Below are 72,089 nucleotides of genomic sequence, written 5' to 3'. Positions count from 1 at the left end.
ATGTCTGGAACATTCAGCTCCTTAGCAATACGTAAGCTCATACCCAGGTGCCGGGAGGTGGGCATGACTTTTGCTTCCCGCCCATTTAGCCCCTCATCTCTCATCACCCATGCCTTCTTTGAACTTTGCCTGGCAGGAGATTCTCTTCTCTTAGGAATAAAAGGGAGTACAGGCAAACGCTTATCACAGTTCTGGTCTGCATGTCCAAATCCTATTTCCATCCTTGGCTCACCTGACAGGAGACCATATTTCAGCCTGTTTCGCAGCATTTAATTGTTTTTAAAGCTCTTGATCCTTCTTTCTCCGTGCATTTGAACTTACTAAAATGATGGCACCGATGTCCAGACACTATATAATGGCGGCTTCACCTGCACTCTATTCGCTACATATAGCTAGCTTCTAAGATTGCTTGATCTACTTGCATTGCTGCATATGTGCAGTTATTAAATGGCTTGCATTTTCAGCAGTGCTCATTACACGTGTAGTCTTCATTTCTGCATAAGGATGCTCACTCAATTCCTTATTTCATCATCAGTTTCTGTAAGGTCCATAAATCCTTTTCTTCATCCACTCGTCACGCTCACTTCTTGTAATGTCACCAGCTTCTCTTTCTTTCATCTTCAACCTGGGGGTCCTGATGGACAACAATCTCACTCTAGAGCCACAAGTAAACACTCTACTCAAGAAATGCTTCTTACTTCTGCGAGCAGCAAAAAGGATCCTACTGTTCCTGTCATTCACCAATAAAACACTTATCATCATCGCTCTGGTCATGTTCAGAGTAGATTATGCCAATAGCCTATACCTCGGTATGCCTGAAAGACTTCTAAAAAAACTACAACGCATACAAAATGCAGCAGCCATACTCCTTATCAAACTACCCCAAATAGAACACAGCACACCCGTGCTAAAAATACTTCATTGGCCACCAATAAAACAATGAATAAAATTCAAATCAATGTGCATCACGCACAGAGTAATACACAACCAAGGCACAGAATTCCTGAGAGATAAATAATGCCTACACCAGCTGACAAGAACACTCAGATCAAGCAACGACATCCACCTGGAACCGAAACCCTACAACAGAAGAAAACTCAGAGGATCCTCTTTCTCTCACCAGGCACCGAAAACTTGGAATGACCTACCAAAGAATAAACGGAACACGAGAAACCACCTCGTATTCAGGAAACTGCTAAAATCCTGGCTCTTCACTGCGTAACTAGAAGACCGTCCACAAGAACACCCACACCGCTAAAACAACGATGAATAAAGATACCGACCCCGGCTCCCATCAAACAACTGATCATGAACAGGATCCAAGGAACGCACTCCATGACATAACATAAGACATAATGAGAGATAGCCACAAGAGGAGGACACTAAAGACTTAACACATAGACAGACTAAGACGGACAGAGGAGGACACTAAAGACTGAACACATAGACAGACTAAGATGGAAGCACTTAGACATAGCATCCCGGCCTATACCACACCCGAAGTTCCAGCAGACAAATTCACATAGTTAATAGGGAAAGAGAACACCACAACTCCTGCTCCAATGCCCAAGGAGGAGAATAGACACTCCAATCTCACCATACACAGTTCATTAAAATACAACACTATACATAGACAGAGTTTTTACTATTGTATACATATACTATACATATACTGGTGCATACTTTTGGACAGAGTTGTGAACATTGGCTGGCACCACGTCTGGATGGGACTGTGGAGGTCGGCGGGTGCCCCACTTATATGGTATTGTAATATGTTGGATTGTGGGAGTGGGCTAGGGCCACACTTGGTCGGAGTTGTGAAGGCTGTCAAGTGACACACTTGGAACTGTGGATATTGGCATGTGCCGCATTTGGATGGGGTTGTGAGTGTTGGCCTGTGTCGCACCTCGATTGGATGGTGAGTGTTGGCAAAGTGCTGCAATTGGTTGGATTTGTGAAGGTTGGCAGGCAACACACTTGGAGTAGTGAATGTTGACATGTACAACATTGGATAGAGTTGTGAATGTTGTCAGGTGCCACACTGGAATACAGTTGTGGATGCTGGCCTGCGTCGCATTTGAACGGACTTGTGAATATTAGCAAGTGCATTAAATTCATTGTCATGCATGGCCCTCTCTCTGACTCGGCAGGACTCTCCTGTTTGGATGTAACCTCTGTTTCTGCCTGTTTGTGCTGGGGCCCGCCTACTGTGGAGCCCGGACCCCTATCCCACTGTGCAGGACTCTCGTAGCTGGGAGTTGCCTCTGTCTTTGTATGGTGAGACATGGTTTATTGTGAGGCTCAGACCTCTTCCCGACTTTGCGGGGCACTCAGACTTAGGTGTGGCATATGCATCTGTCTGCTATATGCTGAAGATGGGCTTACTGTGGGACCAGAGCCACTCCCCACCATGCAGGACTCCCAAAACTAGACATTCAACCATACTGTGAAGATTAGCTGCAAACATATAACCCACTAACCAAAAAGCTCAAACTTTCTGCATACTTAACTCACTCAAAATAACTCACACAACCACCTCTCGTACCGTAAACCGCACACACTTCACCACACCGCAACAACACATAAGCCGCACCCACAGCACATGAGGACTGACATTGCTCCGATACTCGCACCAAAGCTGAGCTCATGGTGTGTTCCGAGATGAAGCTGCCAACAAAACAACACTACTCTTACTATCCTTCTCCCTCTTCACCCTACCAACCCATTCCGCCTTCTCGTTTGCAGATCCGCCACAACGCTTGGGGACCAACTCCGTTGGTGACGGTGCACGGTACAAATACCTTTGACATTAACCATTCATATTCCTTCAGGAGTCTCCTCCAAGAGATTGTCATCTCTACGGGGATACATCAGGTATGGCTTTATTAATGGGTATCTTTTCTCGAACACTCCCTGCAGTATGGTCATAACTGCTGGTGTCAAACATGGTGCTGTTTCAGCCTTCCAACATACAGGTAGTAAGGGGGTGGGACTTCCTGCAGAGGCATTCAGCTGCTCCTCTACACTCCCCCCTCTGGTTGATTCATCGACCACACCTTCATCAGTCTCCATATCTTGGGACCGTTTCTTTAAAAAGTGCTTCTTCAGAGTCCAAATCTTCATCACTCCTTTCAGGGATCCTGCTGATTTGATATGATCATCTACACTCCAGGTCATATGACTATATTGTCAGTGCTTTAAGTGGGCTACGTCTCCAAAAAGTGAGGCTGAGCCGGGGCCCTGCCAGGGCCCCCCGGTCCCACCATGGCGTTGGCGGGACACATTATCCCACTGCAGCTGCAACAGGAGATGCGCACGCATTAAGTCAGGAAAGCTGACAGAAGTGCCAGCCAGCCACAGTGACGCTGTTACTGGCTGGAACTTCTGTCAGTCACTGTAACTTCCACTGGTGAACCCTCACGTGAGCGGTCACCAGAGGAAGTTACTGCGCCTTTGTTTCCCCAGGTCGCCAAGGGGTCTTTAACCTGGGGATTCCACAACATATTTAGAGGTTTATAAAAGATGGCTTGAAAAATACACATTTCAAGCCATCTTTTATAAAGCTTTGCCGACGGACAAAGAAAAGCTTTATAAAAAATGGATTGAATTGTGTACTTTTCAAGCCATCATTTTTAAACATAAACATAGAAATGTTTAAAAAAGATGGCCTGAAAATGTTTAAAAAAGATGGCCTGAAAAGTACGCAAACGATAAGGTTTGCACACAAATATATAAATGTTATATATTTGTGTGCCCACCTTACTATGGTTTGTGTACTTTTCAAGCCATCTTTTATAAACAGACATATGTTACATATTTCTATGTTTATAAAATATGTCTTGCATAGTACACACACCATAGTAAGGAACGTATACAAATATATAAATGCTTACAGGCATTTATATATTTGTTTGTTGTACCTTACTACAGTTTGTGTACTTATTTAGGCCACGCCCACCTCATAAGCCAAGGGCCCCCCCTCGATTTCCTACCGCACTTTTAGCCCTGTACATTGTCCATTTGGACTACAATAGACCCATTGTCCCACGTACATATTGTGGTTCTTTGGATATAGGAACTTTGTTCCCTCAGGTGTTAAGATACTGGTCTTTATGTATTCTCTGATTTCTTCATCAGTCAATTCCTTGGGTCCAAATCCTGACTCAACATCAATCATGATTCTCATTCCCACTGTTTTGTTCGCTGTCTTCTTGCACTGTGCACCATCCATTGTGGAACCCATAAGAAGATAGATGTCAAACCAACTGTCGCCTTCAACCTCCTCTGTCTCGCATTCCATCTTATTATGCAGGCTCGTCAACAACGTTATGGGGTCTGTCAAGATCCCATTTTCGTCATTGTGAGAAGGTATGAACATGCAACACGATGTCCCAATTTTGGTGCAAATTCATCCTTCCATCGCAGTAATCATGACAAGGACATATCTGTTCTGGAGGGGCCTTAGTCATATGGCCCTCAACTGTTCCTTTATAGCATTGAATCCCTTTATATTAGTGTTGATCGTCTGCAGGAGCTCCCAGCAAGAGATTTGCAATCACCTCACATTGGCCATCGTTTGAATTCCAGGCATAAAGATAGTTGTGAAGATTGCAGAAGTCTGGCTGAACAATCTTTGCTCATAGGGAATAGCATCAAAAGCTTCTATTGATTTTGCATCGAAATAGCTTTCTCTCTATGTTCAATTGAAAAATTTGAGTGATCTTCTCCTTCTCAAATGGCCATATGCTTTTGGAAATTCACCAATGTTCAGGTCACTCTGAGGAATCACTAACGCTGGAACATGGACAAGCACACGTTCCTTCCCAATCCTTGGGCAGCTTTATGTAGGCTCTGATCCCGCAAACCAAATAATGATTCATTAAGACGGCTGTCCCTTCCTTCATTCCTGGTACATCAAAAATTCAGCCACACTGGCGATTCTCTTCATCCTTCTTCGTACCATTATTTCTGAAACATGAGGATGCATCCTTTAGGGGTAGTATCTGCAATGGTCCTCCTTGATCATCAACTCATGTCAACAATTTTGTAATCTTCGGCCATTGATCTTTGCATTCCTTTTCTGCATTTAACACAACGTTTTCCCAACGTCCAGTTAATGCTACTGCCCTGCACACAACCAGTCCATCAACCCATCCGTCATGAGTGAGCACTTTTCCTTAAATATGTAGATGTCCTCTTTCCCAACATATCTGTATCTTTTCTTCATTCTTGCCGTGGCAATTTAGGATCTTGTTGTTATGAACCATTAATGGCACTGGTCTCTGTGGCAGCGGGGCAGATCTTGCTATGCTGTTTTATCTACCTATCCTAAAATGGCCGCTGAGGAAGCCTGTTCTAGTGTTATTGCACTGTCTAGCTTTGCCAGCTCTGTGCGTCTGCGTACAGACGATCACGTGACAGTATTTAGAAGCCAGACCCGAGAATCACATCACAGCGCTACTCCTCTAAGAGACACTGTGTAAGTTTGCTCCTAGGCTCTGACTTTCCATGCTTTTGTGTTTATTCTAAGCAACGTACTTTTTGTTATCTTCCAGGTCTGTCTCTCCCGCTCTACCTTCCGAGCGGCTCTCTCTGGATCGGAGTGTGTGCAGTACTGTTAGACTCTGCCCCCGAGTTTCTGCGAAACACTTGAACCGAGTCTTTAGTTCGATTCCCATTTCCTACACTGTTCTCGGAATCTTTCACCGAGAGAGTTTGATTTCCGATCCCTCCAGTAATTGCAGGTAGAGAATTACAATCACAGACGCTACTTACCGCTTTCTCTTTCTATCGATCGGATCAGGAAGTTTTTTCTCTTACTATTCCTTTCAGATCTCCATTGCCTGGCCCCAGTACGCCATTTCTGACTGTTCGGGAACTCCACAATACGCCCACACGTAGGTGTTAGATTCATTAGTGCCCTCCTTTCTTTCTCTATTGCCTCACGTGCAGTTCTTACTATACTCTTCTTTCGTTATAGAGCATATCAAGACTCCCCAGCATCCACACCTGAATCAGTGGTTCTTCCCGCATTAAGTGAGATTAATGTTTAGCAGACAGGAAATATCTATCGCTTCTCAAGAAAAGCTTCTTGATCTCAGACAAAGCATGCAAGACCTTATGTCCTATATCACACAATTTAAACAATTCTCTGCAGAAACCACTTGGCCTGATGATGCATTACTGACATTGTTTAGACGGGGACTGACCGAAGAATTGAAAGACGAGGTATCTAGAGTCCCTCGACCTGCTAATTTGGCAGATATGATTACACTTACAATGCAGATGGAATGCCGGCTGCAAGAGCGTCTTTTGGAACGCAAGAAGGGACGAGCTAACTGACCCAAAACTGAAGGACATTATCCTCCTCCTTGTCCCATACAAACTGAAGAACCAATGTAACTGGGAACTGCAAGAGGTCCTTTGTCTGGAGAAGAGAGAGACCGTCGACGTACACAAGGCTTGTGTATGTATTGCGGGTTTTCCAGTCATCTACTCCGTGACTGTCCCTTAGCTCCACCAAGATGCTCAGAACCCAGAAAGTCGGGAAACACCAAGACCCAGCCGTAAGGGGAACCGCTGCTAGGGTGTGTCAAAATGGTTCCCCCAAGATTCCAGACAAACTACAGATTGCTAATCTCCAGGAAAATCCTCAATGTGCCTGCATTAGTAGATTATGGGGCAGCCAGAATTTTTATTGATGATCAATGGGCAACTAAAAAAGTAATCCAACGCATTCCGAAGGCAGTCATCACTCCTATGCAAGAAGTGGATGGTAGCCCCTTAAGCTCCGGACCCATCCGTGAACAAACCTCTCCAAGTACCTGTCGCATTTCCACTCATGAAGAGAAGATTAGTTTTGACCTTATAAAGGCTGCCCATTTCCCTGTTATTATGGGCCTTCCTTGGCTGCGTCTCCACAATCCCTTTATAAATTTTGACAGCGGGTACACTATTTCCTGGATCCGAACATTGTGTATCTCATTGTCACTCTCATCATTCCATTGGTATTCATGTCTCTCCATCGAACCCACTTACTAAAATCACCTCCTTTTTCAATCATGTGGGCAGTCTCCCGGAATGCTACTTCTGTTTTTCTTCTGTTTTCACAGCCCCCCAATTTGCCACTCTCTCTCCTCATCGGTGGGATGATTGTCACATTGAACTCATTCCCGACCAGCCAATTCCCTTCGGTCGAATGTATATGTAATCAGAAAGAGAAAAGTTGGTGTTGAAAGAATATCTGCCAACCAATTTACGAAAAGGACTTATCGCAGAATCAAACTCCCCGGCTGAGGCTTCCTTGTTTTTCATCCCAAAGAAAGATACCGATGAGTTACGCCCGTGCATTGATCAATGAGGTCTCAATAAGATCACGGTAGTAGACAAGTATCCGATGCCTTTAATTCCAGACATCCTCGAGGCGGTTCGAGGAGCAAACATCTACTCCAAGCTTGACCTTAAGCGGGCCTACCACCTCATCCGAATCGCTAAGTGAGATGAATGGAAGACAGCATTTTGAACTCCCTTCGGGCACTATGAATACCATGTGATGCCCTTTGGACTTGCCAATGCGCCCGCTGTTTTTCAGCCATTCATGGATCATATATTCGCAGATGTATTGCTACACTTTGTGGTAATTTATCTAGACGACATCCTAGTCTTCTCTTCCAATGAGGCCGATCACATCCGTCATGTCTCTCTGGTCCTGAATCGTCTACAAGCAAACTAATTATATTGCAAAGCTGAGAAGTGTGAGTTTCATCAGACTCGCATCACCTACTTAGGATTTGTTCTGTCCGCTCAAGGAGTATCCAAGGACCCCCAGAAAATAGCTGCAGTTTTAGAATGGCCACCTCCCTTCAACGTAAAAGAGATTCAATGATTTGTGGGATTTGCACATTTTTATCGGAAATGTATCCCTTGCTTTTCCGAGATTATTCTTCCCTTGACTCCACTACTTAAGAAGGGTATACGGTTCATGTGGAATTCTAAGGCCCAATCCTCCTTTGAAAGATTGAAAGAGCTATTCACTTCAGCCCCTATACTAGTCACTCGGGACCAAAGAAAACGATTCATTGTTGAAACCGATGCCTCCCACTATGCTCTCGGAGCAGTCTTACTCCAGGAGAACTCTGATGGTATTAAGTCACCAGTAGCTTATCTCTTCAAGACTTTTAGTCCATCGGAGGTGAATTACTCTGTCTTAGAAAAGGAACTTATTGCAATCAAAAGAAGTTTTGGAGAATGGAGACACCTGTTTTTAGGATCCTCACACCTCATCGAGGTCAGAACCGATCACCAGAATCTGAAGGTTCTCCAATATGCACAAACCACCAATAGTCGACAAGCCAGATGGGCCCACTTCTTTTCCCCATACAAGATCATGTTCACCTTTCTACCAGGATGACAGAATCTTAGGGCAGATGCACTGTCTCGCAAAGATCACCTTACGGCCCATTTTAGAAAGGAAAAGATCTTTCCCAACGCCACCTTTATTTCTGTCATCACCGATTTCGTGCAACATAATAGACAGTCTACAAAGGACAGCCTGGATGATTGTTTACGATTAGCCCAAACATATAATCTTCTCAAGGAGAAGGAACTATTCTTCCACGGTCAACAAGTCTTTGTTCCCACTGAGAGGTTACAGAAGGAAGTTCTCCAAATGTGTCATGATTCTCGTGCTGCAGGACATCGGGGGATATCTACCACCCTTGAGCTAGTCAAGAGACATTTTTGGTGGCCTTATTTACAAACGGATGTTTGGGATTACGTCCAGGCCTGCTCCAAATGCTTACAATCTAAAACCCCTCGACAATTACCTATGGGGTTGTTGAATTGGATGCCTATTCCTGACAAGCCGTGGCAGGTTATATCCATGGATTTTATAGTCGATCTCCCTATTTCTGCACATCAGTCCACAATCATGGTCACTATTGATTATTTCTCCAAAATGGTGCATTTTACCCCATTGCCTAGAATCCCTACAGCTGAATGGATGTCCCGCATTTTCATTTCCGAGATTTTTTCCCGTCATGGTCTACCGGATCTCATAGTATCCGACAGGGGCTCTCAGTACGCCTCTAACTTCTGGAAGACTCTGTGCTCCCTCCTGAAAGTCCGGTGAGAATTAAGCTCAGGGTTTCACCCCCAAACCAATGGCCAGACAGAGCGTCTAAAACAGACTTTAGAGGGATACATATGGTGTTTCGTGTCTGCCACCCAGGATGACTGGGTGGAACTGTTGCCTCTCTCTGAATTTGCCTATAATAATGCACCTCATTCTGCTCTAAGGTCCAGCCCTTTTTTTTGTACTTACGGATTCCATCCCTCCTTTCTGCCTTCTGTTGTTTCCTCCTGCACAAGGTTTCCTGGAGTAGACAGTTTGGTTTCAGGAATTCACCAGGGTCATCAGTTGGCTCGTTTGGCCTTACAGGAAGCAAAAGACCACGCCAAACTTTATGCAGATCGTCAGCGGAGGCCTGTGCCGGCAATTGCTGTTGGAGATATGGTGTGGTTGGCTTCACGCTTTCTTCCTTGCCACCTCGTACCCTCCAAGTTATCTCCTCATTTGTACAGACCCTTTCCGGTTGTTCAATTGGTTGGGAAAGCAGCTGTTCGCCTTCAGCTCCCTCTTTCATGGTCTAGAAGTCATCCTGTGTTCCACTTCTCGCAAATCAAGTTGCATGTTCCCGATCGTTTCCAGCGTGCCCCTTCTATTCCTCCTCCTGTCATTACCCCTCAGGGACCTGAATACTAGGTGGCCGGTATTTGTGACTCCCGATATTGTAGGGGTCGGTTACAGTTTCTGATTGACTAGAAGGGTTATACTCTGGTGGACAGGTCCTAGGAGCCGGCTTCAGGGGTTCATGCACCCGGTTTGATTTGTCGCTTTTATCGTCTGCATCCCGGTAAGCCTGGGTGACCGCCTCTGAGGGAGGGCATACTGTTATGAACCATTACCGACGCTGGTCTCTGTGGCACCAGGGCACATCTTGCTATGCTGTTTTGTCTACCTATCCTAAAATGGCCGCTGAGGAAGCCTGTTCTAGTGTTACTGCACTGTCTAGCTTTGCCGGCTCTGTGCGTCCGTGTACAGATGATCACGTGACAGTATTTAGAAGCCAGACCCGAGAATCACATCACGTTGCTACTCCGCTAAGAGACGCTACGTAAATTTGCTCCTAGGCTCTGACTTTCCATGCTTTTGTGTTTATTCTAAGCAACTTACTTTTTGTGTTCTTCCAGGTCTGTCTCTCCCGCTATACCTTCCGAGCGGCTCTCTCCAGATCGGAATCTGCGCAGTACTGTTAGACTCTGCCCCCAGGGTTTCTGCAAAACACTTGAACCAAGTTTTTAGTTCGATTCCCATTTCCTACACTGCTCTCGGAACCTTTCACTGCGAGAGTTTGATTTCCGATCCCTCCAGGAATTACAGGTAGAGAATTACAATCACAAACGCTACTTACCACTTTCTCTTTCTATCGATTGGATCCAGGAAGTTATTTCTCTTACTATTCCTTTCAGATCTCCATTGCCTGACCCCAGTACGCCATTTATGACTGTTCAGGAACTCCACACTACACCCACACGTAGGTGTTACATTCATTAGTGGCCCCCTTTCCTTCTCTATTGCCTCACTTGCAGTTCTTACTATACTCTTCTTTCATTATAGAGCATATCAAGACTCCCCAGCATCCACACCTGAATCCATGGTTTTTCCCGCATTAAGTGAGAGATTTTACTTGTTCCGGAATACATTTCTGATTTCTGTGCACTGTCCACTTAGCTCTCTGTCTGTTTCTCTCAGTTAATTTCTAAGGACTCTTCGCAATCCATGATGCCGCAAAAAGACCCACACCACAGGATTTAGAAGGATCGGAGTCTCTGAGAATCATCTCTCCCCATTCCTACTTCAGGGCTTTCTTCCCCACAGGGGTTACCCTGGGGTTGTGCTTTCCTCCGTTCTGTTATTAGTTAGACGGTGGTTTGTAGGACCTTCAGGGGAATCTCTTACTGCCTCTAAGCTCTTGTCATCTGCTCAGGTCAGTGGTTTGCTGTCTCATTTTTTCCCGTGGCTTAATACATAAGACTTGTTTTCTTCAACCCTGATCCCTGCTCCACTCATTCGGGGCAGTTCATATTTTATTATTTGATGCCTAGTTTCTGGCTTATCTCTTGTCTTTAAATCTTGTACATAATTGTCTTCTCTTTGAGATAATGCCTTGTTTATCCACACTATGTATGCTGTCCTGCCTTGGAACTGTACTCTTGTCATGCAAAGTGCAAGGTGCATCAGGCAATGAGCTTTTTTCACTGGTACTTCGGCGGCTATGAATATTCTGAGGTCTCTAAAGCATAAGGTATGAGAAAACAAATTTAGCAACCCTCCTTAAATGCACTCTCTCCCACCTTTTTCATATGCTGGTACCATGTCATTACCCAAGCGTGCTGTACTACCTATATATGTGTTTATCCCATCATTATCTTCTTCTGTGCTTCTGTTGTGTCTCCCTAACAGAATGGTTGCAGCCGATGGAAAAAACTCTAAAGCAGCTTTATTACGGGAAGAAAACACAAGGGGTTTTGGCTCATCTGTAATGGGCAAATCAACAGAAGTTCCTGGAGTGGGGAGTATTAAAGGGCCATCAGGTTTGCTTGCATCAATGAAATCAAAAGAAAAGGTGAATCAAAAGAAACAGAAAGACACAAAGCATAATTGTGCATATGTATATCACAAGCCAACATATTAATCACCACCACTTGTGCCATTCTGGAATTTCTTGGGCTTACCCATTCTCTGAAATCATACCAATTTCATCCTTCCTCATTTTTACTTCAATTATTAAGGAAAAACACTTTACTCCGGCAACTGCAATACATCTGGTAACTGCAATATTTCTTCTGTTTGGCGAAAATGGATTGTGGTGCAATATGCACTTTTTTAAGATCATCGTGTTACATGAAACTTGGTTGGTTGAGAATGTATTATTAGGTGGTAGGGTTATGATACAAAAAACTTCTTTCGAAGGGCCGTCTTGGTAGACCTAAGGGTGGTCTAATGATCTCAGTATGCCCTCCGTGGTCTGTAGTAGAGTTTCCTTGTGATTCAGCATATGTGCTGACAGGAAAATTATCGATACCTGGTATTGATATTGTTATTATTGATGTTTATGATCCGCCATCCAGAGTAATGACTAAAGCTATCTTGGAAGTGGTCAAAATTAATTTGCTGAAATATGTACATACATTTCCCCTATACTTGTTGGGAGATTTGAATGCAAATATCTTTCTACTGGATGCAGACACAGAAGTAATGGCAAAATCTAATCCTTGTGGCTCGAATAAACAAAAATACCTGTATAGTCCCTGGGTTAAGGCACTCACTGAACACCACTTGATAAGCTTAAATGGGTTGTGTCCCAGTGACAAGCAACGTGGGTTTATCCAAGATGGTGGAAAGAGTGCATCAACCCTGGATTATGTGTTTACCAATTACAGTGGTTTGGACAGGGTGCTTGATATGGGGATTGCGTCAAGGGATGAGAGTGATCATCTACCATAATGTGTAGTCTTTAAAAAGGATGACAGAATCCCTTGTGTGATGAATTATGACAAATGTGGCAGTATCTTTGTTAACAATTGAGGCAACCGTATTCAGTGGCACCCATCTGATCTGGCCGTGGGCAAAATTGTTTGTGAGCAACTTTTGCCCACCTTTAGTGTGGCTTGTCAACAAAATAATGTGAGTGGTACAAATCTAAGTGACCTTCTTATCCATACTATCACACAAATCAAGGATCGGGTGGCAGCTACCCGAGAGTATATCTCGGTTCAAGAACGAACCAATAGGGTTATGACGAAAAGGCGAAATAATTTTGATCCTAGAATTAATATGGAAAAAAAAAGATTGTACGTCCTTATCCCTACTCTACTTTTGACAATATGCAATTGCCATCAATATTAAAATGAAACAAGCCAAATTGGATTATTGAAGATGGTTGAAATCATATAAACGCCTGTGTGAAAACGAACAATGGCTTAATATCGTCCTTATGGCGACTACTGGTGATACAGTTGCAATATGGAGGGATTTTAGGGGGAAGAAGAAATCTCAACTTCCAATTAATAGTATACCTGAAGAGATCTGGGCTGCTCACATAACAAAAACTTTGGGCATAGTTGATGGGAACAATACGAACATCTTGATCCCTGATGTAACGTGGGTATGTCAAGCGACCTGTTCTGACATCCAGGATATAATTGAACATCTAAATACTTCGAGGGCTTTTGGCCCTGATGGTATTACGAATGGGCTGATGAAAATGAGCCCATCTGTATGGGCGGAAGCACTATGGTATTTATTTACTGATATAGGAAAATCGGATATCCTGCCTTTATCATGGAGAGAGAGCCATATCCCCCCAATCTACAAAAAAGGACAACATTGTGCCCCCTAATTTATAGACTCTTAGCAATGCTGGATATTCCAGCAAAGGTATTTGCTAAGATTCTGTTGGCTGAGTTCAATGTATGGATAACAAGTCATGACATATTGAGCAAATATCAGATGGGCTTTCGTACTAAATCACGTACCAGCTACAACATTTTGACTCTAGTGTTGTCTGTTGAATACTCTTGGGTTTGTCGAAAATCTAAGGTTTATGCCGCCTATATAGACTTCAGTGCCGCATTTGACACTGTAGTCAGGAACATTCTGTGGCGTAAATTAAAAGATTGGAACATTCCTAGCGGTCTTTTAAAGATGTTGACTCTTATTCACTCTGACACAAGTGTAAAGTTCTGTTTAAATGGTAAAGGAATACTCTTGGTGTCTATGCCTACTGGAACTGGTGTAAAACAAGGCTGCTTAGTAGCAGCTACTTTATTTAACCTTTACTTGGCCGATTTAGCCTTGTCCTTTAATCAACGGTCATTACATCCAATAAAGGTGGGTACACAGCGTATTAGCTGGCTTGGCTACACAGATGACCTTTTAGTATTAAATTATACACCTAAGGGACTCCAATGTTTATTAGATGGCTTAGGTATAGGTAGTTTCGACAAAGAGAATTGTCTGCGGATAAATACAGAAAAAAGTAAAATAATGATATTTGCTGGACATTCAAAACCTAAGATATCATTTAGCTGGTTTTTAGATTTAAAGAAATTGGAGTGTGTTAATAGTTACATCTGCTTGGGACTACTTATTGACAAGAATTTAAATTGGAAGGCCCACTGGGAAAGAACCAAGAATAAATGGTGGAAACTAGTTGGCCTAATAAGTACCTTTATTGGAATAAATGGGGGTTTATCGGTAAAAACTGTCCTGTTGCTATATAGTATGAAAGTTGTACCCGTGTTGACATATTGATATTGATATTGATATTTTATTGATATCACGCTCGTACACAAGTGGCATAGAGATTTGGGGACATGGCTTTACTAAGGAGTTAAGAATATTTGAGGCAAAAATGCTTAGGAAATTGTTTCGCATGCCGCAAGCAGTCTCAGTGGAATATTTCAATCTTGAGTTTGATTTTATATGCATCCAGTCTATTGTAGTCAATAGATCATTTATGTGTTCTGTGGATTTGATGACTGTAAATATTAATACCATTACTGGTGATTATGCAAAAGCTTTTCTAAGCCTAGATAATTTTATTCAGTACGGAATATGGGGGAAAATATTTAACATTTTCAATAAATGGAAACGTAGATGTGAAATCAACCTACTTATTAATAATAAAAAAGATGAAACCATATGATTTTTAAAATAATGTAGTGCATCTTAGCACAAATTCACATAGCGGTCCCTTTATTGAATATATAATGGAACGATCCTGCACACCAAAATACATTGTGGCATTTCCTGAGGCATGGTTGGTCAGAGAATATTTCATAATGAAATTTAACAAAAGTGAAGTGTCAAATGGGCTTGGAATCATGTGTCACCTTCCAATCAATATGCAAAATTGTAGGTTATGTGGAGAGGATACGTGGGAATCTCTTGAGCACATCATGACAGAATGTAGAAGCTTATACCGAATCATATCTCAATGCATGACATCGTATTGCAATAGTTTTAACTTTGATGACCCAAAATTGCTGTGGAATATGTTTATGGGCAGAGATGATGTGAACTTTGTTTTTTACATGATCAAATTTTATAGGAAATGTATTGACATCTTTGAAATATATGAATCATGAAGAATATGTCTTTTGACCTGCCTGGTTTAGTACCTAGACATAACTTCTTTTTTAGAAAATCTTATGTGCCTTTCTACATGTATGGATTTTATCTTTTATAATGTGTTTTTACTAGCGCAAACAGATGAATTGTGTTTTATGTATCATGTTATTGTTTTATTTTGTCTTTTTGTTGCATATACAAAGCTATTCTGCTGTATGTATATTAATAAATTGAATTGAATTGAATATTTCTTCTACTATTGCTACAAGCAGTCTTCTGATTACAGGGCAAGTTTTAGGATCCTGTAAAAAAGTGCGAACATCGACGTCTCTTCTGACAAGAGCAGGATAAGCTTGAAGTATAAACACAAAAACAGCAAGCATAAGACAATGCAAATCACTGTCTGAGAGGACCATAAGGCTAGCTAAATAAATGCTCAGTGAGAAACGAATCAGGGTATTGCTCTCATCTCCAATTCTTTATCAAGTGTTGTCGTTTAGGCATAATCGTGATACGTCTCAGGAGGATAGCTCAGGAGTGTCGTGCTCGTCTTGGAAACAAGACGACACAGAGCAACACAGGTTTGATCCCCGGCTCCGTGCTTAGAAACCTCTGGGTATTAAGCTCGTAATAAATAACCTATCATATCATATCATATCAGACATCAGTATTTCTCAAAAATTCATTTTCAAAGATTCCTGTGACTCAAGCAAAGAATTGAAAGTCTGCTATAATATCTATAAAGGGTGTCCAAGGGGAGTCACAGTCCAAATGCAAATCTGCATTTATCAATTTGTAGCTTTATCATCCTTCTTCCTTGTCATCAATCGAATCTGCACACGCTGAAGTTCTTTTTCTTGTCTTGTTTCTGGATCGACAACAGTGGGAGGTACGTCTCACCTCTGTATGGTTTAGTGTCATTTAAAGGGAGCCACGCTTGCCTGCTTTGAACCTTTACTGCTGATGGGGTTATGTTTTCACTGATAAAGCGGCCATGGAATTGTGGCTCATGCCACTTGCGGGTACATTTCTAATTAATACATCATCTCCAATAAACAGTTTTGGTCCCGAAAGTAATTCATTGGTATCTGTTCATTGCATCGACCGCCAAACGGTCGAATGCCATACCATTGAAAAAAATGCATCGAAAAAAAGCTTTGAATGTATTTTTTTAGATGGTAAAGGGGTTAGTTTAATTATAATGGGTTTTAAAGGTTAATAAAAGGGGGGTTGGGAGGGAAACCCCTGATAAAAATAAAAATAAAAAATGCATTCAATGCTTTTTTCGATGCATTTCTTTCAATGGTATGGCATTCAAGGTTTGGCAGTCGATGCAATGACTAGGAACCAATTCATCTGGTCCAGTTGCTGAATGGTTTTCATCTGTGTTCTGAGACTGTCCCACTTGGCACTTGAGTTGATCTGAAATGAGAGAGATGCTAGACGTCATACATGTGAAATATTCATTCAATTAATTTCCTAATTTTTTTTGCTGTACTCTGGGCATCACTTCTACTCCTCAATGGAAGGGTAAGAGGCGTTCTCATTCGTCTCCCTGTTACTAGCTCGTGGGGGTGAGGTGATGGTCCGAACGAGGCTGATTCCTTAGGGCATATAGAGCTATGGGCAGGTAATATAATCATCCCTTTTTCAAAGTTAGCTTGATCTTGGCAATCCTTTCTTTAAGGAGGCCGTTGAGTCTCACACATATTCCGTTTACTTGCAGGTGATAAGCAGAAGAAAACGTTTACTTAATGTTCAATAAAGCCATATCTGTTCAAATACTTCATTGACAAAATGTAGCCCATTATCGGATCTCAGCACTTCATACACACCCCTTCTCGGAAAGACTTCATGTACTAAAAACTTCACTGCACAAGTGGCATCAGGGTGTGTAAACAGACTTGCTTCGATCCACCTTGAGAAGTGACACACCACCACTATCAAATACCTGTATCCACTGCGCACCTGCAGCATATCAACATAGTCAATATGTAAATGCTGAAAAGGACCATTCGTTCAAGGAATTATTTCTCCTATTGTTCTCAATGTTTGCCAGGCAGTAATATTTTGAAATACAATGAAGTTTACTACATAACATGCAAGGTGTTCTAACTAATTTGGAATAAACCAGCCTTCCACAATCGTTGCAGCAAGACTTTCCCTAGTTACATGCGCAGGGTACTGTAGCTGTTCAAGCGCAATCTTCAATAATGCTATTGGCATCACCGGCTTTCCAGTGCTGTCCTGTTGCCACAATGCTTCTGTGGGGGGATAAAGAGCACCCCCTTCATTTCCATAATTTCTACTCTTCCTGTGGTGCACTTCCTTGGATCTCCATTAATTGGGTCATTGGTAATCTATTAAACCCGTCTTGCAACACCATAACTGTGACTACCTTCTCTTTGACATTCAGTGTATCAAAACTTGAAATATCTGGAGAATGTGCAACCCTCTTGGCTTTGGCATCTGCGGCTTCGTTCCCGCAAGAAATAAAGTCTGTTTGTTTAGTATGAGTGTTGCATTTAACGACCGCTATGGCTACTAGGAGTTGTAGTGTACAAGAGAGGGAGTGACCCCTGACCGGCCGATAGAGTCAGAGCTCGCCCTCGAGTACTTTAAGACAAGATAGCTGCACCTTGAGGTGGAAGGGGTGCCTTACTCCAACACCAATCAATAAGGACAACTCAATGGTTTGGCAAAGGTAACTTAAGTATAGGTGCTATATCTGCATATGTTAACAGAGTGTGAGGATTGGTTAACCCTTATCAGGAGGGAGTCTGCGCCCTTCCCTCTAACATTACACATGCAGACATCACTAAAAGTACGACGTCTCATTGATTCTACTAGCTATAGGACCCTAGATTATTTGGTCCATTTTGATTGGGTTGGCTATAACCCCAAGCATAAATCTCCACTTTAATTAGCAGCATGCAGAATGGTCAACCAGGTGTAGGATGCCCCAAGATTCACCCAGCCTCCCTTCCATCAATCAGTACTCAAATAGCTATGTGTCAATTAGTTGGCTGTGGTCGGCCTCGAAACTGTAGCTTCTTGTCAGGAAAAGCTATAGTATCTCCTGTTTTGGGTGACATCAGACGTTGGTGCTTCTTCACGCTTGGCTGGTCACGTGTTAGTACACTGTGGATCGGCTTCATTTTCCTTCTATTTGTGCATTTAATTCTCATTTCAGCCTGCCACCTGCCTGGGCCTCATTATCTCGAACTTCACAGGGCAGGCTGCTCTGCTCTTAACTTTCGATTCTCCGAAGTTACTGTCTGTCTCCCTCTCTTGATTTGACCTTGATTTCCCAGGCACGGACTGCTCCTTGCTGAGTTTCGATTCAGCTGTCTTCCTCTTGTATTAGCTGGAATATGAGTTCTGTCCTGTTTGACCCTTAGTAACCTGGGTTAATTCTGCTTTTGTATAAAGGGCACTCGCACTTATATAGTGTGGTTCATTGAGGTAGATATGTTGTTGGTGTTTGCCACTCTATTCTTCTACTAAGCATAGCAAGTCTCACTGTTTTCTTAGCTTTGTGCGTTACAAGCATATGTACAGGCGTTAGCTGGTTGAATATTTTCATCCTGTTTGACAGTTTAATTTTCTATATGTTTCAACATTGTGCTTCCTTCTAAGTTTATGATATCCTTATTCATGATATTTCATCTTTGTGTGTCATCTTTTGGTTGTCATTCGTTCATCTGTGAGTCTGTCCGGGCCCTTGTGTCTTCACCATTCGTCTTCAATTAATGCCTTTTGAGTTTCTTCTGGGACAGTGTTTAAGCAATCTTTATTTCGTGTAATTTGCTTGTAGGGTTGTCTCAATGGATACCTTACTGTCCATGGTTGTCTGGTTATTGGCACTTCAGTAGGTGTTGCTCTTCTGATGGGCACTGGGCAGAGTCCTAACGCGGCTCTCTGCTGGTTTATTTGTTCATCATACGTTTCATATCTCGGTGTGAACGTTCCTGGTACTTCAAAATGGTTGGCTGAAGTGCAGGCCATATCTGGGCCCTCCTCTACACTCCCCCCTCTGGTCGGTTTATCGACCACTTTTGCTTCCTTCTTTGGATTTGTCTAACTTGGTTCTTCTGTATCCATTTCTTCTTCGTCTTCTGGGTTTGTACATAATGGTGTGAAGGAGTGTTTCTTTGGAGTCCATATTTTTATCACTCCTTTCAGGCTTCCTGCTGTATTTACATGTTCATCCTTGTTCCATGTCGTTAGCTGGCATTATCCATTTGGGCTGCAATAGATTCATTTTCCTTCATAATTTCTGCGATTCCTGGGATACAGGAACTTCGTACCTTCTGGTGCATGTTCGCTGGCCTTCACAAAGTCTCTTATTTCATCATCATTTAAATCTCTGGGCTTCCATCCTGGTTTGACATCAATCATGATCTTCATCCCTATGACTTTCCTTGCAGTTTTCTGGCATTGTGAAATTATTATCTTGATGACATAAAATCCAAGTTATATCATTACTAGCAGGGCTCCTAGGAACTTGAATGCGTCTGCAATCCATTGTGCAACCCATGAAAACAGTGATCCAAACCAGCTGTCATCATAAACTTTGCCAGTTTCATTGATCATCTGGTTTTGTAGGTTTTCCAGCATACCTATGGCTTCTGTTAAAGTTCTATTTTCTTCATCGTGAGAAGGTATAAATGTGCAACATGATTCTCCGATTTTTGCACAAACACCTCCATCCATAGCTGTGATCATGTCAAGTACATATCTGTTCTGGAGAGTCATCAGTCGGATTGCTCTTAACTCTCCCTTGATTGCGTTGAATCCATTTATTGTCGAGTTGATGGTTTGCAGTAATTCCCATCTGGTTATCTGCAACCATTTGGTATTTGCTCCAACTTGGAATCTTGGCATGAGGATTGTCGCGAAAACACTGATGAGGTGAGTCTGAATAGCCTGTGCTCCTATGGAATTGCATGAAATGCCTCTTCTGATTTGGCAGAGAAATTATTTTCTCTCTTCACTCTAGTTGTCAGTTCCACAGATCTCCTCTTCCTCAGGTGAGCATCTGCTTTTGGGAAACTGTCAATACTCAGGTCACCTCTCGGGATCACTAGTGCTGGAACATGGACATTCACTATCGTGCATATGCCTCCCCAGTTTTTCGGCAGTCTGATGTATGCCTTGGATCCACACGCCCAATAATGATCCATAATTACTGCAGTTCCATGAGTCATTCCTGGAGCTTCAAAAATGTGTCCACAGTTCTGATTCTCTCCCATCTTCCTTGTGCCATTGTTCCTGAAGCACAATTTCGGGCTTTCCAGTGACCCATGTCAGTAATCTTGTGAGTTTCATCCATAAAGGTTTGTACAACCTCTGTGAGTTCTCTATTGCTTCCTTGCAGGCTCCAAGGACCATCCATGCTCAGCAGATCACCACTCCTTCTTCCTATCCGTTTGGTAAAAGCACTGTTCCCCAAATCTGCATTTGGCCTCTGTTTTTCCAAATTTGGCTATGAGGCATCCCTTCCCATGAACTGGCCTCTGGTGTTGCACATTGCTATATGTGACAGACAATGTGCTGTCGGGACATCAATTTCTACAGCCACGAAGATCTTGGATTTCCCCATGCTGTACGGTAGCAGTGCACAAATGAAGCATTTTCATTCTGAAGGTCACCTTCCAACTTCTTTCATGTGTTGGTACCAAATGTTGTTCCCTAGATGTGCTGTGCTGTGCTGTCCAGGTAACCGTTGAGTTCATTATTATTTTCATGCATGCTTCTCTTGATTCTTAAGGTTTTCCTGTAGTTTGCTATAACTACATCCCTAAATGCATCTGTATGGCTTTTCTTTGCGGGAAGGTTCTCAGGTATTCTGGTGCATGGTGCCCGCTTCTTCATCTACGCCCTTCGAGTGGACAAGAGTCTGCCAGCTCTTCCTGGTCCTCATGCATTTTTTCCCTGCTGCGTGCAAGTGCCCATGTCAACCAGCCTAGCACTGGTCCGGTATATGGTTGTATTGTAGGCCTGGTACTTGTCCTTTGTGTTGGAATATGCGTGCTGGGTAATACAGTTTCTGTTGTTCTGTTCTTCAGTTCGTTTTGTCATTTTCTTGCTCTGCTCAGGTGTGGAAATAGAAGGTCTACTAACATTTTTGCCCTTGCAGAGAGTCTTTCTGCGGCCGCTTCTGTTTCCTTTAGAGCTTCTGACAGGACTGCTTCTGTTGGCTCTAGTCTTAATTCTTCTCGTTTTTCCTCACTATCTCCTGTGAACGTTGTTTTGGTAGGCAGTCTCGTCTTTTCTGCTGCTTTCGTTTGAGGTTCTGTGGTTCTTGCCATCTGGCCTGGTTCATGTGCATTCAGTGTGTGTGTGCATGTAGTTGTTAGTGCTCTGTTTTCATTCATCTCGTGCTGACCCTGTCTCCAGCTTTTCTCTTCATTCATTACCTCAAGTGTGTGTGTATCACTGCTAATTACATTCATTTCCAGTTCATTTACTTTACCATTAGATTTTCTCGGGACTGGAATGACTATATAAGGTCTGGGTGTTTTTGTGGGTTTCATGCGTACACCATTAGATGGGTGCAATGAAAATGGAACGCTTTGTGCACCAATAAAAAATGCAGGTCTGATCATCAATGACAATAAAATAATGATAAATAAAATGCATAAGTACATTATAGTTCGATATGTGAGGCGTCAGCATTTTCTTCCAGAGAAGCGAGGGTGCCCCTGTACTTGCGGGAGGACCAGGTTACTGCTCTGGGCCCCCATCTCGATCATTCACCAAATGTCAATGTTATTGTTCCCCCACTCACTATTGTTCTCCGAGTTTTGTGTCAAAGGTATCAAGTGCTTCACAAGTGTCCCCCCCTCTTGTGGGAGGTAATTGTCTCTTGATACAGGATACAGTTCCTTTGCTAAACTATGGAAAAAATAGATTAGAATAACACTTCAATGAGACACCTTCACTGTGCATGTTCAAAGCATGCGGGTTCCCAGTCCACTCCTTTAATCTGCTTCAGTCCTGAGGACATATTGGACATTGGTCAGAATGAAGAAATATGGGAAAATGACAACAAATATAACAAATAAGGTTCTTGACTGCTCCCTCGATCTGTCCCTCAGCGGAAGGTTTCTTCAGGATCTCCTCAGATAGTCTCTCTGATGATTTGAGAATTCCACTTGGAGGCTTATCCCATGCAAGAGCATTCCCAATTGTGTGATATTAGCTGGATCTCGGATGGATGTGAGGACGTCAACTTCGATAGGTCTCTCCACTAATTTCGGAAAGTCAGCAACTATGCGAAAAAAGACACTGTGCACTTATCTGTTGTCTTCTGGTGATAGGGACATTCGTCCAGTCTTTTTTGAGATTCTGGATTATGTGTTCTTTCCTTGATGTGAACAATGTTTGCACTGTCCGGTCGCGTGGAGTGCAACCAAAATGCTAATTTTATTTAACAGATAACTCAAATGTTCAGTGTTTGCTGGATCTCAAAGAAAGGTCAATGGGTCCGTTGTTCTTCCGACAATAGATGAGCACTCTTCGATTATGTGAAAGAAAAGTGTATTGATGAGTTCATCTAGTATCGCCTGTGGTGGAAGCATTTGTGTCCTTCTCACTGTAATCCGGGAGTACGATGAATGCTTCCGCTATGACAGTAAGCAGGTGTCTGATTATTTTTTCATTGTCAGGATCTTGAAGAAAGTCTTTGACACTGGAGAGCCTCCTACCAAATGGTAGGAGCCGGTCAAGTGGCACAGCGAGTAGAGCGCTCGCTTTGACATCAGTGCAGAGTCTGCTAACGCAGGTTCGAATCCCGGCGGGGCCAAACTCAGCCTTTCATCCTTCCGAGGTCGATAAATGAGCACCACACACTGTGGGTAATAATAAGCAGCGCTCAGATACCTGTGGGTTCGTAGCGCTATATAAGTGCCAAATTATTATTATTATTATTATTATTATTTTTATTATTATTATTATTATTATTATTATTATTATTATTATTATTATTATTATTATTATTACCAGTGATGGGTAGGATCTTAACACTAAGTGGAAGTATGTGACCACGTCCTCTGTGATATTTCTACTGTGGGACACCATAAGTGCTGTCAATCAACATCTCGGTTCTGGGTGAATCAGGATGCTGTATCTGTTTACAATATAACTATCTTTGATCAAAAGTTTGTTATAGTCCTTTCCTCATCAAGGCTTAAGTGTGACTTGGTTCAAAAGTTTGCGCCACCAAAACGTGTTGTGGCTTATGTGCGCAATTTTCTTCTTCACCCTGCAACTAGGATGCACAGAGTGTCGTTTTTATGTCCTTATCCCCTTTTCTGCTTAGAGGCAGTGTCCAAGTTAAGCCACAACTTGCAAAAGGGTTCTTTGTCTTTACTTTGCAGGTCATGCGTCCTTCTTTCTCATCATGGATCTCGTCTGTACGTGCTGTGGTTCTTCCCCGTTGTCTGTCGTTTCTTCGTGGTGGGTTGCAGGCAGCGGGTGTTCCTCCGATTTATGGCTTGACATCACCCAGGAAAATCCATGCTCTTCTCCCTTGTAACTTGACTGCGGATGGAGTAAAGTCTTCAACTGTGAATGGTCCGTTGAATCTTGGCTCATCCCACTTTTTCCTTGTGAAATTTCTCACCAAAACAGTATCTCCAGTGAAGACGAGTGGAGTACGTAGACCCTGAGCTGTGACTGATGTATTGTCCTTTTCTGTGTCCTGCGCTGCCTTGCACCCTGTTCGTCGTCGCTGCAGCTGGTCTGAAATTACAGTAAGGCAAGATGTCATGCAGTTCAGATAGTTTTGCATTTCAGTTCCCAGAATCTCCCTGGTCGACTGGGCATCACATCTAGCTCTATCTCGGAGTGTCGGGGAGTGCGCATTTGTCTTCCTGTGGATATCTCGTGTGCTGTAAGATGATAGTCGGAGCCAGGTTGGTTCCAAAGAGCATACAGTGCCAGTGGAAGGCAGTGCAACCATCCCCTCTTTAGAGTGAGCTTCAACTTGGCTATCCTTTCCTTTAACAAGCCATTGAGCCACTCACAGATCCCATTACCTTCTGGATGATACTCCGACGAGAACTTTTGCCTTATACCAAGCAGCAAGCTAATCTGCTCAAAGACTGCATTTACAAAATAAGCCCCATTATCTGATCTCATTACTTCACACACCCCCCACCTAGGGAACACTTCCCTCACAAGGAATTTGGCCGCACAGGTAGAGTTTGGGTGTGTACATGGACCTACTTCTATCCATCTAGAGAATGGACACACCACGACAATTAAGTACCTGTACCCGTTGCATACTTGAATCATGTCGACGTAATCGACATGCAAGTGCTGAAAAGGCCCATTTGGCCTGGGGATGACTCCTCTCATAACTTTTAATGTGTTCCCAGCGGTGAATTGCTGGCAGATTATTCAGCTCACCATAAAGAATGCAACATGCTCAGCTAAATTCGGTATAAACCAGTCTTCTGCGAGCGTTGCTGCTAGAATCTCCTTTTTCATATGTGTCGGGTAATACAACTGTTCCAACGCCATTTTTAGTAGGGCTACAGGCATTACTGGTTTACCAGTGCTGTCTTGTCATCACAAGCTGTCAGAGAGGTTTAAAGAACACCCTCGACGTTTCCACAGATTTTACTCTTCCTGTGGTGCCTCCCCTTGGAGCTCCATTAGTTGCGTTTGCCCAAGATTGCTATAGGCTTATGGTGTGGTTTGTGCTACCATCATCCTTTCATGGGTGCACGCCACTTCTACTTCCATAACCATCTCACTTTTGGATGCCATACGCTTGGCTTCCGTGTCTGCTGTGCGGTTTTCGCGTGACACAAAATCTGTCCCCTTGGTGTGGGCAGCGCATTTCACGACCGCTATGCCCACTGGGAGCTATAGTGCTTTTATCAGCCTGTCCAATAAGGCTGCGTGCTGCACTGGCGTGCCGTCAGCTCGGAGGTAGCCCCTCCTTTTCCAGCATGCTAATCATGTGTGCACTGTTGACGTCACATAGGCGGAGTCACTGTAGACTGTTACTTCCTGGTCTGCGTGATTCTCAATGGCGAGTATCAACGCCAATAATTCTGCAGCCTGTGCTGAGTAGTGAGATGGTGTTTGCGCACTAGCAAGTACTCGAAATTCTCCATTCGCTGTGTGTTTCATCACAGCGACGCCTGTGTATCTTTGTCCATCACTTTGGTCGATTCTCGAAGAACCGTCAATAAAGACGATCTCTGCTCTTGCCAAGGCATTTTCTTTTACCCTGGGGATTTCATCATAGAATTCTCCATAATTCGTGTAGTCATGCATCGGCTCTCCTTCAGTGACCGGTTCTGCTATAAACATAGCTTGGTTCACTGTCTTACATCGGACTATTTCAATTGATGAATTTGATATGATAACTTCATAGGCAGAAGCTCTCTTCGATGTTAATTTGCCCTTTGGTTTCTCTAAGATGGTAAATAATGAGTGCTCGACGTATAACGTCATGGAAGATCCCATTACAATGGTTGTCGCTTTCTGTAAGGCGAACGCTGCGGCAGCTAAACTTTGTTTGCATGGGAAGTGACCCTTCATAACTGGTTCCAGGTTCCCACTGTAATATGCTAAGGGCTTGTACCCCAGCGAGGTTCTTTGAGCGAGCACTGCCGTCATAACATTACCATCTGTGTGCGAAAAAAGGTAGAATTCCTCTGCATAATTAGGAATTCTGAGAACTGGAGTTGTATAAATCACTTTCTTCAGTTCACTAAACCCTTTCTCCATCGCCTCAGACCATTCAATTTTTTCCTTTGTCACGTGGGCCTTCTTTAGGGCCTGAAGTAAAGGCTTAGTATAAGAGCTTTAATCGAAAACCCATGCCTTAACATAGTTACACAGGCCTAGAAAGCTCATCATTTGCTTTATCGTGTGTGGCTTAGCCGTGTTCAATATTGCTTCAGCCCTTTCTGGGGTCACCTTCTTTCCTTTATGAGAGATTAGCTGGCCTATGTACAGCACTTCCTGTTGACAATATTGTAACTTTTCCTTGTCAACCATATAACCTTTCTCAGCCAGTATAGTCAGTAGTTGAACAGAATTGTGCCTGCATTGCTCTTCTGTGGTACTGCAGATTAGGATGTCATCCACATACTGCAAGATGACACTTTCTAATGCAATATTGCTTAGGTCCATCTGCAGGACTCTGTTGAAAATGGATGGGGACTCACAGTACCCATGTGGCAGTCTCATGCTTTTCAGATGCATTTGTCTGAACGTGAATGACATCAGATCTTGTGAGTCACGGTGCAACAGGATTGCGAAAAAAGCATTCTTAAAGTCAATCACCATGAAATATTTTGCCTCGACGGGTATATTACATAGAATTGTAGATGGATTAGGGACTAAAGGGAACTCGGCTTCAACAATGTTGTTTAATGCTCGTAAATTCTGGATTAAACTCCAAGACACCCCATTTGATTTCTTGACAGGATAAACCGCGTATTATATGGTGATTCTGATGTCACTAACATGCCCTGGTCCATCATCGCAGAGATTGTCTTAAAATCCCTTTGTCTGCCTCTCTGGACATGGGGTATTGTCGGACTCTCGGCAGGATTGCTCCTGGCTTTAGTTTAATTTTCACTTCTCCAACCCCCTTCAAGAGGCCTACGTCATAGGGTCCTGTAGTCCACACTGAGACATGTACTGTAGCCATCTCCTCATCAAAATATTCCGGGCGTTTGAGTACCAACATCATTCTCTGGGGCACTTCTCTTTTGATCATTTTTACCCAAAATACGAGACTCACTTCCACCCTTGTCTCTTCTGTGTCTGATTGTTCTTCAAGCAGATCATCGATGATGTCAGTCATTCGATACCCTTCTTCGATGGCGATGATTGAGCACCATTGTCTGCCTTCATCATTGTATCCGTCAACCAATGCTACTTTCCCTCGTACCGCTGCACTATGTATCATCAAGGGAAATACTTGTGCCTCCACCTCATGCATAGGCATCCTTGGTCTGAATAGAAACTCATCAGGGGTTCTCATGGTTCTATCTGCAAAGCCTGACAGTCCTGCCATAAGCACACGCATGCCATATGCGAAAACCTCTGGCTCCAAGGGTATGGCCCTCATGGCTATGTGTCCTGAGTATGATCTAACCATTTCACATACATTTGAATAATGCATTCCTGGAGTGGAGCATACTATGCCCTCCTCCGTGAACAAAATTGTCATGTTCAATTTTGTGATCAAGTCTCGACCCAAAATGTTTACTAGGGTCTGCTGCGAATACAACAAAGGTACATTCATTCCGCACTCTCCTACGGAGACTGGGAGTGCGTCTGTAAAGGGAACTCGACTGTGAGCTCCTGTAAAACTCTGCGTATCTATGGCTTTGCCGGACAAGGAAAACTTGCCTTCACGTATGCACGAGTGTATTGCAACCATGTCCACTAGGAAGGAATGTTCTTTTCCCCTCTATAACAACATCCACCCTAGGTTCCCTATGAGGGTCTGGTGTCACTGATAGGATAGAGCACATCAGGGTTCCCAGTGAGCTGTCCTAGTTTATATATACGTTTGGCCCACTGTGCACGTGTGGATTTTCCCCATTCCCAGTGTTGCTTCCCCTTCCAGCGTTCTGGACCTGCCCTGTGCTCATTGTGTGTGACACGTGCAACGGTGTCTGTTGGGATTGTCCTTGTGAAAAATTCCCCATGTTCTGTGGTTGCAACCCTTGTTGCACACCTTCCTGCATTCTTGGCGCTTGCTGTTGCAACATGTGATTCTGTGCAATGCCCTGTTGTGAGGTTGCTGTGGATTCGCCGTGCCTGCTCCCATTCCTTGGCCATTCTGCAACATGCCTTGATTTCTGCACGTGCGCGCCAAATGCCCTGTCATTCCACACAGCCAACATACTGGCGGTGGTCGGATTATTTGTCCATTTGACATATCTGGATTACCATTCTGCACATTGTGAAAGCCTCCTTCATTATTTTGGAAACCTCCTTGATTGCTCTGCCATCCTCTTCCTCTAAATCCTCTTACCCTCGGGTAAAATCCTACGTTACCCTGGTTATTCTGTTGCGGGTTAACCGCCTGCTGCATTTTTTGATCAGCTGCGTTAGTTAGCATGGCTCCTTCAACAGCATACTTTGATCATTTCTTTTGCACCAGCTTCGCTTCCTCACCCTTTCGAGTTGCCTCTTTTTTACGATTCTTTTCTTGCAACAGTATACAGTAATGTACGATAGTCAACTGTATTTCAGTCCAAGGTTTAGCCTCAACTCCTACCAATTTCTTGAGCTGTTTCTGCACTGGTTTTGGCAGCCCTTGGCAAAATATGTGGTAAAGCACAGGTATTGATTTCGTCCAAGATTCATGTGTTTCGAGCACCCACGCGTCTTGGAAATTCTGGATATAAATTAACGGATCTTCCAACTCTGTCATTTTTTGAGTCATTATAGCTCCCATATCGGAAGTGTCTGGGTAAAGCACTCGTAGCGCTTTCCATACTGCTGCTCTGCAATTGTTAAATGGCACTCCGTCATGTGCGGTGTTAATTGTGGTTACACCAGGGTAGCCTGCCCGTGTCCACACATCATCTGCTCTCTCACCAAGTATGGCGATCAGGAGACCTTTAATGTCTGCTATAGCTAGCGTGTTTCCTCCTGTCATTTTTCCTAACTCGTGTATCCATTTTCCGGCTCCCGATGTCGGCATTGGAAGCTTGTTCTTTAGGTTTTCTTGATCCATGTGTGGCCATGGAATATATTGTGGTCTTGCTCCCCCTTTTTCTAGTAGCAAAAATTGGAATGCGCAGCCCTCCTTCTCTTCTCTCATAGCTCTCCTGTCTATCGCAGGGGTAATATTCCTGCATCGCCGTCTACCTGGCAATGTCCTTAATCTGTCTACATAGGGAGGTGACGACACCCACCCCCCTCTGACCATGAGGTACTCCTTCATGTCGGTCAGACTGTGTGGCTGTCTCTGATGCCCTCAGTGCGGACTCGCTAGTATCTGACCATGGTACCCCTCTTTCCCTTGGGAGTCATCTTTCGCGCCGTCTCCCTTTGTCATTTGCCTCGCACTCCTCTTCTTCGGAGATGGACATTGTTCCCAATTCACGCAACTCCTTGTATCATCATTGATTCTACTAATTTCTGATCTGTCCAGGGACAGTTCCCTATTCCCACTACTTTGGGTGACATCCTCAGTGTCATACAGCTGAGTGCTTTCCAAGCGCTCGTCCTCCCCCTCTGCTTGGGGTATTTGTTCTAGCCCCATTTCATCATATATTTTATCGATCGTTTCTTCGATGTGTCGAAGTCACCTTCAATATTTGCCCTAGACGTGGCTGGTACTGAATCGTACGCAGGAAAGAATTCTTCAATGTCTTCCCAGTCTACAACTGGATCGAGTATTTTACTTTCCCTCTCCAAATATTCGAGATTGCATGCTCTCTGTCTACGCTTACGTTCGATATCGTCATCAAATTCTTTGAGCTTCCTCACCTCTTCTCTGACGCTATCTTCTTCCCTTCTCTTTTCATTTCTACGTTCATCTGTCCTTCGAATTTCCTCATCTCCTCGTCTCCTTATCCTTTTTTCAGGTACCCTTTGCTCTTCTTCTAACCTTTGCTGTTTCTGTCTGTCTTGATCATAGGCTGCTCTTGGTTTGCGATCAAGCTGTTTTTCTTGCTCTTCGCGATATAACTGTTCTCGCCTTAGCCTATCTTTCCTTCTTATCCTTTCGTCCCTTAGCTTCTTCTCTTTCTCCTTTCTCTGTACCTCATCTAACCTCTCTATAGGTCTCACATCATAACTTCCTTTCCCATCAAGTTTCAATAAGATTTGTCTTCCCATCCATTCATCCTTTGCGAATGCTATCTCATCAGTTCTGTCTTCACTTCCTTTCCATTTCTTTCCCACTCTCTCCTTGTCAAGAGATGCACTTGCCTGTGCCTGATCCTTTCTTTCATCATTGCATCTCCCCTTGTCCCTCGGGACTGCAGAGGTAAGATTCTTGTCCTTATCCTTCCCTTGATTTTCGGCACTACTATATGTAGGTGAATCATATGCGGGGTTGCTGTACCCTGTGGCTGCTTTAAGCTCTCTTAATGGGTAGAGTCATTCAGTCTTACTCTCTTTGGTTTCTGTTTCAGGTGGGGCAGGTGGCGTGGTAGGCGTCTCACCGCCCTCTGTGCATATATTAAGTATCCAATCTGCTGGCGGCTCTTCCTCTTTTGCTTGTTCAAACATCTTCGAAAGCTCTAGAACAGCCAGACGTTTCTCTAGATTTTCACCTGTATATGTGGTGTGCAAATATGTCGTCATGTGTTGATAGACCGCTTTGGATAAAGACCCATTTTGTGGCCATGGCATAAACATTTTGTGGGCAGTACCTTTAACTCACTTGGTGCTGTACTTCTTTAGCTTGGGTGCGTGTTTCGGCAACTGTTTGCATGAGTGTGCTAATGGAGTTATGACTTCCATGTTGATATCTGTTTTCTTTCCTTTTATACAACACTTGTCAATACTTTGTATGATAAAAACACCTTGTAACAATATGAGCAAGCACCAAACACCGCAAGCTCCAAACCAAAATTTCCACCAGACAAAAATCTCTTATATCACCACTTTGCTAAAAAAAACATTTAGTTCAGGTACGATTCAGTCTCAACTATCTAATCGCTCAACAATTTCTCAACCCGTTTTCGTAATAACGATTTCACAAATGATGCCACACAAAACATATAGGACAGACACTTAACATACTAGACAGACACCAGCTGGACACAAATATCTCTGCCTCTAATCATTACCCCTTCATGGAGTTTAAACAAACCCCATTCATGACGTCTTTAAACGTGGTTGTAGCCTAATTGTTCCCCATTATGTGGGACTCTGGGTTCACGTTTCTTCTGACCGCTACATTAAAGCGCAGGAATAAGGTGTATCCTCTCACTTCTCAGGTGTCCGCCCTGGTAACCTCTCACTTCTTGGGTGTCCACCCCGGTATTCCCTATTTTTTCAATTATTCTCGAGTCAGTATTCCCATATATATATATATACAGTCTTCTCTTCTTCTGACTATTTTGTTTTTTCCTCCTCCCTCCATTACCTTTTCCCTTTACTTGCTCTAAGGCTCACATTGTTTGCCAAAGCACTCAATTTTTTGTTTCACTCACCATTCGCACTGCGTTCGTCTCACGGACTCTCAGGATCACCGCCTCCGTTACCGCCTCCTTCAGGTTTTTCATCAAATCAGCTGCCCATAGGAATGGGAAGGGGTATGTTTTTAAAACGGGTCCCTTCAGGCCCCGACTGCAGTCTTGGGTCAGTTACACTACCATTGTCCACGGGGAGCTTCACAGTCTACTCAGCCGAATGGCGAAGGACTCGTGATATTTCTGAGGACCTAGAGTTAACTTCGTGTCGATGGTCAATAGGTGTCTTATTTGAATCAATAATCAATAATCAATAATCAATTGCTTCCAACCATCCTCTGCTACCAAGTGTACAAGAGAGGGAGTGACCCCTGACCGGCCCATAGAGTCAGAGCTTGCCCTCGAGTACTTTAAGACAAGATAGCTGCACCTTGAGGTAGAAGGGGTGCAGGATTTCATACTCCAACACCAATCAATAAGGTCAACTCAATGGTTTGGCAAAGGTAACTTAAGTATAGGTGCTATATCTGTATATGGTAACAGAGTGTGAGGATTGGTTAACCCTTATCAGGAGGGCGTCTACGACCCCTTCCCTCTAACATTACACATGTAAACGTCACTAAAAGTATGACGTCTCATTGGTTCTACACTAGTTATAGGACCCTAGATTATTTGGTCCATTGTGATTGGGTTGGCTATAACCATAAGCATAAATCTCCACTTTAATTAGCAGCATGCAGAATGGTCAACCAGGTGTAGGATGCCCCAAGATTCACCCAGCCTCCCTTCCATCAATCAGTACTCAAATGGCTATGTGTCAATTAGTTGGCTCTGGTCGGCCTCGAAACTGTAGCATCTTGTCAGGAAAAGTTATGGTATCTCCTGTTTTGGGTGACATCAGACGTTGGTGCCTCTTCACGCTTGGCTGGTCCCATGTTAGTACACTGTGGATCGGCTTCATTTTCCTTCTATTTGTGCATTTAATTCTCATTTCGGCCTGCCATCTGCCAGGGCCTCCTTATCTCGACCTTCACAGGGCAGGTTACTCTGCTCTTAAGTCTTGTATTAGCTCGAATATGAGTTCTGTCCTGTTTGACCCTTAGTAACCTGGGTTAATTCTGATTTTGTATAAAGTGGACACGCACTTATATAGTGTGCTTCGTTGAGGTAGCTATATGGTTGGCGCTTGCCGCTCTATTCTTCTACTAAGCATAGCAAGCCTCACTGTTTTCTTAGCTTCTTGCGTTACAAGCATATGTACAGGCGTTAGCTGGTTGAATATTTTCATCCTGTTTGACATTTTAAGTTTCTATATGTTTCAACATCGTGCTTCCTTCTAAGTTCATGATATCCTTATTCTTGATATTTCGTCTTTGTGTGTCATCTTTTTGTTGTTGTTCGTTCATCTGTGAGTCTGTCCGGGCCCTTTTGTCTTCACCATTCGTCTTCAATTAAGGCCTTTTGAGTTTCTTACGGGACACTGTTTAAGCAATCTTTATTTTGTGTCATTTGCTGGTAGGGTTGTCTCAATGAATACCTTACTGTCCATGGTCGTCTGGTTATTGGCACTTCAATAGGTGTTGCTCTTCTGATGGGCACTGGGCAGAGTCCTAACGCAGCTCTCTGCTGGTTTATTTGTTCATCATACGTCACATATCTCTGTGTGAGCCTTCCTGGTACTTCAAAATGGGTGGCTGGAGTGCAGGCCATATCTGGGACCTCCTCTACAGTAGTGCCTTAATAAGCCTGTTTAATAAAGATGTGTGCTAACCCTGCATGTACGGTTGACATCACATAGGCGGAGTCACTGTACACCATCACTTCCTGCCCTTTGTGATTCTCGAATGTGACAATGAGCACTACCAATTCTGCTGCTTGCGCTGAAAAGTGAGATGTTAGTCTTGCACTTGCTACTACTTCAAAATCGCCATTTGCTCTATGCCTCACTACGGCTGTGCCAGAATGCTTTTCCCCACTAATTTGATACGTTTTTGAAGAACCATCAATAGAGAGAATTTCCCCTCCTGGCAACGTGTTTTCTTTGATGCAAGGTATATCATCATAGAATTCACGTAGTTTGCACAATCATGCACATGGTCACTCTCTGTCACTGGCTCAGCTATAAATGTGGCACGATTCACTATTTTACATCTGACAATTTTAATTGTTTGGTTTGAAATCATAACTTCATAAGCAGAAGCTCTGTGAAAGGTCAACGTACCTTTGTGTTTCTCTAAAGTGGCAAAAAGAGCATGCTCTACAAAAAGATTCACAGAACAACCCATTACAATGCTTGTAGATTTCTCAATTGTGAACGCAGTGGCTGCAATGGCTGTTCGCAAGGACAATGTCCCTTCACAACTGGGTCTAGAATCGCACTGTAATACGCTAGAGGTTTGTACCCCAATGTGGACCTCTGTGTAAGCACTGTAGTCATGACTGTTCCATTTGTGTGTGAAAATATGAAAGCTGTACAAATTGCGTTTTTCAACTCTTCAAATCCTTCCTCCATTTCCTCAGTCTATTCTATTGTGACTTTATCTACCTGTGCCTTTTTTAAAGCATATAAAAGGGGTCTTGTGTATGAACTGTAATCAAACACCCATGCTCTAACATAATTACATATTCCCAAAAACAATTGCATGTGCTTTACCGTGGGCGGTTTTGCAGTTTTCATAATTGCCTTAGCCCTTCCAGGTGTCGCATTCAGGTGTCACCTTTTTTCCCCTTTTGTAAAATCAACTGTCCTATGTACAACACCCCTTCTTGAAAGTACTGCAATTATTCCTTGTCTACCATGTATCCCTTTTCTGCTAGGGTAATCATTAATCGGGCCGAGTCTTGCCTGCACTCATCTTCTTTAGTGCTACAAATTAAATATCTACGTATTGTATTACTGCACTTTTCAAATCAATATTGCCTAGGTCCATCTGGAGGACTCTGTTAAAGATAGATGGAGACTCACACTACCCTTTGGACAAACAAGTGTGTTTCAGATGAGTCTGGTTGAACGTAAATGAAGTCAGGTCTTGTGAGTCCTTGTGCAACGGGATTGAAAAAAACACATTTTTCGAATCAATCACCATGAAATATCATGCTACCACTGGAATACTGCCTAGTATCATCGCTGGGTTAGGAACTAAAGGAAACTCTGCTTCGGTACCAGAATACCTTGTTTTCCTCAATGCTGAGATGGTCTTGAATATACCATCAACAGCCTCTCGAGACGTGGGGTACTGTCTTGCTAAAGGTAAAATTGCCCCTGGCTTCAGCTTTATTTTAACTTCCCCTATACTCTTCAATAAACCTATGTCATAAGGGCCTGTAGTCCATAGGGTGCTGGGCACCTTCTCCAAGTCTTCGTCAAGATGCTGTTGCACTATTGCCATTCTCTGTGGGACTTCCCTTTTCTCTATCCTTATCCAGTTTGTGATGCTCATAAAGAACACTACTTCATCGTCTGTTGGGTCCTCTCTAAACATGTTATCATCAGTTATGTCAGTCAGTCTGTACCCTTCTTCGATTGCTATCACTGTCCTCCATGGTCTACCCTCATCATCCATTCCTTCGAGGATTGCAATTTCCCTTCGTACTATGGCTGCTTCTAGCTCTATAGGGATAGTCTGTCCCCCTCTTCATCGCTAGGTATCTGTGGTCTACACAAGAATTAGTCAGGTATTCTCACAGTCTTCCCCACTAAGACAGGTAACCACGTTAATAGAATGCTCACCCGATAAAGGAAAACCTCTGGCTCAACTGGAACTCCTCCGAGAGCCACTTGCCCTGTGAACGGCAGTGTAAATTCACCCACATTCATGTACTTTATTCCAGGAGTGGAATACACTATCCCTTCGTCAGGAAAATAAATCGTCATGGTAAGTTTTGTCATCAAATCTCCTCCCAAAATGTTAACTGGTGTCTGGCATGCATACAATAATGGAACAGACATGTCACACTCTCTTATAGAGGCTGGTAATTCATCAATAAAAGAAACTCGACTTGTAGCTCCAGAGAGCCCTAGAGTATTCATGGCAATTCCCAACATTGGATATTTTCCCTCACATATAAATTAACAAGTAGCCCCAGTGATTACTAAAAAAGAAAAAGATTTGCCACCTATCGTCACATCAACCGTTGGTTTCTCTTGGGGATCTGGTGTCAGAAATAGTACTGAACACATCAAGTAATTCTGTGAGCTGTCTTATTGTGGGTATATGCATACCCCTGTACCTGTGAAAGGATTCCCTCCCACTACAGTGGCATCTCCTATTCTAGGTGTCAATAGTTGTGCCGTATTGCATACTGATATGTCTGCATGGGGGCATGTTGCGACTGCCCTTGTGGTGGATTTATTTGCACTAGCTGTGATTGCTGTGTCTGCTGCATTCGCAGCGCTTGTGTCTGATACACTGTCTGATCTTGGGAAAACCCTTCCCTACTTTGTGTACTATATGGTGGAGGATAAGCTGTCGCCCCTCTTGTGAATTGTCCTTTCTGTACATTCCCTTGGCTCCCACATACGCGTGCAATGTCCCCTGTCATCCCACAGGTCCAACATATAGGGGGAGACCGTCTAACTAGTCACCCTTGGTTAAAACCTCCTTGCACATTCTGATTCTCATTCTGTGCATTCGGAAACCCACCTTGATTGCTTTGGAACCCACCCCTTCCTCTATATTCCATACCTCTACTCTGTGGCATAAACCCATTCCCTCCTTGGCCCATCGGGTGCTGATTATTTGCCTGTGATGTACCCACTGCTTGCTGTATTCCCAGCCCTTCTCTGCTTGTCATTACCATTATGGTGTAGTTTGATTATTTCTTCTGAACTAATTTAGCTTCTTCAGCTTTCCTACCGTCATCTTTCTTCTTATTTTTCTTCTGTAATAGCCGACAGTGATGCACTATTGTCAACTGTATCTCAGCCCATGGGTTGGCTTCCATTCCCACCAATTTCTTCATCTGTCGCTGTACTGGTTCGGGCAACCCTTGGCATAAAATGTGGTAAAATAATGTCAAATTGTTTTCTCACGGCTCCTTCATTTCAAGAGTCCAACGCTTTTGAATATCCTGAATGTAAGCAATATGATCTTCATCTTCTTTCATCTTACGTGTCATAATCACACCCATGTCTGATGTGTCAGGATACTGCACTCTGAGAGCCCTCCACACACCTGCTCTACAATTACTAAACAGTGCTCCAATGTGCGCTGTGTTCTGTGCTGTCACACTTAAATAACCTGATCACCTCCATATGTCATCAGCACTTTCCCCAAGAATAGCTGCCAAGAGACCCTTAATGTCTCCAATGCCCAACGTAGTTCCGTCTGTCATATTTTTCTGATTAGTAAATCCATTTTCCTGCACCCAATGGCAAACTCAGGAGTTTGCATCTTAAATTATCCTTATCCATCTGTGGCCATGAAATATACTTTGGTCTTGCTCCCCCTTTTTCCAATAAGAGAAACTGTGTAAACCCTAACCCGCAATCGGCTCCCATCGTCTGCCTATCCATGGCAGGGACAATGGTCCCTGACCATCTCCTCCCTGGCAATGACCTTAACCTGCTCACATATGGCAGTGATACTCCCTTCTCACTGTATGATCGTCCTCTGGGATGTTCTCGATATGGTATGGGATCTGGTATAATTTCCTTAGGCTGCTGTAGATCGGACCACCTTACTTCCTTATCCATCTGTAGGCTTCCCTCAGGGGTACATGCACATCCTCCCTCCTCCTCCCTCTTCCCCATGGAAGGATTCTCTTTCCTCATCTGAAATGTCTAGCCCCCAACTAGTGTGACTCTCATCCCCTTCCCCCTGGTCTAGGTTCAGTCTGCTCAAGAACAAGGGTCTATGCTCTAGACGAAATGGATACTCTTCTTCGTTTCCTAATTGAAATACTAGGGATTGATCTTACTTACCTCAGCTTCCCGATTTGCTACCTTCTTTTAATTCTTGATAAGCCTTATCGATCCTATCTCTGATGCTTCCTATGTCAAAATTCTCTTTGTCTATTGCTACTCTAGAAGCTCCTGACATTGCCTCCTTCATCGGAAGAAACTCTTCTATCCTGTCCCATCATATTGTTGGACTCAGTTCAATTAGCTCCTTTTGAATGTGGTTAATATCAAGGTCCCATTGTCTCCTCTTACGTTCCAATTCTTAATCTAATTCTCTTTGCTTTCTGCCTCTCTTCTAATTCTCTCCTCCTCTTGTTTTATCTCTTCTCTCCTTGCTTCTGCTCTCCTTTCTTCCTCTTCTCTTTGTCTCTGTGTTCTTGAGTCCCTTAATTTCTGTGCTTCCTTCTCTTCTCTGTGTGTAAAGGCGCGATAGAAATAAAATATCAATATCAATATCTCTTCCTTTCTTGTCTCTGATTATCTTCAATTGCTCTCTGGCTGTTGTCATACCTCCTTTGCTCCTCTGCCCGTTCTTGCTTTTTCTCTTGCTCCTCCTGATACATCTGTTCTCCTCGCTCCTTGCTCTTTCTCTTATGCTCATCTTCCTTCAATCTTTTTTCCTGTTCCATGTCTTTTCTATCCTGCTTATCTTTATCTTCTCTTTGCCTTAGTGTTAAACAGTATTCATATAATACTGCCTTGTTATGAATATTGGCCTAAACCCATTCGCGTTGCACTGAAAAGCACATCTGAAATGTTTCGATTTTTGATCAACTTCGCCGCCATTTTAAGAATCATCCACCATTTTGATTTCAACTATTTTTTTGTGTTCTAAAATGGTGGACTTTGTTTTCAACTTGCAGCCGAGCCGAATTACCTTTGAGTTTTGTTAACGTTTAGGCTGACCGAGAGCACACTGTTTGTTCAATGCAAAGAAACCTTGTGACTCGTATGAACTGCAATCCAAGTGTTGTCTGCGCTCACAAGCCTCATCCTCATATAAACAACGAGACAATGTATAACAAACTCAGATCATGTGTTTTTGCCGAACTGCATTGTAGTTATTCTTGAAACAAGGCTTACTGTGGATCAGAGAACCAATGTCGCCATTGTAACTTCATGGACATGCAAACTTGTTAAATCCATTGTACAATATTGTAATATTTGTCATATGAACTGGGCATGAACCCTAGCATGTAACCTATTAGTTTAGAGAGGGGCTGGACAATGCTTTGAAACTGTATAAAAAGGTCTGTGTTAAGATGTCCAGCACTCTCACCCCTCACTGTTTCTGCTGGTACACACTGCGAGGTGTTGGGAGCCAGATAGCTATCTGTTTGCTTTGAATCTGTACAGAAATAAAAGATACTTGTATCTTTTCGACCCGTGATTGGCATATTTCATTTTGAGGTACTAAGCTTTGATATTTCTTTGGTCTTTCATTACTTCCTCAATGCTTTTCCCATCTAGCTTAAGCAATATCTGTCCTCCCATCCATTCATTCTGCACGAGTGTTACCTCATCAGCTTTACCTTTCTCTCCTTTCCATCTATTGATCTCTCGTTCCATTTCTGTTGATATATTTGATTGGTCACTTTTCTCTTCTTTATCTTGTATGATCTTAAAGATCTCCTCTTTTCTCTTACTCTCCTCTGGACTATCATCACTGCTATAAGCAGGCGGTTCGTATATCGGATTACTATACCCTGCCACCACTTTCAGTTCCTTTAATGGATACAACCCTACGTCTTCCATATCAGCGCCTTTCACTTCAGGCAAGGCAAGGGGAGCCGAAGGCTCAACACCTTCCTTCTTACATTGGTTAAGCATCCACTCCTCAGGTGGCGGATCTTCCCTCTCTTCCTGATACATTTTCCAAAGCTCTAAAATGGTTGTATACAAATTGTTCGAATGTCAATTGTTCGAATAACAATTGACCTTCTGCACAATTGACCAAATTTAAATGGTCAATTAGGATATATATGCAAGGGGAACCCCCCCCGCAGCCCCCTACCCAATCCAACCCCCACCCAACCCCCCTCCCAATCCCCTTATATTATTATTACATCAACCCAACCCATAATATATATTAAAATGACCATACGGTCAATTGTGCAGAAGGTCAATTAGGACCCCTATTATTCGAACAATTGTGTCATTCGAACAATTGTAAACGAACATTTCGGGTAATACCCTCTAAAATAGCAAACCTTTTCTCTTGCTTCTTCACCTTATATGCAGTGTGAATGTATGTTGTCATATGTTGCAATACCACTTTTGACAGCGATCCCCCTTGTGGCCATTGCATGAAAATCTTATCTGCTGTGCCTTTCACCTATTCCGCACTATACCGTTTGAGCTTGGACAAGTGTTTTGGCAATGTTTTACATAAATGCATCAGAGGAGTGACATCTCCCATTGTGACGAGTCTCGATTGACTGTCAATACTTACCAGATTTTATAAAACTACCTTCACAAAAAATAACAAATATGAACATGCTCCAACAATCGCCCCTCAAATCGCAATTCTACCTCTGGCTTGGTACCAAACTCTTCCCTCGATAGTCTCAATTTTCTTGCAAGTTTTCTATTCAGCCGCTCTACACAGGAATCCCTGTTATCTTCCTGCTAAATGGCAGAGGATGTCTGATCGTACGGAATTCTGGAGCCCAACAGATCAATGGGTCTTTTTAACCATCCTACATTGCTACCACGTGAACATAAGGTCCTTAATCAGTAACATCTCACGTATGGATGGGATGCCGAGTAACTCTTACACCAAATAATCAGACCGAATCATGAAGTTGGCAAAAGTATCATCTGACTGTTTTAATATCAATTGTTTAAAACATGGAGTTACAACAGACATCAACGGATGTTCACTGGAGATCTCAAAACAAATCTCCTAAAAATACACTTAAGTACTGAAAATGTATCCTAAGTGACGTCATACTAATTGGCAAATAAGAGAAACCTACGGGGTGTTGTGGTTGGATCAAGGGGAACATCTAAGTATACTTTCTATATAGGAACGGGTTGTGATTGGATCTGTACAGTCAGGTGGACAATTTATGCCCATCCCTAGTGCAAGTCATCTTCAACACTTATTAAGTACACAGAATACTGTTGGCTCTTAAACTATAAGGCCCTTTGTTATACAGCCTTCTATAACTAGTTGGCATGCACGAACATTCGGCTCCTTAGGAGCCAGTATGTGCATACTGTCATGGGTACCAGGCATGTAGTCGGGGCAAGCTGGGTGGAGGCCTGGCAGGCCTGGCATAGGCACACAAAAAACCAATAGCAGATATCTTCTTTTAATTAATTTCTGGTGTTTGTGATAACTTCCTGGTTACCACTTCCTGTTGCCAAACAGGAGGTGCATTACTGTCCATGAGCTCTCTAGCGTTTGGGTGTGGCTGGCTATATAAGCCACACCCAAGATCTTTCCAGTGCTTCGTGTTGCTGACTGTGAGCTGCATCAGCAACACACTCTCCGAGCTATGGATCAACCTGCTTCTGCTTACCTGCTCTGGATCATCCTGCTTCTGCTTACCTGCTCTGGATCATTCAGCTTCTGCTTACCTACCCCGGATCATCCTGCTTCTGGTTACCTGCTCCAGATCATCCTGCTTCTGCTTACCTGCTCTGGATCATCCTACTTCTGCTTACCTGCTCCGGATGAACTCCCGTGCTTTCTCCACAGCTCAGCTTTCTCCAGTGAAAAGGGGACTCCTACACCAGCACCTGTAAGCACAAAGAGAACTGCGTTAGCGCGCGCACTTCAATAATGCTGTGCATACTCACCAAATCTTTCCGCTACGCTGGAATCCTCTAGGTCAGTCGTCCGAGCGCTCAAGGTCCTGCAAAAGAAAGAAAGGGGACTTTATTCACTGCGCTCTCTCCAATAACGCAGTGTATACTTACCCAAACCTCTGTGCATACTTACCAGCTCACTGAGTCTCCAGTAGCGCTAACTCCAGACTCGAGGCGTTAGTACTCCATAAGCCACACCTGCAATGGAAAGGAGAGACATTATCAGGTGCGCTTAAATCAATGACGCTGCGCATACCTACCAGCGGCTGACTTCTACACGCAGCGCTACTCACCCAAAATTACCTTGGCAAGTAAAGACAATACGGACAATTCTGGACACTCAACATCCTCCACGCAATGTTCACTTGTGGAAAGGACTTTCTAGCTAGTGAAGAAACTGGCACATTGAACACTTTGCCTCGCTGTGAAGGCATGTATCAACCCTACGAGTGAATCGCGCCCCAGCGAATGCAGGATGGAGTGCGCACCCTACTAAAAATCAAGGTAAGACCTTAGGGGACATCACAACACACAGTAAAGAGAAGGGAAGGGCCACGGGGAATTCCGGTCTGAGTGTACATCTTGTATTTGACAGGTATCCCTCCGGGCGAAACAGGGGAAGTGGGAACTCGGGGTCAAAGGAGGCTCATCCATTGCTCCTGAAGAGACACAGGTGAGTGTGGCACATACCCAGGTGCCAGGGGATGGGCATGACTTTTGTTTCCCACCCAATTAGCCCCTCATCTCTCATCGCCCATGCCTTCAGCCATGCAGACTGTCTTTGAACGTGGCCTATTTATTCCCAAGAAAAGATACTCTTCTCTTGGGAATAAAAGGGAGTTCAGGCACATGCTTATCACCATTCTGCTCTACTTGCCCATTCCTATTCCCATCCTTGGCTCACATGACAGGAGACCATATTTCAGCCAGTTTTGCAGTATTTAATTGTCTTTAATTAATAAACCTGTCAGTCATGGGTTTTCTTCCTTGCACCTTAAAATGAGACGATTCAACGTCTAACGGTATCGGTTCCGTATGAATAGATGACCAGTTCATGGCTATTTGAACTTTGAGACCAGGCCAAAAAGCTTCACCCTTCAATTCCACGAAATCCAACTAATTCTACACTGCAACAGACACAGCTCTCAATCCTTCTTCCTCCGTGGATTTTAACTTATTAAAATTATGGCACTGATGTCCAGACACTATGGGCCTGAATCATGAAATGTTTTCCTATGGGATTGCGCCATTATAGAACACTTCCATGAATTAGGCCCTATATAACTGCGACTTTGCCTGCAGTCTATTCACTACATAAAGCTAGCTTCTAAGATTGCTTGATGTACTTGCGTTGCTTCATTTGTACAGTTATTAAACAACTTGCATTTTCTGCTGTGCTCTTTACACATGCAGTCTTCATTTCTGTAAAAGGATGTTCACTCGATTCCTTGTTTCATCATCAGTTTCTATTAGGTCCAAACATCCTTTTCTTCAGCCACTCTTCTCAGTGAATCACGCTCACTTCTTGTGACGTCACCAGCTTCTCTTTCTTTCATCTTCATATTCCTTCAGGAGTCTCCTCCAGGAGATTGTCATCTCTACAGGGACACATCAGGTATGGCTTTCTTAATGGGTATCGTTTTTCGCACACTCTACGTGGTATGGTCACAACTACTGGTGTCAAACATGGTGCCGTTTAAGCCTTCCAAACATACAGGTAATAAGGGGGCGGGACTTCCTGCAGAGGCATTCGGCTGCTCCTCTACAGAGGTCTGCACAGACAATGGCCCCCATTTCAAAGCGGGGGATTCTCTGATACAGTCAGGGGCTAGGGATCCATCACCGGAAAATTACGCCAGTAGGGCCCTGAGCAAATGGAGAAGTGGAAAGGAGGATGAGAGCTCTCAACAAAGTCTTCTGCATTGCACACGGACAGGGGGCGTGTGAGCGACGGGCCCTGTAACAGTTCCTGTCAGAATATCGCTCCACTCCCCACTGCTCAACAGCGGTACCACCAGCGGAGGTCCTTTTTCAGCGATGCCTGACGGGACTGCTACCCGATTATTCCAGTCGCAGCTGTAAGGAACTCATGGTGGCAACAAGTAAGACAGGCACAAGTTATCACAGTTCAAGGGTGTTTATTGAGCAATGAATGCTGTATGCAGGTTGGAAAAATGCCTAATCTAAACCTAAATCTAAGATGGGAGCAAGCGTTGACCATCAAATGAAAAAGAAGGCAGTCCTAGTGGTGTTCTGTCAAATAAAAAGGGCCTATACTAAGAAACCTATTGTCAAACCTTACAACTAATACAAAAAGGGTGTGGTATGGTTTTCACAAAAACAAAGAAGTGTTCACAAATAATATGTCAGGATGCAGTAGCTTGGGTCTCCCTTACCCATGTTTTGAGCACGGGGTAAAGTGGGCACAGCACACGCTCGAGCTTCTCCAGCATGAGACGACAGTTCCAATTGCAGCTCTCTGGACAGTCGATGGCCAAGTCTTGCTTCCTTTGAAAGTCTCTTGCCTTTGAGAGACTGACGTGTTCAAATAATAAAAACAAACGTTCCTTTAACAAAATGAAAGTTTGCTTCCTTGTTTCACGTAGGGTGAGGATTCTTCTCCCCTTGCTCCCCCTCTTCTGGGCGCAGACCCTTCTTTACTTTCAGCCTCCACCGGGTTCACTATGGCGTTTCCTAATTTAAAAATCTTAACGTATTTCTATACGGTTCTGGTGGACATCCCTCTTCAAGGCTCACTCTTGCCACCTCACCTTTGCAGGGTTCACTTTCCTTGCTTTTCAACTGTTCCTAGATCAAAGTCTTTCGATTATACAGAGATTTTGCCTGACCTCCTGTATGACCACTTTTACCTATTCTGCCGGCTCTCCTACGGCCTTCTGGTATCTGTGATTTTGCTCGGATGAGGATCGATCAGAGTCTTTTGAGTGAGCACCGACGTGGTGCCCGGTTCCCTCTGGAGCTGGCTCCCCTTGACACTTTCTACAGTTCTTTCACAGTTCATTGAACTTGGTTCCAACTTGCCACTTTGCAATTCTCAATTAACACAGCCTGGTTCTTATTGGTTCCCCCTCAACTTTCCTCTTCATTGGAGTCAAGGCTGGTACCAGGGTCGCAGGAGCTTCCCTCACTCTTGCTTATCGGCGTAGGCTTGCCTGTGTACTGTTGACATCTGCTGCAAGACACTTGAGCTATTGTTCACGGTTTTATGCTGTCTTCCATGAAGGGCCTGTAGGCTTGGGATGAAAAGGGCAAGGTCACTTCTCTCCTCACCACCCTCTAGATTTCCACCACCTTCCTCCTTCTCTTGAACTGCCGCGCCTGGTTTGCCGTCTCGTCGTGCTGTCTGCCATGCTCATACTGTGCGCTCTTGCTCCACCTTTCATCTCTGTGGGGCAGGGAAAGGGCCGTCAGGTGTGTGTAATTCTGATCAATTGCCTGATTCTACCTGGCCCTTGCATTAGGACTTGTCAGGTAAACGGCTCTGGTGTTAATCCATTCTCTTGTGTGTCGTGCAAAAGTGTCTGTGTCAGAAAAGGGGCAGGGCAGTGTTTTTGAATGTCATACGTGGTAGGATGGGGAAAAGGTGCTGAAAAAAGGGGATACTGCATCTCACCCTTCAGTGTCCCACTCCCACTCCCCGAGAATCCCCCATCCAGGTGATCCTCCCTCACAGGTCCAGCCCCAGGAACTGCATCCAATAGCGATGGCAATGTCCTGGACAGCTGGATGACAGATCCCCGGATGCTAGCTAGGGAGACACCTTCAGGTTTCTCACATAGCCCAGGGGTGATTGACGAAGGACTGGTGCTAGAACAGAGAAGGAGGGCCAATGAAAGGGAGAACGTCAGAAGGAGACTGTGGGATCCCCACCTGGAGGTAAGCGATATGGTACTAGTACATACCAGGCCATATGATCCTAACCCGATGGAAGTGGTGAACACCAGAGGGACTATGATCACCACCTCTGAGGATACGACCACCGTAACAAGAAATGTCAGCTTCTTCCAGCGAGTGGGGAGTTTGATAGCGTTCGATAGCTAAACAGATTATGGAAAGGATGTCTGACCCTCAGGCGACTGTCTCTTCACAGTGGCCAGGACTCGAAAGTCAGGAGTTGGATGCAGACGAGCCTTGAGAATGGTCCAGCCAACCAAGCAGGTGGCATGTCCCCAGGCAGAGAAGAAGGGAAGATTAGAAGGTGCTACCCAGCGAGGGGTCGCCGCAGGCCACCTGAGTATCTGAAAGACTTTGTAGTGAACACTCCCGAAGGTGCAAATTAGGACTGTTAGACATCGCTGCTCAGTTTGAACAAAATTCATGTTTCAGTAGTTGTCTGGTGTTATACTTTGTGGCCCCATGTATAAATGTTGGGGTCGTTGCTTATGAAAAAGGAGGAGTGTAGTGTGTGTTCCTTTAAGCCGCGTGACATGGGTGTCACGAGGGGAGAGTGAACAACAAGGGTCTGCTTGTGCTGCGCAGTTAACCAGCAGGGTGACCTGGTTGATAACGCTTGACACAAAAGGACCAGGGAAAGGGTCTCATGCCTGAGTTTACCCCTATGTATTCGCACATTGGAAGACTCAGGTTGATCGGTTCTATAGGGGATATTTTTGTCAAATATTTTCTTTTTGAGTTAAAGTTCGCCCTCTTGTAAGGTACTAGGAATTCCTTTAAAAGACTGCTTCATAGATGAAAACATTTCTTTATTAAATTTCTCTATCCACAGAGTATAAAAAGAGAATACATATATATGTATTTCTATTGGATACTTGTAATTGTTTTTCTCAAGGACTGGTATCCAGATGTTTCAAAAATGTCTTAAAAATTCAATTCTCCCATGTTTGTTACTGTTCTGGTCTTTTCCGTTATTTTTCAAAGTCCAGTTAGAGATTTAAATGGTTCCCATCTTTTCTTGGGGGAATCATCGGTCAGGAAGCCCAGTGAGTTTTAAGTCGGTTAGTTGATAACGCACCACTGTCTCCATGTGTGCTTTATCTGGTGGGGATGCCCTAATCTGGACAGGGTGCTCCCCCACCACACGTAGAACGAGGTAGAAAACACCATCTTTATTTTACAAGGATCATTGCTTGGTTCACTTATTGCTCTCTCACCTGGCGAGGAGTGACATCTTTATCCAGCCTCCCTCTCCCCTTCTCCCTGCGTGGCCTCCTACTTCACTGCTACATCTCTTCGATCAGTCTTTGTGGTTTCCTGATGATTCTCTTTCCGTCAGGTTTGAGACAATCTCTCACATCAGGGGAGAGCGCTCTCACTCATAGACAGCAATTGATCCACATCTGATCAGTCATTATACCAACTCCAAACTCTCCTTGTGTTGCCTGTTCTCCTTCCTCCTGGCCCTCCCACTTCTTAAAAAGGGATGCAAGTCTCGTTATGTGCATGTATTGCGATGATGCTGTGACCATTGGACCGTTAACGGCAGTCACTTGAAGGGGCTCTGGCAAGAACCAGGAATCATACTTGCATCCTTGCCTCTTTTGAACTGTGACTTTATCGCCCACCCCTTAAGACCTCTATTGAGCACCTCTTCTGGCGTCCATCCTTATCTTATCTTTCGGTTTGAATTCTTCTTCCCTTTTTCTTAGATCATCATAAAGTGTTGTTCTTTCTGCAGAAGTTCTTAGGAGCTTGGGGAGACATGATATTACTGTTCTGTTCAGCAGGAGGTTGGCCGGGGTAACTGCCATAGCTTGAGGTGGCATTGTATGGTATTGGCCTAATACCCTGCATATTGTCTGTGGTAGGGACACCTAATTTAGTTCAGCATTTTTAGCTGTTCTTTTGACTGTGGGCATGAAGTGTTCTGCTGTCCTGTTCGCTTGTGGCCACAGCAGTGTCATTTTGCAATCCCTGAACTCCAGGTTTGCTGCAAACCTGTGGAAATCTTGACCCTTGAATGGGGGTCCATTATCTGACTTCACTGTTCTCTATATTCCCCATTCACTGAAAACCTTGACAAGCGTTTTTCAGCCACTGGGCCTCATTAGGACCCTGGCGGTAAGGCAACAACGGCGCCGGTAGTGCTACCGGCGCCGTTGTTGCCTCACCGCCTCATTATGAGTTCTGTTCGTGGGGCCGCTGTGTACGCCTGGTCAGACCAGACGTGCAGAGCGGCACCCGCTAGCAGAACAGGATGCTAACAACGGTCCCGTCATTAACGGGCCCGTTGTTAGCATCCTCCCCATCCCCATTGAGCCCTATGGGGGCTCAAATGGGAATGGTAATGGGAATGTACCGGGTCCGGGTCCCGAAAATGGGAATTACCGGGCCCACAAAGGTCGGAATGGCCCGGTAATTCCCATTTTTCAGGACCCGGTCCCGGACCGAAGTTTGGGGTAGCCATGCCGCCAAAAACAGCATGGCTACCTCCAAACTCGTAATGAAGCCCACTGTCTTGAAACAAGTGGATGAAATTACTCAAGTTATGGGATACCTTGACTATTTGTCAATGATGACTAGGACATGTGCTCCCTCTTGGCTTTGCCCATAGAAGGGGATTGCCACTTGTTGCCAAACTTCATTAGGTAACTCTGACGTGCATAGTTGTAATGGTAGAGTTTGAACTGGAATGTTGTGTATCTTTGTATGCTTTCTTCCACTATAGAAATCGCAAAGGGATACCTGTTTAGCCTCCAAACCCCTTCAGGTAAACAATATAACTTAAATCAAAAAAATGGGTTAGGAGCAATGAGGTTGGATAGATATACTAAAAATGTAAGACTCCCCAACAAATTTGATTCTAAAGAAAGAGTATATTATTTTTATTCCTCTTTACATCAATATACACTTGTACAAACTAAAACAACCATAGAAACTAAATATGTCCAACCCTTATGGACCAAATCTTTCATAACCACCATTCATACACTTTCATACCATCTCATATTCCCATATTTTCCACACTTTTATAGCACATATTACCAAGTTACCATACACTGCAATTTGATTTCAATTTTTTACAACAAATCTTTTTGGCCCTATCTTTACAATTAGGCACCTTTCCTGGAGCCACCTTTCTAAACTGGTGGCCCCTTGTCTACATATGTTTCAGTCCTATACTGGCACAATTAATGCCCCTAGTTTTCAGTACCTTCTTCTGGACGTAATATACAGAATAGTTATGAAATCTTTTCTGTTTGTGCCAAACTGCAGGTGATAGGTGTTTTTCACAGGTTATATAGTTCTCAGTCACCTAAAACAATAAAACAAACATACTGGTTACCAACCAACCTCTATTTCTTATTCAAGCCATACATTTATGCAACACAACCATGAGTCAATCTGTTGTGTTCTCACACACTCACCTCCGGCTATTATTTGCAGGGGGCTTGTGTGTAATGGGCAAAGCTGTCCCTCTGGTTCTCACAGACCCCTCGTGGTCTTGGAACCACATGAAACCTCCAGAGTAGGGTATCAAAAACGACCTAGAAGAACATAGGTCCAGAGTGAATTCACTTTATCTAACACCAGGCCCATACTGGCCAGATGATACACAAAAAATATGTGCATAACATGTAAATGAACTACGAAAGGCAACTTACTTCCTTCAGATGTCAGAAATATAGGTCACCTCGGTCATCTATTATGGGTCAAGATAGCCATTCACTAACCTGTAATATGATAGCCTAATTAGAATAATTTCAGAAAACATTTGATGGTATATTTTTGCATTCCCTTATTCCAAAAGGTGGAGACAGCACTCACCCATATTGAGGCTGGAATTGTGACACTTCCGGTGGAGTCAAGGACACTTTATTTTCTTGGCCGTGTCTAAAAATAGAAGACCACTCGTATTAGCGCCTATTATTCTCACCACTTTGGTGCTTAGTGTGTAAACATTCTCGTTGTATAGAACCCAGTGTTCGTCAAAAAAGGTTTTACAAAAGAGGTGCTCGTCACCACAGGTGGGGGAGAGAGAAACAACTCTCACACCTCTCAGATTTGATCGAAAAATGCAAGGTCATGAATACAATTGAGAGCCAGAGTCTAGGACAAACAATATATATATAAATAAAGTCCTAGAGTGCACACTGGAATTTTTCGCAACTCATTTGGAGCCTCACAACGTTTAAGTAGTAAATGTTTCTGAAATAGTAGGCAAATACCGTAGGCTACATACCACGGTCTACGCCGCATTTATAATGTGGCTCGACACTACGCTGTACCCAACACAAGTCCACAGGGCCGCATGGTGCTTATGACCAGGGAAAAATACCATTACTTACCTGAAAGGAGGATCCCTTCACTTCTCTTGTCTCGGAACACTCCACTGCGTAAGATTTCTTTTTCGAGTTGGGACTTGGGAGTACTGCAACTCTGTCTTTGATGAGGCTCTGCTGGCATATACTACTATTGATTTATCCATGGTGTTTGTGTTGGTCTATTGTGCCAGGATAGCTTCCAGCCCTACTAGGCTGGCATCATCTGCCACCTCAGTGTGCTTGGAGGGGCTGAAGTATGCCAAGTGGTGTGCATTTACTAGTGCCTGTTTAATAGAGTCAAATTCTGTCTGACATTGGATTGTCCATTTGAATGGTGTGTCAGCTTTTAGTAGTTGATGGTGGGGTACTGTGGTAGGGCGTAATAAGGGTTGTATCTGGCACAATACTCTGCCATCCCTAGGAAGGAAAGTGTCTCAGCAAGCTGGTTTGAAATTGGAGATGTAAATTGTTGTATTGTCTCCATTTTAGAGGGATGTGGGGCCATCCCCTGTTCTGAGAAAATATGTCAGAAAAAACAGAGTTGGCCCTTGTTAATGACACATTTATCAACATTCACTGTACGTCCTGCAGAAACTTGAGTCTGACAAACCTGAGTGAGTGTGCGATTATGCTCCTTTTGTGTATGACCAAATACAAGCATGTCATCACTGTAATCGAAAGTGTGTTGGAAGGGCATCCGCAATTGATGAATGGATTCTTGAAAAATCTCGACAGCAGAGGAGATGCTGAAAGTTGAGCCGTTAGTAGCGGAATAAACCTCTAGGTGTAGAAAAAATTGTGATGGTCGGGAGGCAGAGTGAAGAAAAAGCTGATGGCATCACTTGTTAAGGTCAAGTTTAGTGAAACTTATGGCATTGTTCAGACAGATGATAATGTCCTTGATGTTGACACCTGGTTACCTTTCTGGCTCAATCGCGGTATTATGAATGAGCATAACAACGCATAGGCGAATGCAACCCCATTCCTTTGGAACAATAACTGCACGAGAGACCCATGGGGTAGGCCCATTTATTGGCTGCTAAAAGCCTATCAGTTTCCTCAGAGACTTTTGGCCTCATTACACGGACGTCGGTAACCATGGCGCTACTAGCGCCATGGTTGCCGCCAGTATTTTACCGATTCCACCTTGGTGAATGGGGGAATTATCGCCCCATTCCAAGGTTGGCGGGGCGGAAATTCCCCATTCATCAAGGCCCTTCCCCATTTCCATTTGAGCCCCTATAGGGCTCAATGGGAATGGGGAAGGAGCAAATAACGGTACTGCTATTAGCGGTACAGTTATTTGCCCTGATGTCCCTCAGCGGGTCCCTTCCTTAACGTGTGGTCTGGCCACACGTTAAGGACGGGACCCACTGAGGGAACTCATAGTATGGCGCTAAGGGATTACCGGCACCGGTGCCCTTACCGGTGCCGGTAATCCCTTAGCGCCATCCGTGTAATGAGGCCCTTTGTGTTGTAAAGGGAAACCCCCTCTCCTAGGGTGCTGCGGGACAGGGTGAATGGACTTGTCGATATTGAGGTGGATCGGGGGATCCGCAAAATGCCATAAGCCCTGTATTACTCATGGGAAGAACTGAACCAGAGAGCCTTGTGACAGGGACTGAAGAACCACTTGAGGTAGATGTGAAACACTCTGCATGGGGTATATGATGTCAATAAGGCCCAACTCTTTGGCAGTCCAAAAGTGTAGTAGACATCGGCTGGTGATCTGACCATTGAGTACATGGCATGTGAATTGTAGACGTGTTCCATTAATTAGATGAGTGTATGAGAATTAGTAGAGGCAAGGGAGTAGTGAGGAGGCGCCCCATTGATATATGTGAGCATTGAATGCTTGTATATTCTTCAGAAGGCTGACATAATGAGCCTGTGTCTTGCACATTATGTTAACTGTGGTGCTAGTGTCAATGATGAAAGGTATTTGGGACTGTAACATCCAAAGGGACACTTCATGTGATGAGTCAGTATCGATGGAATTGGTCATGATGCACACATATTCATCGTCAACAGTGTTTGCCAAGTTGGACTGGAATACCTCTTCAGTTGGTGGTTCTAAAGTCATGGAGTGCTGCAACCGGCGCAACAAAAGTGAGGCCTGTGTGCGTGTTGTTGGGGAACAGAGGTCCCTCTCTGCAAATGGACTGGAAATGGTTCAACTTATTGCATTTACAGCATGCCTGGCCTATGAGCGGGCAAAAGCCTTTGTGAGGAATCGGCTTCTGTAGCATGATTTAACATTGCTTTCCTGAGGTCTTCGTACAGTTGGTCATTCTTGCAGGCAAGGTGGCCTTGAGGATCTAATGTTTATTGCAGCAACAATGTGGGGTTTCTTCTTCATTTCCTGGGTTGCGGCATGTGTGGCCTTGTGTTCATGAAGGATTGTTGAGAGGTTGTTTCATGAAAGTTAACGAAATACAACCCTCAATGGTATGGAGGCAGATGGCCTCTTCACCAGAGAAATTGGCAAATTGGCAGTGTAAATGGAGGACATACTCATCCAGTGTTTCATGAGTGAATTTCTTGCACTGGTTGAATGTATACCACTCATAGTCCCTGTTAAGTTGGGCCACAAGCCTGCCACTGAGGGCAGCAATCTGAGCGTTATACATTTGTCTCTCTGAGGTGGGTATGGTTTTGATGGTTGTTTTGATTTCACATTCTGCAAGGTTAGTGAAAATGTCAATCATGGCTGTGGTGTCAGTGTCACCCATAGCTCACCAAGTCCTAACATTTTTCAACCCATTTGGACCAGCGTGGGCCATGGTTAGATTGTGGAGCAGTCGCAAATGGTGGTGGCCTGTCCCGGAACAACGCCCTTTTGAAATGGTATGGAGTCTGGGCCCCATGTGCAGCAGCCTTGTCCAGCACAGAGCGGCAATGTGGCCACAGTGTGAAGAAGCGGTCGTAACCTTGTAGGAGCTAAAGCCCAAGGGTTGGAATACCGTAAAGGTGGATTGGAAGAGACAGCTCCATGGAGCTGAACTGTGAGGCGTTCCCAACTCCACCCATGGCGGGCTACAATTGTATACAACACAACACACATTAGCATAATCCACATTAGTTACATTTTTGGGGTGATTTTAGTACATGATTAGATACTCATTATTATGACCCTAAAAAATTCAATACATGTGCACTTTGAGTGGATAAAGCATTTCCTAAACATACCCCTTTCACACCCCTTCACAACGTCACAATCCTATTCCCCACCATCCCACTAATAGATCATTAAAATGACCAGCAGAAAAACTGTTACCTGTAATTGGCTGGCACAGTTCAACAAAAAAATTGATAGCTAGCTGCAAGCTAATCAGACTGTGTGTTTGGAGAGCTACAGCATCCTACAGAGTATGACTAATTAAATCACGAGGGAACAGCAACAAGGTCAGAGACATTGTTACAGCCCATGGAACACCATATCCCAGTCCCCTGATTGGTTCCCTCCTACCTCTCACCCTTGAATTTGTCAATCCCCATCCATTCCCCTGCATTGTGCCAGCTCTAGTTGCAAGGTACTGTTGGTTAATTTCAATTCTCCTATTTAATTCTCTTTTACCCGTGTATTCGCTGCCAGGAGGCTGCACCTGGGGTCTGCCTGGTGCTCTTCTCCCATGAAAAACTTCTCTCTTTGCAACAGTTAATTTGAAACTTTGGATTTCTTTGTGTCTCGACCTTAGTGAACTGATCTACTGTTTCTTCATGTGTCCGCAGAAATGTAATGTTACTGTATGCTGTGGTCTTTCAAATAACTAATGATAGCTTCTGTCTGGTTTACCCTGGGCCTGCTCAAACATGGCCAAACTGTTTTTTTATTAATATACCTGCCCTTTAACCTTGATGCACTTCTAGTTCATTCCTAATACTACCTCTACCTAGCTCAATACAGTAATATAAATGTGGTTACCTCCATGTGTTAAAAACAATACAAAGTGTCTGTTGTTAATACAACTGTTAGATAAATCCTGACACTTCTCTTTTAACACAGTCTATTCCCTAAACATCTGCAGACTTTGTACTGTGTTTTTTCTTCTACTCTAGAAGGGGATTTACTCTATGTGCAAATCAAAATAAAAAAAACAAACACAATAACAGACACCACACGCTTTCATAATTAGGCCCTTATGCACCTTTATAGTCATTTGTCAGAGAAAACATGTAGACAATCAAACTATCTCATATTATAGTGATGAGCATAGAAACATTGGTGATAAACATTTGCATGGAACACAGAAGAGAAAGAGGAAAAACACTTTGCAATGGATTAAAAACAAATATGTTGTTGTTTGTGGATCAGCACAGCATTTGAAATGTACATGCTGGCACTTTGGCTATGAAAGCAAATGCATTATAGATATAGCTTCAATTCTCATTTACTTGCCCCTACCGTTATCTAACGTTGGGTTAGTGGCAAGACTAAGGGCCTGATTCACAGAGTGTTTTCCTATGGGATTTTGCCATTATAAAACGCTTCTGTGAATCAGATCCTAAGACTTTGTGAGATTGTGGAGATTGTGATTATGATCCCTTCTGCGCTAAACAAGGCCACTGTTAACACGTTGGTTCCCGGCTACTTTGTTAACCCCTTGGTACCGGAAGGGTTAAAAAAGTTCTGCCTTCTGTGTCCAATCTGACACCTTTGACAATTACATAAAACCCCACAGAAGGGACACAAATTAATTGATTATTGCCCTGTTTTTACTCAGACTGGCACTTTGCTTTTTCAGCTCATGCTTGACTCATCAGGCCCTTTTGCTGCAAAGTATGTACAACCTGTCTGCCAGCACTGCCCCTGGCATCACACAGCCTTCGAAGATCTCCCTTCGGCAACTACACCAGTCTCCAGAGACACCAGCTATGCAGTGTTTCCCCCCTTCCTCCAAGCCCAGAAGCAGCTCCTCTCTTTCTACATTGACTGAAGCCTGAAAATCCCTTTTGGTTTGGAGTCTAAGGACTCAGACAACTCTCCCAGTGAAGAGACATAGCTATCCGGAATATTCCCAATAACAGGGTTGTTTGAATCTACAGTGTAATATGATTCTTGCATTGCCATCCCTAATGGTGTACCTTTCTTTAAGTGAATATCCTGACACCCTTTGTTATCCACTAGCATCCAAATGGGACCATCGTAAACTTCCACCGAGGGTATGTATTCACATCTGAGTCCCTGCTGTCTCATGGATTCATTGAGACACACGACTGCATCGGTCTCCATAATTTTCTGTCCCTTCCTGTACTTCAATGCTATTGTAAACTGCTGTGTCAATGCAGGAATGGTAACATCTTTCTTCACTTGCAGTTCAACTGCATATGGCATTATTTGTGCACAACAATATGCTTACCTTCTATTCTCGTATTTGGGTGCTGCCCCACCCAGTCTGGACCAAACATTTGGGTTAAAAAAATCCAAAACCATATTCCTTCTGTTTATGATGTAATTTCCCAAATAGAATGTGGCCTTAGTTCAACATACAATCCATATATTGTGATGGATGCTTTTGGATCCTACTGTTATTTCCAGCATGCGTTTCCCCACATTTCTATGCCCCAAATCAGGGCTACCTATCCAAATATTTGTGGGTTTCTTTATCTTAAAACTTTTCTGTCAAGCATTTGTTTGAACACTTTTTCATTAATGAAACTCCTCTCCTGTTCTAGGGACAAAACTGCCTCAATCATTTCTGGATACACATTCATGTACATTCGTATCTATGCCAGACCTGCATTCATGTGTGTTTCTGAAATGGTTACATTTATTTTTCCTTATCTGACACTGAAGCGCCACTTTGTCTAAGATCTTCACCACTTTGAAAGACTTGTGTTTTCATTTACTTGTGCTTGCCAGTTCTTCTTGGGATCTACATGGATCTCCAATGACTGCTTTTCTTTTCCTGCTGCATTTCATCCTGGCATATGAGGATGACTGTGACACTGGAGGTACACAACCATTTTGAAGATATACCTCCACTGATCTCTCTGATTTGGCAGTGGTGTGGAATTAATTTGTATTGCTAATCTGGCTCACCACCTTTAGAGCCTTCAGGGGCTTTTTGGCCAAACACCACAGAACCCCATTTACCCCATCATTTAGCATCAAGGGTATCTACAGACAATTCATCCTTAAAAGCAATGGTGTCTCCTCAATTGGTGTGACTACCAATTCTTGCCTCAGTTTATGTTTCCCTACTTTGATGTTAACTTCAGTGGCACCTTGCACCGCTATCTCATCACCACTTAAATTATCTACAGGGCCGTCAATCTGTCTTAATTTCAAAATGTCCCGTGGGGATCTCCCTTCATTCATGCTATCCAGCATTTTCCTTGACATTACAGTTGCCTGTGCGCCTGTATCCACCATTGCAAATACATTGCATTGCTCTGCCACTGTAATAGGCGCATAATATCTGTATTCACATTGTTCAAGTATACATACTAAAGGTGAATTGGACTGATTTTCGTTAGGCCTGACTGACCTCTTGCTAAACAAAAGGCATGTGGAAAGATATTGTACACCCTTTTTGCCCATTTAATTTCCAACTTCCTTGTTTATCTTTCTGACCTGAGATTCCATTTAAAGCTTTGCTATATATTGGCATACCTACACACCTGAATTCCCATCCCCTTCCTTACCAGCTTTTTCCACATTGCTCTGATTTTCTTGACTTAACTCCTTTCTGGGGTATGAAAGCTTTGTGTTTTCATTAGCATCGTGTGGGAGTATGTCCACATTTTGTATTTGGAACTTAACTGGCACTTGTACTCTACCTGTTAATTGTACCTCATGGAACATCTGTGGGTTGAAATATTCATCTGGGGATTCACTTGCAGTTGTCCTTTGGGGAGTTTTCATCTCTGTGGAGATATGAGCATTTTTGCAATCATCAGGCAATGAAAGCCTATTATCTGTTTTTTTATTGTTTCTGTTTTCACTTGTGATTTCACGTAGCTCTGTTTCATTTATTTCTCATGTGTTCAATGTACCATTAACCACGTAATGGTCCATTTGCTCACTGGCTATTAATTGTTCATTTGTATGCTCCTCATCCACCACATTTGCCATGTTCTTTTTAGACTGTCTTGAACCTGCTGCTCTTTGGGTTCCTCCTGTGCATTTTTCCTTTTCTTTCCCCTGTCTTCACACACCTGAATGTAGTCAATACTTTGTTTAACTCTAGGTTACACCACACTCCTTTCTTGTGTGTGTTTTTATTTCCTATGTTATCACCACTTTGTTTTCCAAACCCTAAATCACTGTGCAGCTCTGTGTGTTCAGCCACTGGAGAATCATTTGGACCTCCGGTTCGCCTGATTAGTCATTTTCTTCTGCAATTTCACATTCATGCTGTTCACTCTAACTTGTCACCTGCTGATTCTTTTGACCTGTGTACACATTCCCAATTTTATCAGCTAGCATTTTCACTTTTCCTTCTAAGCACTGACATCTTTCATGATCCCTAAAATCATCTATCTGTGCTCTAGGACTGTACTGTTGGAATCAAATGGACCTGTCCTATTTTATTTCTTTCAGGTCGCTGAATTCTGTTAGTATTTCCCCTGAACTCCTGTGACAGAGGGGATGTTCTCTGTCTATAATTACCCTGTGCTGAAGCCTGCCCACAGTGGTGATGGCTGTAGTTGATATCATGATATGATATGATTATCACAATAGTTCACATTATGTCTCTCATTGGACTGATACGGCTCTCTTTGTTGATTTCCATTTTCAATGAACCTATCCACATCTCTTGGACCTGTTTCTTTGCCATTCCCATATATCATTGTAGCAGGGCTAAACCTACTCTGTGCTATGCCTGGTATGGCCCATTATGTGATTGAATCTGGTTGTTATTGGATCCTGCCATGTCATACTAAAACCATGCTCCTGTTGAAATGCCAAGGTACCGGGGACATATATAGGTGTCCCTCTGACTGAGATCTGTTGATTGAAATACTGTTATTTGTGGTGCTGCCTTTCCTTCATTGACACATCTTTCTGATTCTACATTGCGTGATGTTTCATGTCGGCTGGCTCTAGTGCAATGATTTTTCCTGACCTAACTTCTAAAACCGCATGGACCACTGCTGTCTCCTTTGCTTTTTGCTTTGAGTCCTTTCCCTTATTGTCATTGTGAGAAATAACCTCTTATATATTCATGGCCTGGTCTAAAATCCAATGTATGCTATGATCATTGGTAAATTTGTGGGCTAATTGAGCTATTATTTCTTTACGAACACCATGGAAAAACGTGGTTTTGAACTCAACTGAGCTCACATTACAATTCACCTCAAGCCTTAGGAAGGTCCGTTTTAATGTTTGAAGAAATATTATTGGCGATTTGTCGGGCCCCACCGATAAAGTATCGCTGCCCGTTTAGCATCTTGAATTGATTTATATGGAGAGAAATATCTCCTTATTTCTTGTTGATAATCATTCCATGATAGAAAATCTTGCTCACTGAAACTTTGTGGAAAACCAGCATGTGCATGATCAATGGTCAAATGATAAAAATGAACATATTTCTGTTTAGAGATGTTTAATGTCCGGTAGATTTCCACCACAAATTCTGTATTTTCCTCAATTGATACATTTGACTCTTTTAAAAAGGTTTTCACTAAACTCTTAATTGATTTCATAATTTTAAGTGGATCGAAATGAGCTTCAATTTGGATCATCTCTCTCTGTTAATCGCCAGAGGGCACAGCTTGACTTTCCCTTTCCAGCACTGGAAGCTGGCCACTCTCTAGTAAGCGTTCCGTGGCTATGGCAGCTCCCAGTCTGTGGCTTGGCATAACTCCACTAAGTGACCTGGTCTGTGGCTCATAGTACTCAGACCGCAGGGCCTGTCTCGTTAGCTCTGAATTATGCTGTTTTAATTCTCTTAGTTGTGACTGCAGTATTTGCGTTTGGTTAAGATTAATGGACTGGCCTTTCCTCAATTTTAATATGAAATAGTTAATTTCTGTGACCTGTCCTTTGTAATCAGTAATTTAATTTTAGGTTTTCATCGCCTTCTGTCATCAAATGCACAAGTTCACTTTCCATGGATTGTATATCTCTAGCAGATTGACTATTGTTTTTCTGCAATTACTGCACATCCATCAATGCAACATCCCTATCTGGCCAAACCCCTTTTAATGTCCCTTTTAAATGTTTAGGCTCTTCCACCATTTCCTCCATTTGTTTCCCCTTACATTCTGACTCAGTCTGCAAAACTTCAAAAATGCTGCAGACTTTCTCCAAGTGACAGCTGAGCCGACGGTTTCTCACACCTGGCTTGCAAGATTCAATGTGATTCTAACAAATAAATTATACAGAGGGATGCTCCACCTAAAACAAACACAGAGACATAAAAATCTATATTTTGTTCTATGTGGGGGGGGTCCCCTCAAACCCATGGTTCCCTATGTGTTTAAGTCCACCCTAAACCCCTTCCCAGCAGTTGTATCCCCTTACCCCACCCCATCTATATTTCCACAAAAATGCAGTGTTTTTTTCACAGTTTTTGTTTTGTTATGAATCCCCTCTGTGTAATTGTTTTCTCTGTAATCACTGGATACCAGCTTGCAATTGTGAAATGCCATGCCCCTCATCCTCTATCTGAATCACCTTTTCACGTAACTCTGACAATTCACCCTGGCATTTCAACATATTTTGCTGTTCATCGTGTCTGATTTCTAACATCCTGTGCAGAAAGTTTTTCCCCTGAGTTGTTAAACAATCTTGTTGAAACTTCCCAACATTGCAATCAAAAAATCTTTCCAAGCATATGCGTGATGCTGTTCCCTCTTCAAAAAGCTTTCTGGCTCCTCTTTCCCATTCTCAGCAACTAAGTGTTCTCTCCACACATTTAGAGTATCTGAATTCAGTCATCATCATCAAAACAACTTTATTTGGCCATCAGGCCATCAAAGTACATCCTAATACAACACATCCCTAAGTTTCCAGAGTACATCAAATCAATAAATCAGAAAAGGGAAAAGAAAATAACCATAGACACACTAAGGACAGTAAATCAAGAGAGACAGGATCATCCCTCATCTACGGGGTGAACACAGAACGCAGTGTGAAGCTCCACAGGCGCAGATCCCAATTAGTTCACAGTTGGCCTTGTCACAAGGGAGTAAGGTTCGCAAAAGATAAAACGTGGGAGAGGGATACATCTGCATCCAGTGTGTATCCAAGCTTTTTCACTGAGGTAGAGGTTGCTGGTTGGTGGTGTGGCCAGGGAATAGGTTGGGGCAGGAGCGCTTTTTTCTCACATACTAAAAGGTTGCTTTCCCAGGGTTGAGAATGAGGTGCTTGGTCATCATCCAGTAGTCAATATCCGAGAGATATGATGACAGATCTGGGTGGGTGGAGCCCAGTGATTTTGAGATTTTTAGGATGATCTGGGTATCGTCTGTGTAATTGTAGCAGGTGAGATTGTGGAAGCGCATGAGTGCAGGCAGTGGGTTTGGATAGATGTTGAAGAGGAGGGGAGATAGGGATGCTCCCTGTGGGACCCCTTTTGGTACTGACTGGGATGTAGAGGTGAAAGGGTGGAGGAGCATGATTTGTGAGCGATTAGAGATGAAGGAGGAGATCCAAGTGAGGGTGGTGCCTTTTATTCCTAAAGTGCGTAGCCTGTCTAGGAGATTGTGTGGTCAATGTTATCAAAGGCGGCAGAGAGGTCAAGGAGAATGAGGACAGTGCGTCCTTCAGTGTCCGCTGTTCTTTTTTACTCATTCCAAATGACCACCAGAGAGGACTCCGTTCCTCAGAGGGGTCTGAAGCCAGATTGGGCTGGGTCAAGGAGGTTGTTGGCTTCAGTGAAATGGGCAAGTTGCTTGTATGCTATGCGGCCCATGTGTTTGCCTATGAAGCTGGTGGTGGAAATGCCCCAGCAGCTCTGGGGAAGGAGTGGGTCGATCGAGCATAGGTTTTTTGAGGAGGGGTTTGATGTAGGAGGTTTTTAAGGCTTCCCGGAAGATTCCCGATGTTAGGGAGTGGTTAAGGATTGAGCGGGCGATACTGCCTGCACCATTTGAGGCTAGGATGTTGTTGAGGAGGGTGTGCGGGCAAGGGTCTTCATGGGAACCTGATTGCCGACATTGTGCTAGGAGCAACAGGAACTCCTGGTGTGAGATTGAAGAGAATGAGGAGAAGGTTTGCATCGGGAGGGATTTTGGATGGGGAATGAGGAGTGGGTGGGGAATGTGCGGGGTGTTATTTCTATTTTAGAGATTATGGCAGAATGTCTGTCGATATTGTTGTGAAAATGTTCTGATAAGGCATCGCATAGGGATTGGGAGTTGGGAGGAGGTAGCGCAATCTGGAGAATTTAATTCAGAGATGATTCTATGCAGATCCCTTTTGCATGAAAGAAGCCCCCAACTAAGACTTTGGTTCCAGGCTACTTTCTTAACCCCTTGGTACCAGAAGGGTTAAAAAGGTTCTGCCTTCCGTGTCCAGTCTAACACCTTTTCCAATTACATAAAACCCCACAGAAGGGACCCAAATTAAATGAATGATTGATTATTGCCCTGTTTATATTCACACCTGCACTTTGCATTTTTGGCTCACACTTGACTCGTCATGCCCTTTTGCTGCCAAGTATGAACAGCCTGTCTGTCAGCATTGCCCCAGCTCGACACCTTCGGTAGCTACACCGTTCTCCATGACACCAGCTATGCAGTGTTGCCATCCTTCCTCCAAGCCCAGAAGCAGCTCCTCTCTGTCCACAGGATTCACCCCACCAAGGCCCAGCAAGAACCCAGCAAGCCACAGAAAGCACCTGACAGCTCTCTCTGATCAGGAACCAAAAGCCAAAGGCCCCACCTTCTGCCTGTATCTCCCTTTTACACCTTCCCAGCAAACCCAGCCTTCTTTCCTATGTCTCTCCTATGGATTTTTACATTTCTCTCCTCCTACCATGTGATGTCACCCATCACCAGCCCTCATAATCCTCTGCCCCTTTTATGAAGCCACTTCCAACTTCATGATGTGTCAGAATTCTTTAGCACTTTCCAGCACCTTCTAGCACCCATCACTCCCGTTCTGGTTCAACTCACGTCCCCTGATTCTTGGCAACCTTTAAGCTGCATTCCTGCTCATCGTCTCTTCCTGCAGCTCGGGAAAGTGAAACATTCTCCCATCCTTTCTTCCTGCGCTTGCTTTATATGAGCAATGCCTGTGTTCTTTTCAAGGCCCATAGTTGCATGTCCTGAATCTCACAAACGCTGCTGTTCCTTTTTCAATCTTCGCTTTATTTTCGGTAACTGTCAACACACAGCCAGTGGAGTTTGTGTACCTGCTGCAATGTTAGCATTATTAGGGCCTATTGCCTACAACAACTCGATCCCCTTGATTTACCCCATACTAAATGTAAGTACCCAAAGTCACCCCCTTTATTGTCCCTAATGCTAAATGTTAGTACCACACACAGCATATGCTGCACAAGTTCTTGAGCTCATAGCCCTTCCCAAACAACCCAGGAGTGACAGTTCTCCTCCACCTATGCTAATATAATGAAAAGACAGACAGGAAGACCTGGTTGCATGCATAACAAGAGCATGCACGAATGTGCTCTAAAATAAAAACAAACGAGGGAAAATGTACAGATGTTGCTATTGCTCCACTTATGCCTTTTTCTGCACGGCAGCCATGCTCACCTGTCGCTATTCATCTACAAACCGGGAACACATCTATGTTCTTTACTCTCATGCCTATATTTCCCTGTGCAGCCACCTGCTCCCTGACATGTGGCACACTAGGTGTAATGTACATGCGTCATGATGTCGCACTCTGTTACATTTTGGCATTACTGCATTACTTCTTTAGTTTATACATGCACAACCCTTGTGGACATTAGATCTACACCTCAGGATATGGGGTTTGCAGGTGTGCCATGTATTGATATGGACGGCTTTATTATAATTGGGGAGAGCTCAGTAGGTTGTAGGTGAGTGGTGAACACTGGTACCGTGGAGTGTGCAGGAAGACCATCCTGATCACTCACCTATGGTAATTAATGCACATGTGGAATGTGGAGTAGCAAAGATCTGAAAGGTGGAATGCCTATGAAGCAGCTAATTGTGTCCAACGGAGTTGCGTGAGAGACCCAGCCAGGCGGATCGCAGAATGCCCAAGAAGCAGTTTGTCGCGTCAAGCTGTGCAGCGTGGGAGATTCGGATGGGCAGATTGCCCTGAGGAAAGCCTCTGTGTGGCATCTTTGGTGGTGCAGGGAAGTTTACCCTTGTCGCAAGTTGTTAGCCTCTCCATGTCGCACCCAACAAAAGAGAGAGGAGGTGGGATCGTAGAAAACACCTTTAGTTTACAAGAATCGTCGCTCATTAGGGTCATTATGAGTCCACTGTTAAACCTTAAAAGTGGCGGGAACGGATTTATCTCCACATTTACTGTTCAGCCGAATTATGAGTCAGAGGTAATTCCACCGGCTGTGTTAAAGTCGGCAGACTTATAGTCGTCAGAATTACTGCCGAAAGCATTATTACCGTCCTATCACAAGTCTGGACATGGCTCTAATTCCGCTGAAAAACACAGGGCAGTTACCTTCAGCTTCCAGGTGGAGGTAAATGCATACAGGTGCCACAAATGAAGCCACCGGTGTATCCAGTCCATTCAAGAGGGCTACATAAAGCACACACCTTCCCCAAACACACTTTCCAACACCATGCTGCTGCTAACCATTGCGAGATGGGACATGCAGCTACTCATGCTGCGCCTGGAACTACAAAGGCAGAAAACCAGCCCAGGGCACAGGGTGCAGAGAGGAGGGAGAGGAGGAGCAGGAAGATCCCATGTAAGGCGGGTACCCATACCCAGGGTCAGGCCCTCACCCTGGACCATCAAGGACAGCCAGCTAGTAACCCTGTACCGGGTGACTATAGGTGAACTGCTCACCACAGTCCAGGCGGACATTGAGAGCAGGATTAACATCAGGACAGCTGTGCCCCTGCTGCTAAAGCTCTGTCCTGTAATTCCTGGGAACTGGCACCTTTCAGCACTCCATGGCCATGGTTCCCATTCCAGCGATTCTTTTTTTTTCACTGGCGCTAATTCCACCGCAGCACTACCGCTGACTGGCCAGCGGTAATGGTAATTCCACCGGATATCGGTGGAATTACAGTCGGCTGTACCTTTTTTCAGCAGTAATTCTACTAAAAGAATTACTGTTACCATCGAAGGTGTGTGCAGGTTGTAATGCAGCAGTAATTCTGCCGCACACCACAGGGGTAACTGTAATTATGCTGGGCGGAATTACAACTGTATTACCGCCACCCTCGTAATGACCCCATAATCTGGTAAACCACATTTTAACACCACCATGAAGTACAAAATAGCGAGTTCAAGGGACGGCACCAGGTCATTTTCCGTTGAAATTGGGCCTGAGTATCAAGAGTTACTGAGCAGCTGCTCCTGTGTTGGCAGTCCTATGATACAGCAAACGTCTCTAATTCAGAACATTAAATGTGTGCTTTGCAGCGTGCACATTACAGGCTGCCTTTGCTGCACCCTCAAGCCTTCATCTTCCTTAGACCCCTTGCAGTAACCATTGCTGTTTTTATCACCTTTCTTCCTTTTTAGTACAGTTTCATCTACATTAGCACTTTGCTGTCAATGAGTGATTTACAGCTTTTCATCTTATATTTAGTGTTTCAGCTCCCGGCTGGCTGCCTGTCCCTTGATAATCTACAGTTATTATCCTACTCACTGCTTTCCTTTGTGTACATTATGGTTTAAACACCCTATGAAAGCCTCAGACAGTTTTTCTATCTGTAGGCAAGGGATCCCCAAACATCATGTTAAAATGAATCCCAACGGGCACTAACATATCTTCATCTGACCCTACCGAGATGACAGACAGCTGTACTCATCAGACAGCCCAAAGGACTAAAATTGGCAGTAGGTGGTGGTAACCTCTCACATGGTGTATCGAACCAAAATAGCAAGAACTCACAATAGTTGAACACAAATGAATTAAAAGAATATATGCGCAGCCCTTGAAATGTCCAGATTTGTAACACAGCCATTTTCATGGAAAACCACACGATTGTCTCTTTAAAACCAATTGCCCAATGGTCCATTAGCACATGGTGGATGCAGCAATAAGAATTTGCCAGAGTAAGACATTTTCATGCTATATCAAATACAGAAATAAAATAAATCCACAATAGTACTTAGTCTCCAGAGGTCTCCTCTTTGTCACTGCAACGTACTGGAAAAAGAAGAAAACCAATAACATCTTTGAAGACTATGGTCCAGACTCCAGACCAAAGTCCAAACTTAGCTGAAAGAGAATTGTGATAAAGTTCATAACCCAAAAGAGCCCCCAACATCCCCAAACTCCTTCTTAATCTTCTAGCCACCAAAAAAGGCTGCTTTGGTGGAAACACAGTTCAAGTCACCTCATGTAATGGCTCAAATCAAGCATATTGTAGTTATTAAAAAAAACTAATGGTAAGTCCAAGGAAGGAAGATGAGGATCTCACAGCCATGGAGTATTATTATATATATTTTTTATGTATCTTCTTATAATGTGCCAAATCCCACAGGCATCAGGGCGCAGAAAGATTGCTGGAAGCAGACAGGTCTGAAAGGAAAGGTTATACAATGTATTTAAACAAAATTGTTTCCAGACGTTTTCTGAATAGATGTGAATCTGGAGTCATCCACAGCTCCGCGGGCAGCTTATTCCATGTTGTAGGCTGCTTACACTGGAAAAGAATGACCGCCACCCCTAACTCGTCTAATACAGGGGCAGTGAAGGAGCATGGTATCACTGGACCTTGCAGTCCTAGCAGATTTAAAACTAATCCTCTCCTCAATAGCCAACCAATGTAAGTCTATTCTGTGTTTAGTGATTGAATCACCTTTAGGGATGCTTTTTTTCAATGTGAATTGCGTCATTTTGCAGTACCTGCATCCTCTGAATTCATCTCTTGTTTGCTCCCTCCAAAATAACATTATAATAATCTAATCTCGGCATGAGTACTGCTCTCATCAAGGTAATACAATTAGCCTGAGAAAGAAACGGTTTAATTAACCGGAGCAACCTTAGATAGTATTGTGCTTTATTCACAACACTACTGGTGTGGACTTCTGAACTTAAGGAAGGTTCAAGCATAATGCCTAATGTTTTAACTTCTGTGTAGGTGTGGATCATATGTTGTTCAATCTTGAAACCTGCATATTCTGCGTTCAGTTTCACATGTGATGTGTGGACCCAAATATGAGGAACTCAGTCTTGGATCCATTAATACACAATCCGTTCTCCGTCATCTTTGCCTTGATTGATTCATAGATGAAGGAAACCTCCTCTGAATCCTGCTGTAATCCCCAGGTAGTTCCATGATGAGCAGGGTATCATCTGCATATGTAATAAAGCGGATGCCCAGCTCATCCAGTAGATCACACCAAGGGCAACAAAACACATTACACAAGGCCGTGGAGAGAAAGGACCACTGCGGCACTCCACAGCCAATACATTCGGTCTCAGAGCTTTCTTTCCCCAGTGGATGTGAGACATCCTATTCCTGAGGAAAGAGTCCAACCATTTCATTACCGCTTCTGAGTAGTGCCCTACTTCTACACGCCTTTTTACTACCAGATCATGGTTCACCAAATTAAATGCTGCTGATAAATCCAAAAGCATCAGCAGCACAGATTTACTCTTATCCACGATAGCCAGCATTCCTGTCTGGAGATCTATCAAGGCACCTTCGGTACCGTGGTGGGCTCTGAAGCCTGATTGTTTTTGGTGAGATACCTTGTTAGACTCCAGATACTGTTGCAACTGTATGGCGACAACCATTTTATCAATAATTTTAAGCAAGAAAGGTACATTCATAGTAGGTCTCAGGTTTTTATAAGTTCTGCAGTCTTGTCCTGTTTTTTTTGGCAGCAGGGTAGAGCCACACATTGTTCGACGAAGTGGTATCATCAACGAAACCTCTCTGAACCTTCTGATAACTGCACAGTGAGCTGCCAGAGTCTGTGAAACCAAGCAGGGCAAGGCCATAAATCATGCTGTAAAATCAGCCGAGGAGAACCATTCTCCTAAATTTTTATCTAAGAAGCTTGGAGAGAAATTGTTCTAATTTTACCCTCGCTTTGCAATTTTGAAGGAACTACTTTACCCAACTTAATTCAGTAACTTAAATGCCCATAATTTGATGCAAACTGGCATACTGAGAGATCAGGTCGGCTAAGTCAGAAGGCAAGTGGCCTCTAAGTACTCTAGGATTTCTAATTTGTAGTTGTATAGCTGATTCTGTACTTCTGGTAGTACTGAAGCCCCATTGGCGATTGTTGGAAGACACTTTTTTCCTGAAAGTCTGCAGTCACTGCACTACTCCCTGTGCAGCATCTTTTGCTTCAAAATGTAGATTATTTATTTTCAGTAGTTGGTTATCCCTGTGGTATCATTATTAGGAATTTAAAGTAGAGCAGTGGTGATAGCCGATTTTGTTGCCAATGTTCGGTTGATCCTCTTCTGGGACTTGATAGATATTGAAGTAACCATTTTCAGTTTGAATTATTGATTCCTGCATAAGAGAAGATGAGTATGGGTCTACATGTATTACATGTGGGTTCCAAAGTATTATCTGATTGGATGTGATGGCTTATGTTAAATGATTTGAGGTCAGAATAGGCCACGCAGTTATCATTAACACAATTAAAAATGAAATTTAATAGTCACTATTCTTTAAGAAAAATATGCTATATAGGTCGATCACAGCTGATGATAACCAAGGGGTGCTCTGAGATCATTATTACAACATTTGGTTTCTTTACATGGAAGCAAAGTAAATATCTTCTTTACTATTTGTTCTGTATGTGCATTAATTGATATCTGAAACAGATTGTCATAATTTAACAACCTTATTTGTAAAAAAGGAACTTCAGTGAGACTTTTAAATTATTTACAAAAAGACCTTCCAAACAAAACATTCTTTCTCACAAAACAGATGTTATTTCCGCTAGGCACATATAACTAACTTTCAAAACCTCAGATACATTTGTGTGTCCTTGAAGTCAGGGTGGAAAGTCAGAATTCTTTTTTTTACTGAGAACGTTAGCTGTATAAATCATAACCAGGCATTGAATGTAGGCTGTAAAGCACATCTAAAACGAACCGGTAAAACAGATGTTTTTACAGAAATAGCCAAAAATAGTCAAAATATGCTCATATTTGTTGTCGCTTCAGTGGCAAGGGTCTTAAATCTCTTTTATTTACGGAGCCATTATTTCAAGGATACACATTTTATAATCAGCCTGACTTCAGCCAGATCCTGAAGTGCATGTTATACCTCTGTGGGAGACACAGAAAGCCAGATGCTAGCTATCTACACTTCCTTCCCAGCATCTGGGAAATTCTCACTGCAAACATTCCAAAGCCTTAGAAGTGAATTGTATTAGTAAGGAATGTATTACTCTTATATTCAAGGAGCGAGGCTTATGGCTATGCTTAGAATTATGTATTGAAAGTGGGACACAAGAAAATCTGATATGAAACTGAAAGATATATTTTAGAAACCAGGCAATCTTGAAGAAGCATTCTTTCTAGCATCAGACAACTGCATTCATCCTCAGCTATGTTATCAGGAGGAAAGAAATAAAATATGAATATAACCTGCAGAAAAGGACCGTCAACATATTTTTGTCTGATACCTCAGTATTATAGAATGTAAAAACATTTCAGATACCTTTGCTTCAGTATATTCTAGCTAAATCTATTGCACCTCTCAGGGGGCAGCTCACTTTGAATGGGCTAATGTTATTTTCAATGATGTGGACGAAATCTAAATGTCATTTTAATTACGTCATACTTATTTTGCCCTGTTGTCCTCTTGGTGATGAAATTCTATGGATGAGAGCATGTAATCTCTGCTCCAGAAATGGGGAGGGAGAAATTTGAGGACTCCTAGCATCCCCAAACGATTTTCATTCTATTACTCTATCAGACATAGTGGGTTAATTTGGTCTGAGCATCCAGTCAAAATAGAGAATGAATACAAAACATTGTTTTGAATTAATATTGTGAATGGAACTGTGTTATATTTTTTCATTGAAAGATAGAATTACACTGACAATATTCATTGTGTGATTGTTATCGATTCTGCGTGTTTCTGTCAGCAATGTTTAAGGTGTATTTTCATTTTATTAAAAGCAGAGAGCCCTCTGTCATTTATTTTGTGGTCTAATTAAAATGAAAGCCTCACATTGTTACAGCACAGCTTGTTGGTTGTCCCAGAAGGTGGGAGTGAGGTTGCAGTGCACCAGATCATTAGACTGATGTTACCCATGTCTGTAAAGAGGTCCTATGTCATTCTGTGAGTCTTGTTTTAGGATGTGTTGCTAAACCTTTTTGAAATTGCCATTACATGGGCCTGACCTATATGGGGCATCAGAAAGTGTGTTCACACTATTGTCCGATGTATTTGTCAGGACACTGTGTGACATCATCCAGATGACCATCCTGCAGTACCAGCAATATGCGGATGACACGCGTGTGTATATCTCTTTCTAAGGCAGCAGCTTTGATATCCTTATAATTCTTCACAGAATGGTTGACTACTGTTGCCAATTGGGCGGAGGCATGTCAAATGAAGCTAAACCTAGACAAGATGTGTTGACTATTGTAGTTTAAGAAAGACCAGCAGGTAGAATATGAGCTACCAAAGACTGGGTAATGCAGTGTTGGCCTACCCCTATAAACCAATTATGAAACCTCTGTATCCTGTTTGCCTGCAGCCTCATCATAAACCTACAAGTTGCTGCAGTGGTTAAGATGCTTTTTTCAATCTCCAGAAACTGATTTGACCATGAATCATTGGTCCATCCATTCATGTCGACATGTTGGTTCTACACAAATGCGCTATACACAATGCTCCCTTACCGAGAACTTACCGAGTAACCACTGCCAGCACAAAAAGCAGCTGTTCAAATTCATCAGCCTTGATTGTACTTGTGCCATATCACCCCAATGTTCCAAGCTCTGCACTTGCTACCAATAGTTCAGAATAAGTGAAGAGTAACATGGGCATTATGGCCTTCAAATGTATGCATGGAGTGGGGCTACTATACCTGTAAGCCTGGGTGGTGTGCTAGAGGCTGACTACACGAAACACAGTATTCTCAGAGGGGCTGAGCAGTCCCTTGCTAAGGATGCTTCATGCAAAGATTGTGTTATACGCTTCCTGGTGTGTGGTACCACGGGTATGTTATGCGCAGCCTCCTCCTGTGGCCGAAGAATGCTATGTTCCCATCATGTAAGACTCACTTTTTTTTGTCCTGCTTGATAGATTTGTGTTCCTTTTTTATCAGTATTTTCTACCAAACAGATCTAGCCCCTCTGGGAGGTTATCCGGGCACTTATATTTGCTTTTGTTTTGAAAGATGTAGTTGGATGTTGAGAGACTGACCCTATCTTTCGCTCCTGCTTCTTGATAGCTTTCTCTTTTTTTCCTCCACTTTTTCCTGGTCTTAAAAGAATCAGGTATGAGTTTTTTCGTAGTTTGCTGGTTCAATCCTTCCCCTTGCCATTTCATTGGCTCTGACCTGATTTTCAGGAACACTGTCAAGATTTTTGTCATTGCTCACTAGAAGGAACAAAGGTACAACAGAGGTACCTTTTACGCTGACTATGTATTCCATAAAGAGAACGGAGCCATCTTTGATTTTGCTTCACTAGTTAGAAACGGCTGTGTGATCATCGAGCACTCGCCTTGTGTGTCCATCTAGAGCTGTTATGTGCGTGTTTGACCGAGCTATGGGTCATGCCTTGATGGCTGATTTCTTTTGCCAGTTGTTCATAAAGTTTTACTAAACATTTTGAAACGAAATGCAATGGTCTCAGGGAGGATGGAGCCTGGTTCTTGAGGCTTTAAGGCTGCAAGAAGTTGTAGGGATGTTTCCAAGTCTGTAAGGTGGCAGATGGTAGTCTATGATAATGGTTTGTTATGTGTGTCTCCCGGTACCTCTACCCGAATGTGTGGAGCCACGTTCATCAGGCTCTTCAGCGAGTGTACATTCTTAGACTGGGACTGCAGCAGGTGCTCTAACAAATCAAGTAAATGACTAGTTGGGGTTTGTCCGTCAAAGAAGACTCAACTCCCATAAAAAAAGCAGTAGTTTTGGGTTTAGAATGGGAGTCTCCTGGAGGGCGTGGCGCTGTTCTATGGAGGCTGCACCATTACAGTCACTATATCTTCCGAGGTTGAAAAGGGAACGTTATTTAAGAGAGGAGAAGTTATATTTAATCACTGTTTAAAAGAGTAACCGTTTAAAAAGTCACTTAAGGCTCACCTCGCCGGCTCGTATGTGAACTGGATACCATTCCTAGGGTAAATCATCTCGCCACTCGCCACCAGCGCCAACTGCAATAACTGCACTGCGCTTCGTTGGCGCCAGTTTTCCATTGCAGGTATGATGGCAGTAGACTCCTCCCCTCCGCCAGATTAAATGTAATGAACACTCTTTAAATTTCACTGGTTATCATCTGTGTCGATCTGGCTCCCGGCAACAACTGGGCCTTGCAGCACTTTTCCCACTTTTACCTTTAGGTTTTCCTGGGTTCTGTTCTTTTTTTTTTTTTTAGATATTATAGTCCTCATTACGATTTAGGTGTTAACAATGAAACAGGTGGTATTCACAAATATTGCCTGCATTTACTGACCGCACAATCCAGTGCAAGGTAAGGCAGCAGAAAAACCAGAAGCAGAGTAGTTGAAGTTAATTCATACTGCATTTGGCTTAGAGGACATGCAATAAACACCAGCTGTGGAAATTAAGGAATATTGCAGGCAGTGATAGTGCATGATTGAGTCCTAAAAACCCCTTAATAAGGAGGATATGGAGGCCACCCATCGCCAGAGCGAGACCATTCACATGGGGACATATGGCTCTCCAACTAACCCTGTATTGCTTTGACAGAAACAGCATCATGACATCCCTAGTCAAAAAAGAAGATCATCCTGGAATCATTCTGGAGTCATCCGATGACTCACTTTTAGAGTCATCCATGGATAGTTCAGGAAGATCATCCGAAGTATTCCCACAGGCCAGAATATGTAATGAGATGATGACTCTAGAGTCATTACAGAAACTACTCCAGGATGAGTTCGGATTACTTCCAGTGATGATCTTGGATTACTCTAGGATGACTCCATGACAACTTCAGGATGACTCCATGACAACTTCAGGATGACTTCAGATTACTCTAGGATGACTTCAGATTACTCTAGGATAACTTCAGGATGACTTCAGGATGGGTGGGGATTACTCCAGGATGGTTCCATGATAACTTTAGGATGGGTTTTGAATTGTGAATGATTATTGCAGACCACTCCGGGATGAGTTTAAATGATTTCAAGATGCTTCCAAAAGATTTAGGAAAAGGGGTTGGATTACCCCAGGATGTATCCCTTTTGAGTAAGACTGGTGGCATTATTTTAAAAGGGCACTACTTAGACTTACGTATAGTGTACTGGAAAAACTCTTAGGGATTTTTGCAGCCGTCACTTTCCCTCTTTGACTTCTATGCTATAGCACCCAAGTCATTAACTAAGTTCGCTGATTTAGTGTACAAATCTACAAATCCCCCCCATGTCACGAACCAATCTGTAAACTCCCTCATTTCATTTCTCACCTCTAGCTAATATGTCCTCACACCCAGAAAACTCCCACAATTCCAAAGCGCTGCATTAAAATACGCAATCTTCAAATAAACCCAAGCAATGGCTTCCTTTTGGTTTAATGCACCCGATAT

Source organism: Ambystoma mexicanum, chromosome 9, assembly GCF_040938575.1.
Source record: "Ambystoma mexicanum isolate Mex_15411 chromosome 9, UKY_AmexF1_1, whole genome shotgun sequence".
Taxonomy (NCBI): domain Eukaryota; kingdom Metazoa; phylum Chordata; class Amphibia; order Caudata; family Ambystomatidae; genus Ambystoma; species Ambystoma mexicanum.
This window is presented reverse-complemented; position numbering follows the sequence as displayed.